Raw genomic sequence first — 72,089 nt, 5'->3', positions numbered from 1 at the left:
TCAGGCACTACTTTTCCTCCTACATATGACTGTAGAACAGAGAGATTTGGGGGAAAGTGGAATAAGCACCAGGATAGGTAGGCAGGGTCAGGCCATGCAGGGGCTGGAAGACCATGTTAACAGAGTTGGTCTTTATCCTAAAAGCAAAGGGAAACAGAGGAGTGTTGTACTTAAATTTGTGAGTTAAGAACTGTGGAGAGTCTGAGATTTTATGCACTTGCAAGCTTACAAGCTAATTTGCCACAAATCGATGGATGTCGGCAGAAGACAGAGGACTCCTGGGTGCGAGACAAATATTACTCACAGCTAAAGCAGTAGCGAGAGCACCATGTTACCACTGGTTGTATGCGTCCCCTAAATCCTCTGGGGGCGAAGAAGGTAGACTTGCCTGGAAGCCCGCACATGCAGAGGGTTATGATGCAGGAAGGGTACCCTGAGCATGGAAGATTTACTGCTTTGATAGTGAGCGGAAGCAATCCTGCTCTTTGGAGTAGGTGTTCCCGCATCCCTCAGGATTGCTCAATACAAACTCAACCCTGAGAAATCTCCCAGGCAAGAGTGGTTAGGGCTTTCAATTCTTGGAATACCCAGCAAAAATATGAAGGAACACACAAGGTCCATAGTGAATTTCCTCTCCCAACACTGTTTTCTTAAAGGTCAACATTTAAAGAACTGGCTTATTACATTAAAAAAAAAAAAGGGCACTGAATCACCACCATACACTTGATATAAATCATTCCCATCAGCCTATAAACACGCTATTTCTCCTGTGTTGAGGCCAGCATTCCCCTCCAGCTACTGCCCCATCCCGTCACCCTCTTAATGGAAAGGGGGAATGTGACACGCCCTCAAATAACTCCGATGACAAAAGTGCATAAAGGGATGGTGGCACTTTGATGAATGAAAGAAGAGCCACCCCATCCCCTGAGGAAGGAAGGACAGGTGGAGGAAAGGTAAATGGTGTACTGGGCTGGTGACATGGAAGATGCCTGAACTTATGGGCACCAGTGTTCCATGGAAGCATGGAACTGTCATCCCAAGAGATTATTTTGTGCTAGACAGTATAGGCCTGGTGTAAAGTGGACAGAACTCAGAAGAGAGGCATGGGAACCCACTCACCAACGTTCAAGCCTGCCTCTTAGAGAAAGGCTCGCCCTGCATTTTCTTTGGGAAGTGAATCTCGCCGATATATTTGGTTGCCGTGGGAACTCAGGTACTCGCCTGAGTTCCTGTGGCTTCTGTGAACCACGTGCGTCTCACCAGGACCAACTTTTCCTAAGATGGATTCATAACGGTCAGAGGCTTTGTTCTGAACTTGTTGATATCATCTGCAGATGGGTGAAGAGCTGGCATATTTGGGCTTTAGGGATGGATGAGGACATATTTCTTCATCAAATCTGTAGGAGGACTACCCCTACTTAACCTGTTATAGTCCATGGTTGTATCCGTTGTGATGTCTATCTGTGTTCATTATATCACCTTTACGCTATTTTAATAGAGTATTTAATAATTAGAATTCCGATAAAATAGTCATTGATTGTCAATTAAAAACATCTTATACATTAGTCTCAGTAATAATTTAATAGTTAATATTCAACATGTAATGGTTGGTTATACTGTGCCAGGTGCTATGCTAAAGCACTTTACATATAAAATCTCATTGAGCTTCGCCAAAAATGCTATGAGGATTTTTAAAAATCTCTGTTTTACAGATGAAGGGACGGAAGCCCTACTGAAGTTAAATAGTGGCACGCAGGTCAGACATGGCAGCAGGGCCAGCTTTAAAGGCATGCAACTAGTGCAATCCCACAGGGCCCATGCCGAGAACAGGTCCCTGGGCTTGTGGGTTAACGTTGCCCTCTTGAAATTCTTAATCTTTTTTTCTTTGAATTTGTGTTTTCTAAGTGCTGTCTCATAGGACAGTGCAGTTGCGCTGGGGACCTGGAGCCTCAGTTCTGCCGCGGTCCAGTCTCACCAGCTCTGAGTCTTGCTGAGACAGGTTCTCTGCTCACCAAGCACCCACCCATCCAAACTCCCCTTCCTCCCCTGAGCAAATGACTGCTACTGCACTCCACCCTCTGGCGGGGTCCTGAGTGTCGGTGCAAGGAGGGTCAGGATTGAGTGTGTTAGGTCATACGTGGTGGGGGGGGGGCACCTGGGCACCTGTGAGGAACTCCGCAACATTAAACAGTAAATACGAAACACCATGACAAAACATCAAAAGAAAGACAGTGGAAGAAAGGGGAAAAAAAGTTTTTCTCTGCTTTATGAATGAGAAATCCCACGTTTCCATTTTGCACTAGGCCCCTCATGACATAGCAGGGCCTGCATGGTAGAGAAAGTCACAATTCAGATTGCTATCTCCAAAGCCTGTGCTGTTGCTCTTTCTTTTCTGCCCTTGCCTTTAACAAAAAGAAAAAAAAAAGGCTAGGTGATACATGCACCCATGGTATAAAGCTCAAAAGCTTCCAAGCATGCAGTCAAAAGCATGCCTCGCACCCCAGATGCGGAAGCATCCAGTCCTCCTCTGCATAGACAACCACACTTTTCCACCAGGTTCTTCTATAGCCTTCCTTCCAGAGGAACATTATGCATATACAAGCACAGATGTATATTTCAACCACTCCCCCTTTATATACAAATGGTCAAATACCAAACAGCTTTCTGGACCTGCATTTTTTCATTTCTCATGCATGTTGGAGAACTTTCCATGTGATCATAATGAGAGCAAAAGCTAGAGTGCTTGTCATGCCATTGTTTTAAGTGTTTTAAACCTATTAATATAATCCTCATCATACCAATGAAGCAAATAGTTATCCTCATTGATTGATGAGGAAACTAAAACATGGAGAATTTAAATAACTTACCGAAGGTGACATGGCTAAAAGTGGGAAGGACCAGGATTGAACCATGCAGTGTAGTTCCACAATGTACACAACCACTGAACCAAAGACATTCTGCTTAAAAAAAAAAGAGGAAGAGGAGAAAGAAGAAAAAAAAGAAAAGAAAAATAGCTGCATAGTATCCTTTTATGTGGATGTATCCTCTTTTATTTATTTAGCCAGTCTGCTACTGATGGACAGTTGTGATTTTTCTAACCTTATTTAATTACGGACAGTGCTGCATTGAATAAGTTGATATGTAACTTAACTCCACACATGTGCACATACATCCAATGGATAAATATGTAGAAGTTGGATTCTGGATCAAAGGGTAAACGCACACTTAATTTTGACATTACTGCCCTCTCTAGATGTTATATCAGCTTACACCCGCACTCACAATGCAGGAACGTTTCTGTTTCTCCACAGCCAAAATAGTGTGTTTCAAAAGCTGGTATATCTGGCAATGTATAGATAATGGATGGTCTCTTATTGTAGTTACAATATGCATTTCTTTTACTACGAATGAGGCTGGGGAGTTTTAAAACACACATTTAGGGGCATTTTGTATTTTCTCTCCTGCAAACATATTTGTTATACCCATAGCAGAGACTGACTGGTTGTTCTTCAACCCATTTCCTTTTCCTCCTGGAGTTTCCCAGACCCCCAGCAGGTAAATGTGGTCAGCGGACTGAGTCCTGGCCAAGGAAAAGTGAGCCTAAGTGATGTACAGCACTGACCAGCGTGACTCCTAAAAGCCTCCTGTGAGATCCTCCTGTTCTCTTTCTTCCTCCATCTGCTGGCACAATGTGCACGCTCATAGTGAACTGTGAAGCCAAATGCTGAAGGTGGCAGGGCTTCCATAAGTCTGGTCCCTGAATTATTTCAGAAAGCAGAGCTGAGACTCCCAACCCTGCTTCTATTTGGGTTTTGCCTGGGCAGGAAACATTTCTATGGTATCAGGCCACTAAGATTTGGGAGTTCATCTGTTACAGCAGCTAGTGTTGTCACAGACAATAGAGTAGTACCCTTTGTTCCTTTCTTCGCAGTTAGGTCGATGAGAGACTTTATTTTTCAAGGGAAGTTATCTCTTCGTCTGTGATATGGGTAGCAAATATTTTTGAAACTTTGCCTCTTGAGTTTTAATAGATAGAGTTAGCTTGCCAAGTCTCTTTTCAGTCTTCATGTATGCAAATTTGTCACCTTTCTCTTTTATGAATTCTGTTTTTGTGACATGTCTAGAACGACTCTGTTGACTCCAAAATTATATCTACGAATCTCTCTGAGAGTCTCTTTTGTTCTTCTTTTTCTAACAGTTGTGTCATCACGAATGAATAATGGCTTTTAACAAAATATGTTTCTGCATCTACTGGGGCAATCGTTTTTAGTTTTCTTTTCCCCATTAATCTGTTAAGGCAGTGAATTACATTGATTTATTTGCTGATGTTAAACCAATCTTGCTTTCCTGGGGTAAACCCAACTTGGTCATGATATGGTATCATTTTTGTATATTGCTAGGCTTTTCTTTTCTTTTGCAAGTATGTTGCTTAGGATATTTTCATCTACGTTTATGAGACAAGTTTGTTTGTCATTTAAGCTTCTCAAATTTTCCTGCCTAGTTTTGGTGCCAGTGTTATACTCCACAAATCGCAACAGGTAGTGTGCCCTGTATCTCTAGTCTCTGAAACGTTTGTGTAATGCTGGAATTATCTCTTATTCAACTATCGACAGAACTCATTTATTAAGCTATCCGGTACTAGAGATTTTTTTTGTGACAATTACTGAATTTTCGATTTCACTTTTTCATGGTTTTAGTTCAAATCATGTTTTTACATCTTCTCTCCATTTGTTAAGTTGTATTTTCCTGTATTTCCACTTCCTCTAAATTTTCAAACTTATTGGGCCAAAGGTCTCTAGCGATGTCATCCCCTTTTGATTCCTAGTATTAGTAACTTGTGCCTTTACTCTTTTTTCTTTATAAGTCTCACCAGAGATGTATTCATTTTACTGAGTTTTCAAAGGATCAGTGAAATGTTTTGTTAAAATGCTGCATTGTATGTTTTCTCTTTCGTTATTTCCGTTTTTACCTTTCATGATTATTTTTATTTCTTTGTGTTTATCTTGTTACTTCTCAAGACGGAGGCTTAGATCATTTTCCAGCCATTCTTCTTCTTTTCTAAGAATACATGCATTTAGGGATACAAATTTTCACCTAAGTTAGGTGTCTTCCCAAGCTTGGTCTGTAACATTTCCATTGCCACCTACTTTAATGTATTTTGTCACTTACACTCAAATGGTGCAAAGTCAGGCTTAAATGAGAGCTGATTTACTTACGGTTTGTTGGTCATGAATTAGAGGGTGAATGCCGCGTTGGGGTGTCAGCTGATAGTGGTGGTTTACCATCATCACCACTGTTGGTTAGCTCTGAATACTGACACTTTCATCTCTAACAGTGTCACCAGAGGGAAGCTCAGTTTTCGAGCTGATTACTTTCAGGTAGGGAATTCTGGGTAAAAGCAGTTTTAAGTTCTAGGCTTGCTCTGCAGGTCCTGTCTTCTCCTATGAGACCCAGTCATTGGACCCAGTAATTCCTCCGTGCCCTCTTAGAACTAAGTTGATTTAATTTTTTTCTTCACATATCCCCTGGGCGTTTTAGTTACTCTCAGCAGGCACACTGGCCCTTACAACCTACTTCACATTTATCAGATTTTGAAGTCTCTAATCTCGATGCAGGTACAGAGTATCGTTTAGGTCTAAATATGCATCATTTAGACCTATCACATTCATTATTTATTTAGTTCTATGTTCTTATTAACTGTGTGCTTTTAATCTACTATACACTGAGAGGCCATTTCAAGTCTCATACTGCTATCCGTGTCTGTCACAGTCCTATGTGTTATACCTTCCTCAGATATTGTATTCTTTTGTAATAGAATATGCCCTTCTTTTCTGGTTCATTGCATTCTAACCTTAATTATTCTCCTATTTTAAGATTGTGACTTGTGCTTAAAATATATATATATATAGTCTGGAAAATCAGCCTGCATAGGCGAGGTCATACCACAGCAACAAACAAATGCAATATGAATTTTCCTTATGGTTTGGCGATGGCGCAACGCCATACCATGTTCATTCCAGGATGTAGCTTCCTTCCACTTAAGATATAGCTAATTCTTAAATTTTTTGATCGGAGGTAAGAGAAAGCATTATATAATGTTATGTAGAAGACTTGGAATGAAATGTATCTTGACATACGGATACACGTTAATAGTATGCTATGACCTATTTTAAAGACTTTCCATTAGGATTACATGTGCCATAGACCAAGATAAATTGCATGGACATGCTTGAGTTCAACAGGGAGGTACAACACTCCCACTGGGGATAGTCGCTTCAGGGTGTGGTGGTGAATATTTTGTAGACTAATATGAAATACAACATTTGCTATAGTTTGTTCTTTTAAATGTTCATCCTTCAACATTTATGAATCATTTGCTACAGATCTGTCTTGAGAATTTAGCATAGAGTTGAGTTTTACTTTGTAATCCAATGTGAAAATAGTGTTATCAGTTCCTGGCAGTGGAGTATTAAAGTTTCCAACTATAAGTGTGGATTTGTCTATTATTCCTTTCAGCTCTACTAGTGTATGTTTCATGTATTTCTAGGCTTGATTCTGGCTGCATACACATTTAGGACTGCTTTGACTTCTTGCTGGATTTACCCTTATACCTTTATGCAGCATGCCATCTGTGCCTGGTAATTTTATTGCTTTGAAGTACACAGTCTCTAATCCTGATATAACCACTTCTGTTTTTTTTTTTAATAAATTCCGTAAGCATGATATATTCTTTTCCATCAACCTACTTTCAATCTATTCTTGTAGTTGTGTTTGAAATGCATTTCTTTCAGACTAAATCTACCTGGGTCACTTTTCTTTCATCATTTCTGCTCATCTCTATCTGTAATTGGTATATCTGGAGGATTTATATATATTTTTTATTTTTTCCTGTCTATATTGAAATAAAATAGACAATTGGTTGCTTGTATTTACATTGTAGAATTCAATGAGTTTTTTTTCAGTTATACTTGGCATACAATAATATACCAGTTTCAGTTGTATAGCATAGTGATCAGAGATCCACATCACTTGCAAAGTGATCACCCCACTAAATCTAGTACCCCTTCCCCCCTTACATATTTATTACAACATTACTAATGATCTTCCCCACGCTACACTCTACATCTCCACGTCTACTCTGCAAATATCCATTTGTACCTCTTAATCCCTTTGCCTTTTCTGTCCCATCCCGCCAATCCCCCTCCCATCTAGCATCCCTCTAAATGTTCTCTCAAGTTATGAGTTTATTTCCGCTTTTGTTGTTGTCATTGCTGTTTATTTCGTTCTTTAGATTCCACATGTACACGAAATCATGTGATATTTCTCTTCCTCTATCCAACCCATTTCACTCAGCACAATACCCACGAGGTCCATCAAGGCAATGTTTTTTTTCCATCCTCTTCCTTTTAGTCTCTGTGTATCTTTTAATGTGAAGTGAGTCTCTTATAGGCAGCATACGTAGGGGTCTTGTTCTCTTGTCCATTCAGCCACTCTATATTTTGGTTGGAGCACTTAATTCTTTTCCATTTGAGGTGCTTGTTGATAGGAATGTAGTTATTATCATTCTTTGTTCCTATTTTTGAGACTTTTTTTTTCTTCTTAAAGAAGTCCCTCTGACATTTCTTGTTATACTTGCTTAGTGATGCTAAATTCCTTTACTTATTTTGGTCTGAGAAGCTCTTTATCTGTCCTTCGACTCTAAATGATAGCTTTTCTGTATAAAGTATCCTTGGTTGTAGATCCTTGGTTTTCATCACATCGAATATTTTGTGCCAAGCCCTTCCATAGTTACCAGTCTTATGGGTACTCCCTTGTAGGTAACTAACTGCTTTTTACTTCCTGCTTTTAAGATTCTCTCTTTGTATTTAACCTTTGGCATTTGAATTATGATGTGTCTTGGTGTGGGCCTCTTTCCATTCCTGGTTTTGTGGACTCTCTGAGCTTCCTTGGGTTTTATGTCTATTTCCTTCACCAGGTTAGGGAAGTTTTCCATTATTATTTCTTCAAATGGCTCTTCAAGGTCTTGTTGTCCTTCCAATACCCCTGCGACATGGATATTTTTACATTTAATGTGTCCCATAGGCTCCTTAAGTTATTATTATAGTCTTGGCTTCTTTTTTCCTGCCATTCTGATTGAGTGTCCTTGGCTTCCCCATCCTTTATATAGGTCATTTGATCCTCTTCTTTATTCACTCTGCTTATTCCATTTAATACACTTCCCATCTCAGACAATGTGCTCTTCATTTCCGACTGGTTCCCTTTAACAATTTCCATTTCCATTTTCATGTTTTTATCTCTTTGTTAAAGTTCTCGCTGAATTCGTCTACACTTCCCGTAAGTTCATTGAGCATCTGTATAACCAGTGTTTTGAACTCCGCATCTGTTAGATTGCTTGACTCCATTATTCCTGAGTCTCTGCTGTTTTCTCTCATATGGTTTCTGCTTCTTTGTATTCCCATTTTGGCCGCCTTTCTGTGTCTGTTTCTATGTACTAAGCAAAGCTCTTAAGTCTCCCGGTCTTATTAGTGGGGCTTTGTGTGGTAGGTTTCAGTGTCACAGACCTGAGTGGGGTTCAGCTGCAGGCCAAGTTTAGCCCCAGCCTGTGCCCCTCCAGGGCCACCTGTTAAGATTCAGCAAGCAATCCACAGATGCCGTGCTTATAGTTGCCTCAAGAAACCACACCAGAAACCGAGGCCAGCTGCCACCAGTGTGAGTCTAGGCGCTGTTCAGCAAGGGGCACCTGAGAAAGGGAGGAAACACGTGGATGTGGCTTGTGTAGGGCTGCGAGTTGGGGGAGGCAGAGTTTCAGGGACTCCTCTGGGCGGAGAGAGGTGTTATCAGCTTGATGATATCTCAACTATGGCAGCACTGCTTCCAGCACACTGGGACGGGGGGTGGGGGAGGGCTCAACGGAGAAACAATGGATACCACCGGCACTTCTGTACAGAGTGAGTCTCACCTCAGCCCTCACTCCGACAACTCTGTGTCCCCCGTAAGTCCCTGATGCCCCTTGTGCAGCCAAACCAGAGCTGGTGCTCAGAGCGAGCAAGATTGTCACCACAGGAGTCCGCTTGCAGACACGGCCCCTTTAAGAGGTGTCTGCGGCTCCCGCTGCTATGGCCTCTGTCCCACTCAGCCACTCGAGACCGGGCAGCCTTGGGTCCTCACCCCGTCCTACTGTCTCCTGTTACAGGGTGCCTTCTAAGTTCTCTCCCTAGTTTTATGGCTTGTTCTTCTGGATCCCAGGTGATTTTCCTTGCTGTTTGCTCCTTGTTTCTGTCACAACTTCGATTTGGTCTCCAGAGGGATGAACAGAGCCTCTAACATCTACGCCGTTTCGGAGGCATTTATATTTAAAGTAGAGAGTCATATGTTAGGACTTCAGTCTTTCTCATTTTAAAGTTTTTGTTCCCCGTTTCTCATTTCTGTATCTCTTTGAAGCGGGAGAGGGAGAGAGGGAGAGAGGGAGATAGGGAGAGAGGAGAGAGGGAGAGAGGGAGAGAGGGAGGGAGGGGGGGGAGGAGGATGAGGGAGGGGGGAGGGGGGAGTGAGGGAGGTGAGAGCGAGATAGAGTAGAGAGAGATATAGGTGCTGGATTGTTGGGGATCTGTGAGGTATGTTTTAGTCAAGATTCTACACTCACCCCTTCCCTCCCTCCCACCCTCCTTCCTTCCTTCCTTCCTTTTTTGCATCGCTGTGCATTACTTGAATATATTTTAGAGTTCCATTTCAATTCTTTGATATTGTTTTGAAATAGACCACCTTGTACCTTTATTTAGTGGTTGTTCTAAGTATTATAATGCACATGTGTAACCGCCATCTACAGATATTGATATTTTATGATTTTGCATGAAGTTAGAATTCTTAATTCCATTTAGGTCTATTTACTCTCCTAACTTTTAAAATAGAATTGTTTCAAGTATTTTCTTTACATGCAATGAGCATCAGATAGACAGATTTTTGTTTCAACCATTGAGCGTGATTCAAGAAGCTCATGAGAACATGGATCATTTATTTTATTTACACCTATCTTTAATCCATTTTGTCAGTCTGATGTTCCAAGCTCTCTTCAGTTATCCTTTCCTTTTTGTTTGGAGAGTTTCTTTAAGCCATTGTCTAAGGGTACATCAGCAAATCACAAATTATCGTAGTTTTCCTAGTTTTGAGTATGCCTTTATTCCACCTCATTCCTAAAGGGTAGTATCTGCAGATATAAAATTTAGAGTTGTCAGTTCTTTTTTCGAGGACTCAAAAAATATTTGTCAAAGGGTACAAACTTTCAGTCATATGAGGAATAATTTCTGGGAAGCTAATGTACATACAGTATGGTGACTATAGTTAATAATAGCACATTGTAAACTTAACATTTGCTAGGAGAGTAGATGTCATGTGTTCTCAACACACACAAAAAGGTAATTATGTGAGACAATCAATGTGTTAGTTAACTTGATTCTGGTAATCATTTCACCATGTTTACGAATATGAATTTATCACATTTTATATCCAAAATAACTTTAAAAAATCGCCCCCACTTCTTACTGTCTTTCATGCTTTGAGACAAAAGCGTCTAGTGTCACTGGAATTGCTTTGCCCCTGTAAATAATGTGTCATTTCTCGGTGCTTCATTTCTTGATTATTTTCTTCATCTTGAGCTTTTCGTAATTCAAATATCTTGTGTCTCCAAAAGGCTTACTTTTGGTTTGTCTTATTTGGAGTTCACTCATTTCCTTGAATCTCTAGATCAATGGTTATTGGGTTTTTTCCTTTCATTAAATTTGAGAATTATTCAGCCACTATTTTTGAAAAAAAGAAAATGGCATTACAAGTTGGTAGTTACTCCTCCTTCTGGCATTCCAGTTATGTATATGTCATATAATTTGAAATTGTCCCACAGTTCTTGCATGTTCTACTTTACATGTTTTTCACCTTTTTCCTCTTCACGTTTCACTTTGGGAAGTTTCTACTGGTCATTCTTCAAGGTCACTGCTTACTTGGGCAGGTCACAACTATCAATGAGCCCATTGAAGACTTTTCACAACTCTTGTAAAGTAGTATGAATCCTGGAATTCCCTTTTTAGTCTTTCCTACCATTTTCATCTACCTACCTATTCTTGTGTGTTATCTTTTTTAAATTAAATTTATTGGGGTGACATTGGTTAATAAAATTACATAGGTTTCAAGTGTATAATTCAATAACACATCATCTGTATATTGTGTTGTGTGTCCACCACCCAAAGTCAAGTCTCCTTCCATCACTGTATTTTTGACCCCCTTTTCCAACTTCTGTGTCATACCTGAATTGGAGCTGATGTTTGCTTTGACTGTTTTTTCTTTCTGGAACTCCGATGATTCAAGTGTTAGACTTTTTGTTTTTATTTCACAGTTCCTAGAGTCTCTGTCCATTTTTGTTTGCTTGTTTTCCACATGACTATATTCTGTTGATCCGTGCTCAAATTCGTTGATTCCATCTTCTCTTTTCATCGTTCTACAATGGATCCCAGCCAGCAAGTTTTTAAATTTGTTTATTGTAGTTTATTTTTAGTTTCGTAATCTCCATTTGGCACTTTTCATATAATTTCTGTAAACTGGCAGAGATTTTCTATTTTCCATTTATTTCATAGTAATCCATAATTACTCCACCGAGCAATTTTACAGTGGCTACTTTAAAACTTTTGTGTGATAGTCCCGACATCCGATTTGTCTCTGCTGGTGTCCGTTAACTGTCACTTCTCATTCAAGTTGTGATCTCTCTGGTTTTAGGTACGAAGAATGTTTTCTCCTTGTATGTTGCATATTTTGAATATTATCTAAAGAGACTCTTGATCCTTTTAAGAAAATTGCCTTGTTTAAACATTTGGCCTGATGGTTCTGGCCTACTTAGGTGGGCTGTAGTTCCATAAGCATTTAGCTTAGTGAGCCTTTGCAACATATTCCTGAATTGCACTGGTCTTCCGGCTCCACCTGAGTTTGTGATAGATTGTGGCTAAAGGTGCCTATAGGGGCAGAAATGCTTCCGTTGGTCGTCGGGTATCCTTAGGTAAGGGTGTGGGATTCAGGACTCACAGAACATAGAGCTTTTTCCCTAGGCTGTTGTTCAGCTCCCAGTGCCACTGGCTTTCCTACTCTATATCTACCAGTATCCCCAGGGGAGGGAGGCATCCACCAGGGCACCTGCTGCTGGTGATGGGAGGGCTAGGATCTGCAGGACTGGGTGCCTCCCTGTCATTTGGTAGAGTGCTGAAAGCCCCCGGAACTGGTTCACCTTCTGGTGCACGGTGGACATCAGTGAAATGCAAGACATAGTTGCCTTCTGTTGTTGGGCGGGGGGGTAGGGGTGGCGGCTGGGAAAGCTTAGCCTTGATATTCTACCACTGGAAGAAAGGCCATGAGTCACCATGTCTGGTTGGCACTCTTCTGTTGGATGAATAGAAGAAAGGCACTGGCCTTGGATCACCTTCTGCCATTGAGTGGACACCTAGAAAACACGGGTCCTGCTGGAGTCACCTGTGCAGGTGGCGAGGCACGCCTGTGGTTGTCCTGAGAAGGATACGGGGTGGGTCAGTCCTCTTAGGATCAGCTACGGGTACTGCTTTAGGGAAAGAGAGCCCTCTGTTTCTTTCATTATGGTGTGCAGAGCGGGTGATCCTGCCCAACAAGGCCAGGATTAGTTGTTATAACTACTGCATGCAGACGGGCCTGTTAGATAGGTCAAGGGTCTCAAGGCCTGGGCAGTTCTTCTAAATGTTGAAATGCAGCACAGCATTTTGCAGACACAGCTGTAAGAACTGGGTAAGTGTAGCCAACTGGGGAGGAGAAATCAACATGTAATTAACCAAATAGTGTACACGAGCAATGGCTAAGCCTCCTTTCTGGGAGACAGAGGTTTAGATGTGAGTCCCCTGTCTCCTTTACTTGCTGCAAGTACATAAAAGAAGCTAACAACCACGTCTCATTCTTGAATTCAATACCCCAAGCAGTGAACCCCTTGAGTTTGGAAATAAATCTGGTGACTCGGATGGGACTCCCATAAAGGGCTTCCTTCTCAGCTTCCTGTGGATGGTTGGGAAAGCAGTCGGCAGTGGCAGCTCATTCAGGTCTTACTTGCCTGCATCTCCACTGGACTGAGGATCTGTTCTATAGGAGACTCCTGCTTTGGTGCTGACCAGTGGAACCGCTGCCTGTTCTGCCACGACAGTGAGGTGGTGTAGCCACCTGAACCTGTTTCGTTCAGCGCTGTGGAAGGGAAGTGGGTAGTTCAGCCCCTGTGCCCGCTTTAATCAGTGTTCTATTCTCATTTGGGGTATAGGGTTGTCAGAAGGATAGTTTTATTTCTGGTGCATGCTTGGTTTCAGGTTGGTCGGGAAGGAACTGCCTCTGAGATGTTGGATTCTGAGCCATACCTAGGTCTAACTCTGGAGAGTTGAGGCATGCCTGCGGGGCAGTCCAAAACATGCTCGGGTGATGCCCTCTGGTCTGGTTGTCTGGTTGTCAGGGGACCCTGGGTCACTGACAGTGTTTCCTGTGGGCTAGAAGTTATGGGATCGTAGTGCCCACCACCCTTTAGTTGCTGTCCTGCACGAGTTGGATTTGTTCTTTATGTGTATGTTTGCATTTGCCTTGTTAGATGTAAATGTGCCGGCTATGGGAAACTCAAATTCAATCTCTGAATGCAGCCCCTTGGGGTGCTTTCTCCAGAACTGGATATAATACAACAAGTGGGTCAATGGTAGGAAACTGCCTGCCCTGTCCAAGGCAGCCTTGCTCCAGGCTGGGAGTCTATCGTGGGTTTGGGAGGCATTGTTTTCAGTTTCTTTGCTTCCTCGGGTTTCAGTATTTCCCAAGAGTTCTCCCGCAAACCCTGCCCGCTTCCGTCCAAGGAGCGCACTTTCTGGAGCACCTGCAGACAGAGTGGAACTTATGAGGTGAAATGGGAATGGTTCCCAAGCAAGCACGATGCCTTGCGATTTCCTGTACATCAGGGTTCCGGTCAGACAGGCTGTACCACCCTCAAGTGAGCTCATGCTTTCTGGTGGAGGTGTTCTGGGATAGAAGAGAGGCTCTTTACCTAGAAGTCGAGCAAGAGCGAACGGCCACGGTTTGGCTGTGGGACTCAGAGGCCAGTCTATGGCTAATGGTGTCAAAATAGACGCTTGGATTTTACCAGTTTTATCTATGAGCCAAAAATGAAGCATGTTTTGTAGACTGTTTGAATACATGACCTTCCCCGAACAATCATAGTTCTTAGAAAAATAGTTACTATTAATTTATTCATGCGGAAAACTCCCACTGCCTCCTTTCCTCTGAAGGATAAGGAGAAACAATTACCAATTTATAGCAGATGTGATTTCAGAAATTTTACCAAAGGTGTGGCAACAGAAGCCAAATAAAACTGTACATAGAAAGCAGAGAACCCATGGTCAATGGATATGAGGTGATATATTCCTTCAGAGATAAGTTTTGCCTCAAACTCGAGGCAACAAGTACTCTGGTTAGAGAAGCATGGGCAAAGTCGAAAGTAGTGGTTTCCACTCCTGGTCACACATCAGAATAAGCTGGAGAACTTTTGAGAAACATAGATTCCGGGAACCCATGCTAGGCCTGCTGAATCTGAACATCTTGGAGTGAGAACTGGGAATCTATCTATCTATATATATATATTTTTTCAATGCCCTCCAGAAAACTCTGACAGGCAACAAGGCTGAGGAAGCCCTGTTTTAAGACGGTGGTGAAAAAAGACAAACCCAGGTGATCAAAGGTGTTTTCCAAGCCGCAGTGGAACATCTACACATGTGCAGAAAGGTGACAACAGGTAGGACCAAAGCTGTCCATGCTTTGTCTTTAGCCCCAAATCTGCAATCCAGAAGAATGACTTAGAAATTTCTGTTGTTCGGGCTCTGTTGTGCTCCCCCCCCCACTTTATGAAACTGATTTATTTTGCCATTATGGGTTTTTTCTTTCTCATTAGAATGAAAAACCTTGACAGAGCCGACCAGTAGTTGTCCTCTTTCATTAATTTTATCTACTACTCAACAAATTCATTTGAATTATAGAGTCAGACCTTCTTTTAGTTCAAGGACAACTTCTGTATACACTTTGATAATTGTTTCTCTTCACAGCATTCAAGTTTACTCCTTTGGAACAACAAAAAACTTAGGTTGGGTTTCCAAAACCCACCTTTTATATTTGTCAGTCACTTTATTTCTTTGCCTTTTCCCCTTAATACTGGAACAGACTTTTTTTTTTTTAGCTAGTTCATCACATTGCTGAATTTATTTTTTACTGTATCATTTCAGCACTGTAAAGATCCCAATGTCTGTTTATTTCCATTGTTGCATTTTAGGTTGTCTTGAATGAGTTTTATATTTAACCAAGTTTCTTTTACATCTATTAGCCTTCTATGTCAGTATTTCGTTTTTAAAAAAAAAATTTTATTTTGTTAGTTTAAAGTATACAGCATGTTAATTAGACAGCTACATAGTTTATAAAACGATCCCCCTAATTGCTCCTTCTCTCCACCTAGCCAATACATTAAAGCTAACTGCATTCTCTATGCCGTGCTCCCCAGCCCCCGTGACCATCTATCAACTACTAATTTGTACCTCTTTAACCATTCACCCCATTCTCCCAGCCCCCAACTCCCCTCCCCTCTGTCCATCACCAAATTGTCCTCTATATTTGTGAGTCTCTTTTTGATTAGTGTGTTCTTTTTGTTCCTTAGATTCTGCATATAAGTGAAATCGTATAGGATTTATCGTTCTCTGTCTGACTTATTTCACTCAGCATTATAACTTCTAGGTCCATCCATGTCATTGCAAATGGTAGGATTTCATTTTTTAATGGCTGAGTAATATTCCATTGTATATATGAAACATAACTTCTTTATCCAATTGTCTGTTGATAGGCATTTAGCTTGCTTCCATATCTTGGCTACTGTAAATTGTGCTGCCTTGAATATTGGGGTGCATAAATCTTTACAAATTATTGTTTTGGCTTTCTTTGGATAAATATCCAGAAGGGCAATTGCTGGGTCAAAAGGTATATCCATTTTTTATTTTTTCATAAACCTCTAGACCATTTTCCATAGTGGCTGTACCAATTTGCAATCCCGCCAACAATGTATGAGGGTTCCCTTTTCTCTTCATTCTCTCCTGTTTGGCCTTTTTTTTCCTCTTGAAGATTATCTGATTGGATTGGTGCCAGATAAAAGAAAGGAAAGTCGCTATGGTTTTAAAATGTAGTTTGACTCGACTTACTGGAGTTGCAAAATGAAGGAGGTAGAATCAACCACATGTATGTACTTTGAGTAACAGAAACCAAAAAGTTGGGCTCTCTAGCTGCACGGTGTGGGAAGAAGGTGGAAATGACACAGGGAACTGAAGTGCTTTCAGTCTGATGGGGAAAAAAATTGTTTTGAAATGGTATAAAGTGGGCTTGAAATGTTAGAAAGGTTTTCGAGAGGTCTTAAAAAGTAATTTACTGGTTCCCTGTCCATTCACTTAGCAACCAAGTAATGGTGGTCGTCATATCATCATCGCTGTCATAATCAAACATTTTAAGTGACATCAGCATTTTTCGTAGGCATATGAAAGAGCGAATATCTGCAAGGATGATTTTGAGAAAATCATCATCAGAAGGAAATGGGAACCTGAGAATGGTCCGTAGTGGTAAATGGTAGATAACGAGTCTTTCACAAATAAATAGTGTCAAGGAAATGCTCTTGTAGGAGGAGAAAACCCAGTGATCGCCAACTCTGAGCAGGTGCACAGCCGTGCGGTCCCTTGTGTCAGAGCCCAATCACATCAAGAAGACTCATGAGACCTCAGCTTCTTTGCTGAGCAGCAGTCCCATGCTTCCCCCTCTGGGACTGCCGTGCTCTTTCTCATACATTCTTCATCCACTGTGCTCGCCCTTTCTGCATAGTCGCTTCCTGCCCAGATCCTATCTGTCCTTCAAAGTCCCGGTAGACCTCATCCCCCCACAGGGCCCGGTGGCCTCTCTCCCTGATTTATGTGGCGTACGTCTCCCGTTAGAGTAGTGCTTCTATTTGCCTCTCTCCCCACCAGAGTATGAGCTTATGTGTGGCAGGGGCTCAGTCCCCCACTGGAGCAGGGACTATGTCTGTTTTGTTTATCCATTGTATCCCCAGCATGAGGACAACTCTAAATATGCAGTAGGTATTCTTTAAGCATGGTCAAAGTAATGAGCTTCATTTACCCATGAGCCCTTGTGCTTGAGGAATACTTAACATCTACATCTTGCATTTGTAAACACATATTTGCAAGATTTACATGTTGTCTTTGCAAACACCTCATTCACTCTCAGTTCATTTCAAGGGATTTTTTTTTAACTTTAGTTCCCTGAAAATCCTTGGAGAGTCTGAGCCCATATATTAAAAGATAACTTTGTCCTGAATGGAAATCATGGCTTGGTATCCTAGAATACATGGAAAGAAGATTCAAATATGATGGCACCTTTTCTTTCTGCCCCCTTCTAGCAAATGTGTTTTCTCCCTTGCCTACTGCAATCCATTCTGAGAGGTTCAGAATGCTTCGTCCTCAGGGAGGCTGTCCATTTTACTATTCATTGTGCTTTTCCGTGGTTCTCTAAAGAGAACTAAGCTGTGTTTTATGAACTGGTCTAGAACAGCAGGAAGCGGCCACAGTGACCACAGCCAGGTCAATGGCTCAGAGCACAGGCCCGTGGATTAGGCTGGCCCTTGGTTAGCATCACAAGATGATTGCCAGCTTTAAACAGGGGGATGTAGAAAAGGTGTAGCCAAGCCTATTTGCTACTATTCTATTCCTATTCTATATTCTGTCTCTTTATGCACTCCTGTTCTTAGGAATCCCAGAACCTAAGGAACCCAAAACTTTCATAAGTCAGGCAGCCAGAGAACTTCACCTCTCTCTAACTCATGTGCGTGTTCAGCAGGAAGCAGTTACAGAAGTATGACCCTCATCCCCATTCCCTCAAGAATGTGAGTGAAAAGTCTCAGGGGGGAATGGTTAGCTAAGATAAGTGTCTCGAGGCCTGGGTGGTTCTTCTGAATGTTAAAATGTAACACAGTGTTTTGCAGATGGAGCTATAACAGGATGAGCTTGACGGGAACTCAACCGGATAAGTGTAGCCAACTGCAAAGAAGAAATCAGCATGTAATAACCAAACAGCATATATAAGCAACAACCAAACCTCCCTTTGGGGAGACAGAGCTTTGCATGTGGATGCCCTGTCTCCTTTACTTGCTGCGAGTAAATAAGTCTATCCAACAACAATCACGTCTTGTTCTTGAAAACAACGACCCATGCCATGAGCCGCTTGAGTTTGGTAACCAGCCTGGTGCTTTTGTTGGGCATCCATCTCTCCTTTGTGTCACTATTGGGCTTCAACTCTTCCAGACAGCTGCCCATTGACATTAGGCTTTGCTTTTTCATTGTATTTGTTTCACTTCATGTTATCGTTGTTGTTGTTTTGGCTCTGAGTATTGACGTGTCTTTGTTGCACATATGGAACCCGATTCCGGACATATGAGTGATAGAAAGGTTGGGGAATTCACCACAGTGTAGATCTTCATGTCCTTAGGTTCCTAGTCAGACCTAGTCTTTTTCTTTCCACTGTTTACAGTCCTTTTATGATTGTCTGTTGAAATATTTCAAAGGTTATTATTCGAATTTGGAAGAGAGAAGCAGGCAGAAAGTGAGTTTATATTATCTTCCCCACGAACCCAAATTCCCTGTAGGCATCTTTATAAATAGAAATCTATGAAATGCTCCTAATCTTCTGTCTCTTTAGATATACTTTATTAATGCCTACCTGTGAGAAATGATCAAATTAGGAAATCCCATTCCTCTCTCCTTCCTTCTGTTTGCCTTAATAACGTTAACCATATTTATATCTAGTTCACTTGATTTGTTAATGTAATGAAGAGTTCATTTGCCATAGGTTGTTTTTTATTATTATTATTATTATTATTATCATTATCATTATCATTATTACTGGTTGGCTGAAGTCCATACCCTCCCAAATTCTTTAAAACAGAGTCATTAGACTAAACTTCCCTGAGTTAATACATGTTCAAAATTGTTTGCCTATTGCTTTTGTACTTGTGCCACAGATTGGTTATGTAAAAAAATTTGGGGGTTGCATTTTCTTTCTTGATGATTCTGTAGGTTTTGTTCCACCAAAATTTGTGTTCTAAATCGCAGCATTACACTGATATCTGTCAGGAAAAACTGCCGACGTTAATATTTTGGGAGAAAGTATTTTAGAGCTAGACCTGCATATTTATATCTAGGAAATAAACTTAGAAATCGTGTGTGAGTAATTTCCACTTCCAGCTATAGCCATGATAAAATAGCTTGTTGCAGTCTTATTATCTCATGAGGAAAAAAATAAAACTAAAAATCTGGATAGGAGAAAAATAAACGTCTGCTTGAAGACATCGGGGAATTTCTTTTGTATCCAGGACATCAGGGTAGAAGAATCTCGAGAGTAGGGATGCTCACTGAGGAGAATCCAACAATCTTGTGCTGCATTTCCCTTCAGGGAATTTGCTGAATCTGAAACCACCCCGGGTGAGCGAATGTCATTCAATAGGCAAAACACCTACTAAGAGGCAGAGAAGACCTCAGCTCTTCAGAACGCTCATGGGACTAGGGAAACAAAACCCGAGGTCAGACTTACAAACCATTCAGTATTTGAGAAGTCAAGATCTTAGGAAGAAGAAAGGCAGACACTGGAGATTCCTTCCTCGAGGCACTTGTCCATACCTAAATTGCATAGGACATGTGATTAGAAAGCTGAGCAGGCAGCAGGTAGAAGTCTCAGCAGATTTCTCTGCAGTCCCATAGTGCAGTAGATGATAAAACTGAGTTCAAACTCACCAAAACGAGGGCCCCTGGTAAACACCTCAAGCTGACATCCAGGACCCATGGAGAACTGCATCCTGGTGGGGAGGGAAAACCAGAGGCAATCTAAGCCTTAGAAAGCCTGAAGCATCCTGAGTCAGCTCAGTCCCTGACTGGACTGGAGAGGGTGAAACTTCTGTGGAGGGAGAAGCATCATCCAGAGCCTTTCAACTTTGTCGTAAACCATGCCTGACATTTAATTCAATCAGCAGACACATAAACAAACCCCCAAAAAAACAAAAAAACAAAAAAACAAAAACAAAACAAGTTAAGAGAAGAAGGAGAAGAGAAAAGAAAATACCCAGAAGACCCCAATATTGGAATGATCAGACATGGACAGTGAAATAATTAGGATTAATATGTTTAAGAATATGGATGACAAAATTGAGACTTCATAGGAAAACTGGAATTTAAAAATCAATCACATGGATACACCGAAAATGGAAAACTGAAAAACACTATCCCCGACAGTAAGAATTCAACATTTGAGTGTTAACATCATACTGGAACCAGCAGAATAGATATGGATAAAAGCAAGCACAACACTGACATGTGTGTGTGGTTTGTCCTTAAGACCTCAGAGATACAATTTCTGCATAGAAGGGACAAGGACAGGCAATGGTCTAAGTGACAGCTGATACCTATGGAGCCCTTGCTGTGTCCTGCACACTCTGCCTGGGCTCTGCAGTCATTATCCAGAGACAGACTTAGGGATCCCTTTGAGACAGCTACATCTGGCCTTCAAGAGACACTTCTGCCTCTTGATCAAAAAGCCCTGAAGAGTTTTTAAAATGTTTTTATGGTGGTAATGTATTGCAATTTTCCTCTTTAACCATTTTTGAGCGTACAATTCAGTTAGATTCACAATACTGTGCAACCATCACCACTATTTCCAATCTCTTTCATTACCCTGAACAGAAACTCTGTACCCATTGAACAATAACTTCCCCTTCCTCCCTCTCACCCAGACCCTGGTATCCTCTAATATACTTTCTGTCTCTATGAATTTGCCTATTCTAGACATTTTGTGTATGTGGGATCATCCAATCCAACGTTTGCCCATTTGTGTCTGGGTTATTTCACTTAGCATAATGTTTTCAAGGTTAACCATCTTGTAGCATGCGTTCTAAAGACACTCTAAAGGATAGAAATAACATGGTTTCCATTTTCATTCGGGGCTGTAAGAAAAGTTTAAAACTAACCTTTTAGTAGCCCACCAAAGGCATGTGCATAACTCACTGTATGCCTTTCCAGTCTCATCTCTGATGTTTCAGGGGAATGTTGAGGCAAAGATAAAGCAAGAGGCCCCTCTCCTTGATAAGCCTGCCAAGTAATAGATGTGATGCTTCAATAACTGAGTGAGATGCTCGGACTTCTACGAAACAGAAGAGAGTTGAAAGGTTTTTCATCACAGACCATTTATTTTCTACTCAAGATTAAATTAAGCAGGATAAGAAATTATCTACACTGATTTTCCAGACCTCTAATGGTGAGGTTTCCTTTATTGGCGGATGAATTACTTCAAGAGCAGAGCAGAGAAATTGTCACTCCTCTCCAACCCTCATCGAAGGAACTCAGCCATCTCAGGTCAGAAAGACAAAAGAAGAGATGTTTCTAGAATCAGTCTCTGTGGACAAAACCTGCTCACCGTTTCTCCCCCTTTAGGTGACCCTTCTTCTGATATACACCGAGACGACTGACAGCGATAGCAACTAGCCACTCTGCTATTTCTCCTTGATCGTCTGGGTATCTGAAGGGCTTGCTTCACTTATTGCAAAACATATTTTATAACTAATAGGCAAGCATGAAACTATCAGCAAGATATAATAGAAGTAATAAAAAAGGTCATTCTACTGTGCGTTCTGCTTCCTTGCTCTTAATGCACCTACAGTGTCTACTGTGAACAGAAATGTTTCCACCTTGCGGTGCCTTGATTTTTTTAGGGAGAGCTTTGTAAGTGTACAGTAGGTTATCAGGAGAAAGAGAAATTGTCACATGTCAACTGGCGAGTCTGCAGGATTACGACGTCTCGATCACTGTTCCCATGATATATTTAAAAATGATTAAAATTTAATGGTATGTTTTTCAAACATCCAAAGACTAGATCCTGAATTGGTTGAATAATGGGAATCTCCCCCTCTTCCCGGGTTCTTCAGAACAGACTCACACAACAAGAAGTTGTCAGTCTATATATAGTGTCTAAGCACATGCACCTTCTTAACTAGGATCACTTGGCGGGATCTATGCCTCAGGAGACCCGTGTCTTAAAGGATGGAGATTAAGGACAGAGGAGAATTGAGTCACAAGATTCTCGCATTGCGTAAAACTTGGTGGTAATGCTGACATAATAAAAAACAGCTATTTGCCTCCATGAATGGCAACCTGTTATTGGCATGAAGTGGAGTTATGGGGCTCAAGAAAAGCCTTCTAGGAACTTTCTTTGATATGCTGGGCAAGACCTGGATTGGGCTCCATAGGTGCTCATTGAACCACATGCCCATCAGACTCATTCTTTATGAATAGATGATCAGACTTGCTGACAACATGACAAGCATGGCAGCCACCTATGTATGGTAAGATTGCCACGTTTCACAGCATTCCTTGTTGAGTGTTAGGTCCCGTGCTCCTGTGTCAGTGCATGGCTGAATTCATGTGATCTCACTTATCATGTTTCATCTAGCTTTGCAGTACGGGCAGCGGAAGTAGTGTGGGGACGTGTATTAATTTGTAAGGGCTACCATAACAAGATACCGCAGACTGAGTGGCTTAAACAACAGAAGTTTATTTCTCACAATTGTGGAGGCTGGAAGTCTAAGATCAAGGCGCCTGCAGGGTTGGTTTCCCCTGAGGTCTCTCTCCGTGGTTGGCACATGGACGCTCTCCTGCTGTCTCTTCCCGTGGTCAATCTTCTGTGCTCATTCACCCGAGGTTACCTTCTATGTGTCCTAATCTCCTCTTATAAGGAGTAGGGCCTACCTTAACACCTTCGTTTTAACCTAATTGCCTCTTTAAAGGCAAAATCTCAAATATAGTCATATGCTGAGGTATCGGGGATTCAATATTGCAAATTTTTAGGGAATACAATTCAGCCCATACAGGCAGGATAAGCCCCGAGCCTCCGTCAGCCCCATTTCTGTCACCATCTCCCATCATCAGAGAAGTGGCCAGAATCAAAATATGTCCCCTTCCTGACATGAAATATGCCTAGCACTGTGCTGAGCAAATAATGGACCTCTTTCCCTTCCCCTGTTTGTGTTTCCCATGGTAAATTTGGTAAGCCAGAGACAGTGCTATCTATGATCCATGGCAGAGGGAAAATAATGCGCAGTGCAACCACTAATCTGAGCCCTGAACGAGCCGCCTCATTGCTCCTCTGAGTCTCTGGTCCCTCATGCATAACATGGAGAGAATGCCAGTTACCTCGTTTATAGGATGTTGTGAGGCTTGAACAAGGTAGCAGGCCCAAAAGTGCCTAAAAACAGTATGTGGCTCAATCCTTGTAAGTTAATTTCCTTCAGCGTATAGTCAATCCTTACTTTTTACTCTTTTTCCACCCTGGATCCCTGCTCCTTATTCTCACTAGATTTGTCAATTTCTGACCCAACAGCCTTTCATACCAGTGCCCAAAATCAGGTAAGAAAAACTGACTTTGTTCCAAAAGGTAATATATTCAGTCTCAGGGTGGGACTCAGGATTTCCCCAATCCAGTCATGGCTATCCCATTCCCTTTGTCTGATGACGGTTTGTCCAGCCTCCCCTACACCTAATGATGATCATGAGAACGAGTTCTGCCCAATGATCGGGAATGTTCTATTCCTCGATATAAAGATTCTATTCCTCGATATAAAGAAAGTGCGTATACTGGAGTATTTTTCAGCCAGGAGAAAGAAGGAAGATTCTATTCCTCGATATAAAGAAAGTGCGTATACTGGAGTATTTTTCAGCCAGGAGAAAGAAGGAAATCCTGCAAATTTTAATAGAGAGTTAGCTATCTAGATTCTTTATGTAATTAAATTATCATATTTTGGTAACAATGTTTCAGATATAGTGTTGCTAGTCCATCAGAAAATACGTTATTGTTGGATGTCCTTTTTGTAATAGGAGGAGATATTTGTGCTCAATGCCTAGAGCACTGGAGTCCTTTGTAGCTAAAATGGAGATGTTTTAATTCTCTCTATCCTTATTCATTTATTCATAGGAATTATTCTCTAATGAGAAACTTCCCCAATTCTTTATTTGGTAACAAGTCTTATAGTTTATATGCCAAAGAAAGGACAATTTTTTCATTATTTGACTCTGCTTATCTAATTTTGAAATAATAAATAAATTTTCTAGCATTTAATAATGACAATTAGGAAATCTTTGTTCCTTAATAGCCACTATGGAGCAATCTGATGTCAATATAATTCATCTAACAGTGTTCTTCTCTTTTAAAGATATTTCTTAACATATAGCAATCATAGAATATTATATTAGTTGCAGTCGTACATTATAGTTTTTCAAGGTTTATGTACCTAAAAAAGTCATCACCGTGATAAGTCCAGTAACTATCTGACACCATACAATGTTATCCCAATATTATTGACTATATTCTCTATGCTGTACATCACATTCCCATGACTTCTTATTTGTTATATACCTGGAAATTTGAACCTGTTATTCCCCCTTACCTTTATTTCTTATTTGATTTTTTTGAAAAGACTGTATTTTATTAACTTTGCATCGCCAATGCTTAGAATATATTCAATGCATGTTTGAAAGCCTAAATTCCAAATTCCATGTTTTTTTATGGTGACTTTGGTTAACAAAATCCAATAAGTTTCACCTGTATACTTTAACAATAAAGCACATATATACACTGTGCGTTCACCTCCCATAGTTAGATTTTTTTCTGTCATCACATATTTGGCTTCCTTTACCCTATCTACCTCCCCATCCCCCCATATGCTACCCTTGGTAACCACTAGTCTATAGTCCATGTCCATGAGTCGCTGTTTGTGCTGTGTATTTGTTCCTTTTAGGTTTGTATCCCACAGATAAGTGATACCATGTGATTTTTAACTTTTTCTATCTGGCTTATTTCGCTTAGCATGATTATCTCAAGGTCCATCATGTTGTCGCAAACTGCAGTATTTCATCTCTTCTTTTGGCTCAGTAATATTCCATTGTATATGTGTACCACAGCTGCTGTAGCCAATCATCTATAGTAGGGCACTTTGGTTGCTTCCATGTCCTGGCCACTGTGAATTAGTTTGCTGGATCATACGGTAGATCAATTCCTATTTTTTGAGGAACCTCCATACTATTTTCCATAGTGGCTGTACCAATTTGCAGTCCCAGCAGCAGTGTATGAGGGTTCCTTTTCTTCTCATCCTCTTGAACCTTTGTTATTACTTGTTCTGTTGATTATAGCTATTCTTACAGGTGTGAGATGGTATCTCATTGTTGTTTTGATTTGCATTTCCATAATAGCTAGCGATGTTGAGCATCTTTTCAAATATTTGTTGGCCACTTGTATATTCTCTAGAGAGACGTATCTGTTCAGGTCCTCTGCCCACTTTTTGATTGGATCATTTTGTTATTGTTGTTGTTGTTATAAAGTTGTATAGGTTCTTTGTATATTTTGGATATTAGGCCTTTATGGGAGGCATTGCTTGCAAATATATTTTCCCATTTGAATGGTTGTCTCTTTACCTTGTTTACAATTTCTTTTGCTGAGCAGAAGCTTTTTAGTTTGATGTAGTCCCATTCATTTATTTTAGCTTTTACTTCCCTTGCCTTTGAGGTGAAATTCATAAAATCACTTTTAATTCCAAGGTTTTTGAGTCTAGTTCTTATGTTTTCTTCTATGCATTTTATTGTCTCAGGTCTTATATTCAGGTCCTTAATCCATTTTGAGTTAATTTTGGTGTGTGGTGATTGAAAACAGTCTAGTTTCATTCTTTTGTAGGTAGCTTTCTGGTTTTCCCAGCACCATTTATTGAGGAGGTTTCCTTTCTCCACTGTATGTTTTTAGATTTTTGTTGAAAATTATTTGCCCATACAAATATGGATTTACTTGTGGACTCTCGATTCTGTTCCACTGGTCCGTGTGTTTGTTTTGCTGCCAATACCATGCCGTTTTGATGACTGTCGCTTTGTAGTACAATTTGCAGTTGGGGAGAATGATGCCTCCAGCCTCGTTCTTTTTTCTCAGGATTGCTTTGACAATTGGGGGTCTTTTGTGCTTCCATACAAATCTGATGATTTTTTTGTTCTGTATCTTTAAAGAGTGGCAATGGGATTTTGATGGGGATTGCATTAAATCTGTACAATGCTTTAGGTAATATGGTCATTTTAACTATATTGAACCTTCCAATCCAAGAAAACCCAAGAACATGAAGTATCCTTTCATTTCTTAGTACCTTCTTCGATTTCTTTTAATAGAGTCTTATAGTTTTCATATATAGGTCCTTCACATGTTTTGTTAAATATATTCCTAGGTATTTTATTCATTTTGTTGCAATTGTAAAAGGAATTATTTTTTCTACTTCTTTTTCTGACACTTCATTATTAGAGTATAGGAATGCCATAGATTTTTGATCATTGATTTTGTATCTAGAAACTTTATTGTATTTGCTTATTGTTTCTAGTAGTGTTCTTGTGGATTCTTTCAGGCTTCTTATATAGAGAATCATGTCATCCCAAATAGTAACATTTTGACTTCTTCATTTCCTATTTGCATGCCTTTTATATCTTTCTTTTGCCTGATTGCACTCACTAGGACCTTTAATGTTATATTGAATAACAGTGGTGATAGAGGACAGCCTTGCCTTGTTCCTGATCTTAGAAGAAAGGTCTTTAGTTTTTCGCCATTAAGTATAATGTTGGCTGAGTGTTTGTCATAGATGACCTTTATTATGTTAAGGTACTTTCTTTCCTTCTATACCGATTTTGTTAATTGTTTTGATAATAAAGGGATGCCATATCTTGTTGAAGGCTTTTTTCTGCATCTATTGATATGATCATATGATTCTTATTTTTTAATTTGTTTTTGTGGTGTAACACATTAATCAATTTATGTACGTTGGACCATCCTTGTGCCTCTGGGATGCAACGCATTTAATCGTGGTGTGTAATCTTTTTAATATATTGCTGTATTCAGATTGCTAGTATCTTATTTAGGATATTTGCATCTGTGTCCATGAGAGATATTGATCTGTAGTTTTCTTTTTTTGTGCTATATTTAGCACGTTTTGGTATTAGGATAATATTGGCCTTATAAAATGAGTTGTGAAGTATTACCTCCTCTTCGATTTTTTAGAACAGTTTGAAGATCGTAGATACTAAATCTTCTTTGAACGTTTGGTAGAATTCACTGGTGATGCCATCTGATCTGGACTTTTACTTTTTGTTTGATTTTTGATATTTGTTTCAATTTCCATATTGCTGATGGGTCTATTTAGATTCTCCAGTTCTTATTGATTCAATCTAAGAAGTTGTATTTTTCTAAGTACTGGCCAATGTCTTCTAGGTTATTAAATTTGGTGTTATATACTTCTTCATAGTATTCTTATATGATCCTTTGTATTTCTGTGATATCAGTGGAAATTTCTCCTCTTTTTTTACCAGATTTTGTTTATTTGTGTCATTTCTCTTTTTTCTTTAGTGAGTCTAACAAGGGTTTTTAAAATTTTATTAATCTACTCAAAGAACCAGCTATTTGTCGCTTTTATTTTTCTATCACTTTTTGTTTTCAATTTAATTTATTTCTGCTCTAATTTTGATGATTTTTTCCTTCTGCTGACTTTAGGATTCATTTGTTCTTCCTTTTCTAGTTTTCTAAAATGAAGTGTGATGTTGATTATTTGGATTTATTCTTGTTTTTGGAGAAAGGCTTGTAATGATATGAACTTTCCTCTTATGACCACTTTTGCAGTGTCCCAAACGTTTACATATGTTGTACTATCATTGTCATTAGTTTCTATGTATCTATTGATCTCTTTTTCTTTCTTTCCTGACCCAGTTATTCCTCAGTAGCATGTTGTTTCACCTCCAAGTATTTGTGGTTCTTCCCACTTTCCTTTTACGGTTGATCTCCAGCATCAAAGCATTATGAACACAGAAAATGATTGGCATGATTTCAACCCTCTTATATTTGTTGAGGCTATCTCTGTGTTCCAGTATGTGTTCAATCCTTAGGAATGTTCCACATACACTAAAGAGAAATATATAAGCAGATGTTTTGGGATGGAAGGCTCTGTCAATGTCAGTTATGTTTAGTTTGTCTAATCTGTCATTAAGGATGTGATTTCCTTGTAGATTTTCTGTTTTGATGATCTCTGCATATCCGATAATGGGGTATTTAGTTTCCCTACTACAATGGCGTTTTGGTCTGTTTCTCCCTTTATTTCTGTTTCTCCCCTTATAATTGCTTTACATATTTCAGGGCTCCCTGATTGGGAGCATAGATATTAATAAATGTTGTCTCTTCTTGGTGCATGATTCCCTTTATCATTATAAAGTGTCCCTCCATATCTTTCTTTACCTTTTTATTTTGAAGTCTATTCCATCTGATATTAGTACTGCTAATTCCACTTTTCTCTGAATGTCATTTGCTTTAAATATAATTTTCTACCCTTTCAACTTGGAGTCTATATTTGTCTTTGGAGCTGAGATATGCTTCCTGGAGGCAGCATATGGTTGGATTTTGGTTTTTGATCCATTCTGCAACTGTGCCTTTTTATTGGTGAGTTTAGTCCATTTACATTTCGAGTGATTATTGGTATATGAGGTCTTCTTATAGCCATTTTATCTTTTGATTTCTGGTAGCTCAGTATTTCCATTGCTTCCTTGTCCTTGTGTTTCTGTTTTCTTTATTTTGGTTGTCTTGAGGGTTTTGCCTCTGGTTCTTTTTGTTTTATGTTATATACTTCAGTTCTGAATCTTTGGTGCGTGGTTACCATTACAAATATGTGAATCATAGTTTTATATATTAGCCCATTTTCTTCTGCATATGCCTTATCTCCATTCCCCTTTGAGAATTTGGATCTTTGAATCCTCCCATTTTCAGTCATTGTTCTCTCAATTTGTCCCTATGTATGCTGAACATTCATTACTATCTTGCTATAGCAATTATCTTCTTATTGTTAAATCTTATAAGGTCTTGCTCTTATTAAGGGTTGTGCTCTTCTGCTTCTATTTGTCCGATAGCCACCTTACTCCTAGTTATGATTTTTTTTGTCATTTTGTTTACGTGAGCTGACACCTTTCAGTATTTCCTGTATTGCAGGCCTTGTAGTGGAGAATGCCCTCAATTTTTGTATGTCTGGAAAGGCCTTTATTGCTCCTTCATATCTCAAGAAGGGCTCAGCTGATACATTATTCTAGGCTGGTAGTTTCTATCACTTAATAGTTTGAATATTTCATTCCACTCCTTTCTGGAGTGTAATGTTTGTGCTGATAAGTCTGATGATAATCTAATGTGTTTTTCTTTATAAGTTACTGTTTTCTTCTCCCTGGCTGCATTGAGAATTCTTTGTCATTAATTTTTGATATTTTCAATACAATGTATCTTGTTGAAGGCTTGTTTGGGTTGAGATGATTGGGTAATCTGTTGACTTCTCGAGTTCCAAGCTCCAGCTCATTCCTTAGATTTAGGAAATTCTAATCAACTATTTGTCTGAAAATGTTTTCCAGCCCTTGTTCCTTTTCTTCACCTTTAAGAATGCCCATTCTTATTATTTTTCCTCTCCTGATGGTATCAGCTATTACTTGTATTTCTGTTTCATTATATTTTATTCTTCGTTTTCTCTCTTCTTCCTTCTGATTTATTTCTAGATTTCTGTCTTTGATATAATTGATCCTTCCCTCCATTTGGTCAACTCTATTTCCCAAGCTTGCTATTTTATTTTTCAACTCATGCAGTGTGTTCTTCATCTCCAGAGGATCTATTCTGTTCTTTTTGAGGGTTTCAATCTCCTTGCTAAAGAACTTGTTCTGCTCATCTAGTTGTTTTTTCAATTCCTGAAATTGTTGATATGACTCATTTTGGAACTCACTGTGTTTCTTCAAAAGTACCATCTGAATTTTCTGTCATTTATGTTGCATATTTTTATGTCTGAAAGCTTATTTTCTGGAGATTTTTCTCTTTCTTTCTGTGATGACTTGTCGTCTTGATTGTTTATGGTGTTTAGTGAAATATTTCTCTGCACGGGCATTAATGGAAGTGTATTCTGCTCCCCCCCCCCTCAAAAGATTTATTATATAAAGGTCTCTCTTTAGCCTGTTGTAAAGAAGGCATTTTTCTTTTGATTTCCAATAGGTGGTGTCTAAGCCTCTTGCATTCCTGCTTTATATAAAGCCTTAACAATGCCTTTTTTCTTGTATACATTTAATCATGCTCACTACCCTCAGTCTCAGTCCCTGTCAATGTTAGCATAAGTTTTGTTAGCATTTGCTCAGATTCCCCTGGCACTTCGCTTTGTTTGGCCTTGGAAGGTAAGCGGGGAGGTGCTTTCCATGTTGGGGATTCAGAGCTGTGGAACAGCCTCAGTTTTGCAACTGCGGCCAGTAAATATCAACTTTTGCTTCTCAGCCATCCTGCTTCTCTGCTTTCTGCCCTGATGACTGGGTCTTTCCATTGGCTGGGTGGAGCTCACAGCACTCCCAGGCAGGGCTATTCAGGGAACTTGCTGCACCTTCTCCCCTCCACCTCCTCCTACAGAGAGCTCTGACAGCTTCAAGAGGTAGCTTCTTTATTTCTTCTAGTCCACTGCCTGACACTCAGGGTTTTGACCTGTGGCAGCTCTTATGTGCATATCTCACGCTCTGATGTGCTGATGTGCAGTTTGGGTGTTTTTTTGTTGTTCTTGAGTTTTAATTGTTTAGCTTATTGGTGTTTCAAGGGGAGAAATCGGGGATGTCTCTTATTCCACCATGTTTCTCAAAACTCTTGATTTTATTATAGTTGACCTAACACAGTGTCCATAACCCTTATTTACTAGCCCTTTGAAATTTTCCTGTTATTCTACTTTCAACATCTGAAAATGCTATTCTTATACCAGGGTGAAACTTAAAACTCTGCTTGTGCTCTCAGCCACCGAATGTTGCTAGGTATTTGTTGGGAGAAGAGAGTAATCTCAAAACCAGTGAGTATGATGTTTTCCAGTCTAAAGTGCTTTTGTTTAATTGGCATTCTTAAGAAAATAATTTTACTACTCCTAAGACAGCAACTTATCCTACATTCCAAAGGTCTATTCTGAATCTCCCCCATTCCTCATTTTTTTTTTTAAAAAAAAATTACAATCCTCCTTCAGTCTCCACAGAGTCATCTCTTACTTCAGGAAGAACACTTAAGTCCTCATAAAAGAAATTTACAAAACTATCCTTTTTCTCTCAAATTCACCCATATATCCATTCTCTTTAGATATTCTAAGAAGTTACCCTCCTCTAATGGTGATTTCAAGCCACCAAATCTCTCTATTATTTTCTTAGTATATAATAGAGGTTATAAGCCACTATAGCCTTAGAATTATATTGTCTGTGTTTGAACACCAAGTTCACTAATTACTATGTGACTTTAGATAATTCACTCTGAATCACTAACCATCCATTTCTTGTCTGTAAAGTAGTATGATAAGATTACCTTCTTCACAGAATGGTATGGGAAGTGAAATGAGAGAATTCATAGAGAATAATTGAAATATTACCTGTGCCTGGGAAACACTCAAGAAAAGTGAGTTATTATCAGATAGATACAGTTCAACTATGACATACTGATAGTGAATATGGAGAGTTTATCAAAAAAAATTTTCTCTAATCATATTGTCGATGGTCATACTGAGACTAATATGTGTGTGAGATAAATCAAATGAATATTTTTCTAATGTTATCATCCTTTGTTATCATTGAGAACCAGCATTCCTGGTTTGGCAGAAATGTATACAATTGGTCTGGTTCACTTTGTCATGCTAGATAATAAACCATCGAGGGCTACTAGCATAATTAAAAACCATTCAGAACCCAACTTGAAGAGGCTTCCACTGGACAATGATGGGCCATCTTAACATCAATAATATAGTAAGGGAATTGTTTAAAATGCACCAAATATATGTAATTAAATCCAATAATTCATAATTATTCTTTTGATGTATTCTTATCTGTCATTTGTGAAGGATTGTAGGCAACCACATCATAAATCATGATTTCAAAAACTGTCAAAGAAAAGAAGAAAAATAATCAAGCACTTCCCTGCCTTTCCTTTCTTTACAACTTATACCTCAAAGTAACAAAATAGTTGAAGAAAAAATCATTTTAAAGTAATATTCCAGTTAATAAAGAAAGGAAGAATGACAGAAGTACAACATCACAATTTTGCAACCCCCTAATGATATGTTTCTACACAATTGCTGTTAAATGTAAAAGGAGTCACAATCTTACTTAATGTGTCTCTTTATGGAAATACCCAAAATCCTCCTTGAAGTGTTTTTTGCTAAAAAATTTCACCTATATCTGATAAAACTCTTAGATTCAAGTATTGATACACAAGAAATACAAAGGAAAAAAAGAAATATTCTAATCTTTACCATTGGGATACAATCAGCAAAGTCAAGAATGTGAAAAATACTACAAGTTACACCATCCACTTTCTTCAATGAATAAATGACATGAAAAAAGTGAACCTGTAGCTAATGAGAGACTTAAAGAAGTATTGAAAAAGCTAGGCAAAATTTAGCTGTAGTGTTTGAGCATACATTTGTGTGCTAAAACTATATAGAAATCATGGAGGTGATTACCATAAATGCCAGGATAGTGGTTACATTTTGGAGTGGAGGGACCAGGTTGTGATTGGACAGGGTGCAGATAGGCCTTCTGGGCTGGCCAACAAATTTCTAATTGGTTTGGGTGGTGAGTATAACGTTTCCCTTATAAGTCAATAAGCTATCATTTTGTTTTATGTGATTTTCTGTGTCTGTGCTATATTTTACAATAAACTTTTTGCAATAAAATTATCAAAGGGGGAAATTATTAAATCAAACAATGACCAGATATTACCTACATTATTTTTAAGGCTTTGGTAAAGAGAATTCCTTTATTTACTGAATGAACTCTTTCAAAGTTCAAGGCATCAATTTTTATCAAAATGGTGGAGTGGGTAAACGCTGTGCTTACTTCTTGTCACAACCACATGAAAATTACAACTAAACTACAGAATAGTCATAATTGGTAGTCATCTGAAATATAGCTGAACAGAAGTCCTACAACTGGGAAAACACAGAAGAGGCCACCTTGAGACTGGTAGGAGAGGTGGAGATGCAGACCAGGCTGGTCCCACACCCACATGGGGAGGTTGAGAATCTAGAGGGATATCTTGGCTGTAGAGGTTACTCTGAGGAGTGAGGGATCCAAGCCCCACAGTGGGCTCCCAAGTCCAGGGTTCTAGTGACAGAAAGAGAAATTCCTACAACTTCTAGCTGTGAAAAACAGAGGAGATTGTGGCTGAGTGAAACAAGGGGCCACTGGAATCACAGACATTCCTCTTAATGGGCCTGCATGTGAACTTACTCACTGATGGGCTCACTCACTCTGAGTTCCAGCCCTGGGGCAGCAATTCGAAAGGCACCAGGGACCTATGAGGAGAAACTGAGTTGTCTGGCTTCTGGATGAGGCCTAGATGGGTGGCTTTCTCCAAGACAGAAGTTCTGGCAAAGGCCACTGTTGTTTTGTTGAGTACTCCCCTGACTGGCTTGAGGCCCAATTGACTGCCATTTCCAAGTATCCATTAACCAGGTTATACTTGTTGCCCCACCTATATAATTTCCTGAGACCTTGCCCACTGAAATTGCATGCCCACCTAAGCCTCTATCCACTAGTTTTTCCATACAAACAACCTCTCTTGGCTTATGCTACAAACTTTCCAAAAATCTCTCATGGGTTCAAAAAACCTAAACAAACAACACTTGGGCCTCGAACCCAACACTAGTGGCAACCAGTCTCAGTTTCTGGCTTGGCCTCTGGGGGAACATCCAAGCCCAACGTGAGTGGTGGCTATCTGCGGATTGATTGGTGGCCCATGCAAGGTGACCCCAGGCAGAGCACAGGCTGAAGCTAAACATGGCATGCAGCAGGGCCCCTCCCAGAAGGACACAGTCTGTATGCCTGGTGGCCAGCTTCCAAGTGAGATGAAGCACACCCAGGGTAACATCCAAGGATGACACACCCAAAGGGCAGATGGGGCAGGAGCCAGAGCCCTGTTATAGCAAATCCTACTCCATAGGGTTAGCCCTTGCAAAACATCTCCTCCACTGTAGTCACAGGCTAGTCCTCACAACAAATCATCCAAAGGGTTAATCCCTCCCACCGACCAAGCAACCAAGGCTCAACTATAAGATGTTACACACAACCCATACAAGGGACACACCTGGAGTACCAAGCTCCGATGACCTGAGAGACTGTGTCACTGGATCCTACAGGACACTTACTACAAAAGGTCACTCTACTATGACCAGGAGACATAGCAGCCCTAACTAATACAAAGAAACAGCCAAAATGGGGAGATAAAGAAACATGTCTCACATGAAAAACAGAACAAAGTTCAAGAAAAAGAACTAAACAAAATGGAGATACAATCTACCAGATGCAGAGTTCAATACAGTTTTTACAAGGATGCTCAATTAACTTAAGCTAAGAGTAAATGAACTCAGTGAGAACTTCAACAAAGAGATAGAAAACATAAAAGTGGAGGTAAAAAAAAACATAAAAAAGAACTACTCAGAAATGAACAATGCACTAGGAGGAATCAACAGGAGATTAAATGAAGCAAAGGATTGAATCAATGACTTAGAAGATAAGGTAGCAGAAAACACCCAATCTGAACGGTAACAAGGAAAAATAATTTTAAAAATGAGCATATTTTAAGGAGCCTCTGGAACAACATCAAGAATATCACCATTCTCATCATAGGAATACCAGAAGAAGAAGAGAGAGCTCAAGGAATTGAAACCTATTTCAAGAAATAATGACTGAAAACTTCCCTAACCTGGTGGAGGGAATAGACATTCAAGTTCAGGAAGTGCAGAGAGTCCCAAACAAGACGAACCCAAAGAGGCCCACACCAAGACACATCATCATTAAAATGCCAAAGATTAAAGAAAAAGAGAGAACCTTAAAAAGCAGCAAGAGAAAAGCAATTAGTTACCTGTAAGGGAGCTCCCATAAGAATGTCAGCTTATTTTTCAATAGAAATTTTGCAGGCCAGAAAAGATTGGCAGGAAATATTCAAAGTGATGAACAGCAAACATCTACAACCAAGACTACTCTACCCAGAAAAGGTATTATTTAGAATCAAAGGACAGATAAAGAGCTTCCCAGATGAAAAAAAGCTAAAGGAGTTCATCACCACCAAGCCAATACTACAGGAAATGTTAAAGAGACTTCTTTAAGAAGAAGAAAGAAAGAAAAAAGATAAAAATATGAATAATAAAATGGCAATAACTACCTAACAAGTAACAATTACTTTAAATGTAAATGAATTAAATGCTCCAATCAAAAGATAGGATAGCTGAGGAGAGAGAAATAAAATGGCATAGATGACAGAAGCTCTATTTATACCTCTTGCGACTAAATCAAAGTCGTGACAGAAATAATGAGAAAACAGCAAGGAAAATCACCTGGGATCTAGATGAACAAGCCAAGCAACTAGAGAGAGAGAGCTAAGAAAGCGCCCTGCAATGGGGGGAGGTAGGATGAGGCGAGGCCACAAGGCTGTAGCTTCCCAAATGGCCGAGTGGGATGGAGGCCATACTAGTAGCAGCCATAACTACAGATATCTCTTAAAGGGGCCATATCTTTAAGTGGACTTTTGCAGTGATTGACCTGCTTGCTCTGAACAGCAGCACTGAGTCAGCTGCTTGGGGGACACCAGGGACTTACAGGGGACACTGAGTTGTCAGAATGAGGGTCAGAGGCGAGACTTGCTCTGGACAGAAGTGCCGGTGATATCCATTGTTGCTCTATTGAGCTCTCCCCACTCCCAGTGTGCTGGAAGCAATGCCGCCATAGCTGAGACATCATCAAACTGGATAACGGAGGTTGCTCCACCCAGAAGAGTCCCTGAAACTCTACCTCTCCCAACTCGTGTCACCACCCAAGCCACATCCAGGTGCGTCTTCCCTTTATTAGGTGCCCCTTGCTGAGCATCAACTAAATTCACACTGGGGGCAGGTGACCACAATTTCTGGCATGGCCTCTTGTGGGAACTATAAGCACAGCATCTGTGGATTGCTTGCTGAATCTTAACAGGTGGCCCTGAAGGGGCACAGGCTGGAGCTAAATTTTGCCTGCAGCCGAACCCCTCTCAGGACTATGCCACTGGACGGCTACCTCACAAAGCCATATCAATGACAGGGAGACCTAAGAGCTTTGTACTAAGGTACGTAGAAACAGACACAGAAAGGCAGCCAAAATGGGAACACAAGGAAGCAGAAACCACATGAGAGAACAAAAGGGAGATCCAGGAGTAATGGAGTCAAGCAATCTAACAGATGCATAGTTCAAAACACTGATTATAAAAATGCTCAATGAACTTAGGGGAAGTGTAGATGAATTTAGTGAGAAATTTAACAAAGAGATAAAAACATGAAAATAGAAATGGAAATTATAAAAGGGAACCAGTCAGAAATGAAAAGCACATTACCTGAGATGAGAAGTGTATTAAATGGAATAAGCAGAATGAATAAAGAAGAGGATCAAATGACCTATATAAAGGATGGGGAAGCCAAGGATGCTCAATAAGAATGGCAAGAAAAAAGAAGCCAAGGCTATAATAATAATTTAATGAGCCTATGAGACACAATTAAGTGTAAAAGTACTCATGTCATAGGGGTATCAGAAGGAAAACAAGACCGTGAAGAGCTATTTGAAGAAATAATGACTGAAAACTTCCCTAACCTGGTGAAGGAAATAGACATAAAACCCCAGGAAGCTCAGAGAGTCCCAGAAACCAGGAATGGAAAGAGGCCCACCCAAGACACATCATAATTCAAATGCCAAAGATTAAATACAAAGAGAGAATCTTTAAAAGCAGCATGAGAAAAGCAGTTAATTACCCACAAGGGAGCACCCATAGGGCTTGATGCAAAATATTCAACGTGATGAAAACCCAGGATCTACAACCAAGGATACTTTATACAGCAAACCTGTAATTTAGAGTTAAAGGACAGATAAAGAACATCCAAGACAAAAATAAGTGAAAGGAATTCATCAATACCAAGCCAGTATTGCAGGAAATGTTGGAGAGACTTCTTTAAGAAGAAAACAGGAATGTATCAAAAACAAGAATAAAGAATGGTAATAATTACATATCTATCAACAAGTACCTTAAATGGAAAAGAAGTAAGTGCTCCAACCAAAAGAAGGAGTGGCTGAATGGACAAGAAAACAAGACCTCTACATATGCTGCCTACAAGAGACTCTCTTCAGATTAAAAGACACACACAGATTGAAAGAAAGGGGTTGGAAAAAGATATTGCCTTGATGGACCTAGAGGGTATTGAGCTGAATGAAATGAGTCAGATAGAGAAGGACAAATATCTCATGTTTTATGTACACGTGGAATCTAAAGAACAAAATAACAACAACCAAAGCAGAAATAAACTCATAGATACAGAGAATATTTTGAAGGCTACTAGATGGAAGGGGTGTTGGGGTGATGGTAAATAAGGCAAAGGGGTTAAGAGGTACAAACGGATAGGTGCAGAATAGACATGTAGATGTAGAGTAGCATGGGGAATATGGTTAATAATGTTGTAATAAATATGTAAAGGGGAAGCGGGATACTAGATTTAGTGGGGTGATCACTTTGTGAGTTATGTGGATCTCTGATCATTATGCTATACAACTGAAACTGGTATACTATTATATGCCAAGTATAATTGAACAAACTCATTGAATTCTACAATGTAAATACAAGCAACTAATAGTCTATTATATTTCAATAAAGCCAAAAAATTGAAAACAAAGATAGGTTAGCTGAATGATTAAGAAAACAAGACCATTATATATGTTGCCTACCAGAGACTCATTTCAGATCAAAAGACACACACGGACTAAAAGTAAAGGAATGAAAAAAATATGTTTCATGAAAATGGAAACAAAAAAAACAGCTGGGGTTGCAATACTTATGCCAGACAAAATAGACTTTAAACAAAAGCTATAACGAGAGTCAAAGAAGGACCCAGTTATCCAACTTCTGGCTATATCTGAAGAAACCCAAAATACTACTTCGAAGGGACATGAGAATCTATATGTTCATTGCACCATTATTTACAATAGTCAAGATATGGAAGCTACCTGGGTGAATGGATGAATGAATCAAGAAGAGGTGGTACATATATAGAATGAATTATTACTCCACCATAAAAAAGCATGAAATCTTGCCATTTGCAACATGAATGGACCTAGAGGGTATTGTGCTGAGTGGAGTAAGTGAGACAGAGAAAGGCAAATGCCATATGATTCCACTTACATGTAGAATCTAAAGAATGAAATAAACAAACAAAACGGGAAAAAAAACTCATGGATACAGAGAACATTTTGAGGGTTGCCAGATGAGATGGAGTTGATGAGTGCATGAAAAATGTGAAGTGATCGAGAAGTATAAACTGGTAGTTACACAATAGTTATGGGTATGTAAAGTATAGCATAAGGAATATAGTCAATAATATTGTAAAAAACTATGTACAATGTCAGATAGGTACTAGATTTATCAGGATGATCACTTTGTAATTTATGTAAATGTCTAATCACTGTATTTATTGTCTGCCAACTATAATTAAAAAAATAAAAATTATTTTAAAAAAGAAGTACCAACTGACATTTAAAAAATTGTCACAGGGGTGTAAAATTCAGTATGGGAATATTATAATGAATGACATTATAATAACTATGTATGATGTCAGAATGGGTGTGCGCATTTTCTTTACATGACAGTAAATAATTAAGCTATTACCTGAGGCTGAAAAAATGAAGAGGTTTGATATCTAATGGCTTGGGAACAGCGCAGAGCTAGTAAAATGGAGCCAGCCCCAGAATGAAATCATCAAGGGTCCAGGTTTGTTAGACAAGGGATATTTTTTCTACCTCTGAAATCTGGAGAGCACAATTCTCAAGTTATAAATTTACGACTAATTTTTATTATATTTTAACTTGTTGAATTTATTTAATATCCAACTCTATGACTTCATTTTGTACTAGCAAATTGTATTTCCCCAGGGATTTTTTTTCTTCTATTTCAGTTTGACCTAAATTAAGGTAATTTACAAAGTAGCTCTTCTAGGCTTTGGCTTAAATGTTGCAAACTCTTTGAGAATGAGATTCTACTGTTTAAGGTCTTATGGATTTTGTCCATTTCAAAGGTTTTAATTGGTTTAGTTAGACTGACACCCACAGCCCCATATCATTGCCACTAACTGAGGGAGGTTCCAACATGACACTGATTTTTTTCTTAGAGAAATCCCATTACTAGAAGTGAGTAGGGTTCCTGGTGCCCAGAATGAAGCAGGAAAGCCTGTGGACCTAGTGTACTCTGGGGAGGTGCTGGTGAGTTGGACAGGTACAGAATAAAGTGACCTGAGTGCAGTGCTTGTCTATGTGATCTACCACAACATCGCAGGCCAACCATTTTTCAGGCACCTGCACAAATAGTGTAGGTTGGACAGCCTCTCTGGGACAAGGGTCTCCTTGGGTCTTCCTTCCATGCAGAGGGCCAGAGTACTTAATATGAAAAGACATTATAACTCCATCCTTACAGCATAGAAGCCATCGGCAAAAGTTACAAGTTTATGGGGGCCTACCGAAAAAGGAAAAATCAAAAGGCCTCTGGTATTCAACTTAATGAGTGATCTTAAGTTGTATTTTCTAGGTTTAGCTACATCTTCATGTGTTTCATGAGTGCCTCCCTGTCACTCATTTCTTCCTTTGGTTGCTCTGTTTCTAGGTAGTTAACCCACATCCTGGCTCCATTCGTTCAATAGGAATTTTCATTTTTTACTTGAATCTCTGAGTAGAATTGTAAATCAGGTGTGCTGGTCTAGGTTTAATCATTAAATCATGGTCAAATTGCTCTCCCAGATCGTGTGAACAAAGTAACCATAAATTTTCATTTTAAAAATTATACTTTTAGACTTAGCCCATGACTGAGAACTAAGGAAGCCCAGCGTACGGATGGCAGCAAGGGGTCAATCCACCCCCGACGCTGGGTTGGCGGTGGAGGAGTCGGAAGTGGTTGGGGTTTAGGGGAGGAGATCCGCTCAAACAGAAGAGGAGAGGCTTGAGCCGCCATATCTGCTGCCGCCGCCGCAGCTGCGAATGCGGTATTGGGACTTAGCTGCCTCCGAACTGCCGCTAAGGTTCGTGTCATTAACCCTTGGTCCTGCGCGCTTGCTGCCTTCCCCTGTCGGCATAGCCCACCATTTCTGTCCTGCTGACCCCGCTCCCTCCCCGCCGCCCATCAGGTCCTCAGACCATGGATACCGGCAGCAGCAGCGACTCGGCGCCTGACTGCTGGGACCAGGTGGACATGGAAGCCCTGGGTTCGGCCCTAAGTGGGGACCGAGACTCCTCAGCGGTGACCGAGACCCACCGTGAGCCCATTAGCTCGGCCTTCAGCCGTCAGCTCAACGTCAATGCCAAACCCTTCGTGCCAAACGTACACGCCGCTGAGTTCTTCCCATCCTTCCTACGGAACCCATCCCAGTCGCAGACCCCCGGGACGGATACCACCAGCATCGAGGAAACCTACGCTGGTGCGGGCGACCCTCAAGGTAAAAGGCTGGGACGGGGGGCACCTGTGGAACATTCCAAAGAGGAACAGATAGTGTTGCGTGAAGGTTCCAATTCATCCGTTACCATGGAACTTTCAGAACCTGTTGTAGAAAATGGAGAGGTGGAGATGGTCCTAGAGGAGTCATGGGAGCACAATAAAGAAGTAAGTGAAGCTGAGCCAGGGGGTAGTTCCTTGGGAGATGCAGGGCCCCCAGAAGAAAGTGGCCAGGAAATGATGGAGAAAGAGGGAATGAGGAAATCTAAATCTGTGGTCGTACCCTCAGGTGCTCCTAAAAAAGAACACGTAAATGTGGTATTCATTGGGCATGTAGATGCTGGCAAGTCAACCATTGGAGGACAGATAATGTTTTTGACAGGAATGGTTGACAAAAGAACACTTGAGAAATATGAAAGAGAAGCTAAAGAAAAAAACAGAGAAACTTGGTATTTGTCCTGGGCATTAGATACAAATCAGGAAGAACGAGACAAGGGTAAAACAGTAGAAGTGGGTCGTGCCTATTTTGAAACAGAAAAGAAACATTTCACAATTTTAGATGCCCCTGGCCACAAAAGTTTTGTCCCAAATATGATTGGTGGTGCTTCTCAAGCTGATTTGGCTGTACTGGTCATTTCTGCCAGGAAAGGAGAGTTTGAAACTGGCTTTGAAAAAGGTGGACAGACAAGAGAACATGCGATGTTGGCAAAAACAGCAGGGGTAAAATATTTAATAGTGCTTATTAATAAGATGGATGACCCCACCGTAAATTGGAGCAGCGAGAGATATGAAGAATGTAAAGAAAAACTGATGCCCTTTTTGAAAAGAGTTGGCTTCAGTCCCAAAAAGGACATTCACTTTATGCCCTGCTCAGGGCTAACTGGGGCAAATATTAAAGAGCAATCAGATTTCTGCCCTTGGTACACTGGGTTACCATTTATTCCATATTTGGATAATATGCCAAACTTCAACAGATCAATCGATGGACCAATTAGACTGCCAATTGTGGATAAGTACAAGGATATGGGCATTGTGGTTCTGGGAAAGCTGGAATCAGGATCCATTTTTAAAGGCCAGCAGCTCGTGATGATGCCAAACAAGCACAATGTCGAAGTTCTTGGAATACTTTCTGATGATGCTGAAACTGATTATGTAGCCCCTGGTGAAAACCTTAAAATCCGACTGAAGGGAATTGAAGAAGAAGAGATTCTTCCAGGATTCATACTTTGTGACCCTACTAATCTTTGTCATTCTGGACGCACATTTGATGTTCAGATAGTGATTATTGAACACAAGTCCATCATCTGCCCAGGTTATAATGCGGTGCTACACATACATACTTGTATTGAGGAAGTTGAGATAACAGCCTTAATCTCCTTGATAGACAAAAAATCTGGAGAAAAAAGTAAGACACGGCCCCGTTTCGTGAAACAAGATCAAGTGTGCATTGCCCGTTTAAGGACAGCAGGAACCATCTGCCTTGAGACATTCAAAGATTTCCCTCAGATGGGTCGTTTTATTTTAAGAGATGAGGGTAAGACCATTGCCATTGGAAAAGTTCTGAAACTGGTCCCAGAGAAGGACTAAAAGTTTTCTTGATACCCCTGCACAATACTGTGAGAACTGACTACAGAATTTCACCACCTTCTCCTATTTACTGTTCATTGACAGACTTTTCTCCATATTTTGCAAAGAGAAATTTCACAGCAAAAATCCGTGTTTTGTCAGCTTTCTCATGTTGAGATCTCAACTATGTCACTGATGAACTTACCCACAAGTTTCCTCTTCCTATACCATTCCACTTCCTTGGACAGAATCAGTAATAGCTTTGTAAGTGATGTGGATGTAATTGTCTATAACAATGAAAAATTAATATATTTTTTAATTTTTCATTTTCCCTTACATTTAGACAACCTTTGTTCAAGCAGACCAGAGTGTATCAGTGTGTGTGTACATGTTACAAAGACAACTAACATGAATAAAATATTCCATTTGAAACTCTAATCAGTATTTGAAATTTTTTGAATACTTTTAAAATTTGTATAAAATACTTTTCATTTATTTTTTACTTTATGAAGTACTCGAATACATTTTATTAGGCTTCTAAAAACTGTCCTCCACTAAGTTTTAAATCAGACATTTACAAACAATGCACAGGTTTGCATTTAAAGAAAATTTTAATTTTGAAAACAAATTACTTTAGGGCTCTTCCTACTTGGCTTTGTTTTCTGTATCCAAGTCCAGTCAATAAAGGAGCTCTTCTGCTTCCCAACTTGTGATTTTAAAAAAGAAAGCTTCAGGCCATCTATCAGTTCCCCTAATGTTGAGTATGGCAATATTCCAAATATACCTGTAGATTCAGATCATGTGTTGACTGGACTCTTATTTTTACTCCATCATGTTAACATACCCGTTTGTTTTGTTCACCATGAGACTTGAGATGTGGGAAACAACACAATAAGGGACATGACTACTGAGAAGATAAATTCTTGCATTAAGGCTGCAAATCATTTATTGAAAAGCAAGGGTTAATGAGAGTCCTGAGCTGGGAAATGAGACCGTTTCACCCGTATTCAGTGTTTGAGATTAGTAGGAAAGGTGGAAGGTCATTTTGACAATCAGATCACAACCCACATTTGGGGGCAGAGATACTGGATTTGTCACTGAACAGCACATTGAGGAAAACACTAACTGTGTATCTTGAGGGTACTACTTTTATTGCCTGCATAACTATCAACAGCTGTAAGAACTTTCAATCTTGGTGAGTGGGTAGTGGCCCAATAGAAACATCTGCCCAATGGTGGGCAAAGCCAATTCCTCCCACTCATGGGCTGGTTGAACAGGGGGAGACTACTGCCAGAACACCCTCAGGCAAAAGCAGTGTCTTCTCCATTTCCCTTTTGTGTACCCGTGTAACTTCAGGGTGTCTAACCTATGAGATAGCCACTGATCTTGTCAGAGTACCAATAGCATGATTCTGTGAATCATTCATCATAGATATGCAGGGCACCCACATGGGAAATGAGGATTTTTATTTGGTCATATGTCAGTTAACCTAATCCACAGAGATGTGCCTCATATTGTCTTGGATACAGTCCTTTAATAATTAGAATGTCAGTGGCAAGAGTTTCATCTTTATTTTAGAGTTCCTTCTCTTGCCTCTGTGCTTTGAACTTGGTACAAAATACAGGTAAATCCAGTGTTTGCTAGAAGTTTTGCCTTGGCAGCCGCTTTTTAAAAATGTATTTCTGATGCTTCATCAATCTCATTGTTTGGCAATTTTAGTAATTTACCAATGGGATTATTGTGGATATCTTTCATTAATGGGCCAAAGCCACAAGGCAGGACAGAACTCTTTCCTCATCCAATTTGGATAATTTCCCATCAAAAATTGGCTCCTAAATCTTTTTCTCATTAGCCAGTTGTATAGAGATTTCTCCACTGGGAGCTCTAAACTGTACTAAAACTTTCAGAGAGCAGGACAGACATCTTTACAAATAGATTTTAGAAACCAATTCTTCTCAGTGAGAAGTAGATCATCCAGGTGGTTGGAAACACTAGATTGGCTCTTTAGGAAAGTAGATATAAACTCATGATAACATTTCTTTCTAACATCCTGAATACATTCCTTTATAGTTCTTAATGTCTGGTGGTATTCTCCAAATACTGCAAATTGGCATCATTTACAGTTACTAGTTTCCCCAGGGCATACAAAGTAGTGTCCCTTCAGAGGTCCCCTCTTGCCTCCAATTCAGACCAATTTAACTGAACTATCAAAGCATCATCTCAAATTCCAAGGTTGGGTTTGGTAGAAGCTAGCAGACCTCCACATTGTTCACTCTGAGCATCTTTCTGTGGCACCCAAGACAAATTGTCAGTGCTTTTAATATCCGCTACATGTTCATATTTTCAAAAGGCAAATCTTTTGTCAAAATAGACCCTCCCTTCACAATATCATAATTTTGGTTTACTACAATGTGAGAACCTGCTCTTTTAAAAGTTTACTTATAAATATTTTGTAGGACAAATATTCCACTCACTCATTTTAGTCAAAATGAACTTTTAAGCAGCAAGGAGATGATCAGTTACCATTTCATGGGCATTAAGGAAGAAACTAACAACTATAGAAGTTCTCCCAAAACCTGAGCATTGGAACATGTTCACATTGATCCAGTGCCTATTTTTATGTTTGGTATGGTTCTTTCCATATTTTCTATTTAAGACTTGGGATATTTCCATTTGTCCCAGTTTTCAATTACAATATCTACTCATGGTTGGCCACTGAGGAGAAAAATTTGATCCAAGGTTTCTCGCCAGGGATACCACTAACTCTTTCCATGGAGTGGAGAAAGTGGACTTGCCTTAGAATTTGGGAGATGCTTTTTCAAAACACCCCATGTGTGTTTGTTAATGTTAACCAGATCACCAAAATCAATAAGGGGAAGGTAAAAGAAAAAATAAGAACCTACTGTATAAGCATGCCATATATGAAGAAAAAAAAAGAAGAGGAAAAAAATGCTTGCTTACATACAGGAGGGCACAGCTTACAATTTTATGCTGTAGCCTGTAGAATATTGATTGTTGGCTTCCCTCACAGGTCTGTTCTGAACACAACAACGCCAGATTGTTTTAGAGGAAATTTGTCTAAATTCTAGGGGGATTTTCCTTCATTTACCCTTAAAAAATTATATATGTTTTTTAAGTCAGTGGATGAAAGTTTTGTGCTCTAAAAATAAGACATCAATCAAAAGGGGTTTGCAAAGCCCCTTATTTTCTATTCAAATTAATATTAAATGGTCAGAACTTACATATGCATGTAATTTGCAAACATCTCTCAGCCCTCTAGTAAAGATTATTTTCTCTTTGATTGTTGAACTTCTTTAAAAATCAAAGCAGAGAATATTGAGACCTACCCCCAGTTTTAGCATGAAAGGACTCCCCCACCCCCCCCAAAAAAGATTTGTCCAAGGTTAGGCTGGTTAGGCTGTCATACACAATCATGTTCATGTATCCAGTTATAGCTCTTCTTTCATATTTGGGGCATTGAGTAAAAGGCTTCCTCTAGTCTCTAATAGACAGTTAGATGAGTTATCTCCTCCTGAGATTGCTTTTACTAGCTCCACCATGGTTTATCAGTAACCTTTGGCCGCACCAGAAGAACACATTGTGGTAAGGCAAATGACCAACGAAAGAGCCCAAGGACTTCTGCATATTATCTGACAGTCCCTGGATTAAAGTTTAGTGTTTGATTTCTACCTTTGTATTTGTTTTTGCACGCTGCTTTAATTGATGCTTATGTGACATTATTTAGCTTTCTAAACTGCATTAGCCTCTTTTGCCAATTTGATAGAGAATAAATGAATAGGTGAAATAAAATGTAATAATACACTTTTAAACATTTAAAGGCTCAGATCCTGGGTGATGCTAATGACATTGCTCCATTCCCATCCATGTTCAACACATGCTAAGCCAACAAGAACTGGTCTGAAAGGGTAGATAAACCATAAGTATACATTTCACACATTTAAGAAGGAAACACAGAGGGTTTGAAGGACAGGAGATATAGCTAAGGAGGCTTTAACCTAAATGGATGATGATTCAGGATGAATAAGACATGGCTTCACTAGATCCTGGTGGTGAGTAAAATGTTGCAGTGACCAGAAATTAACAGTTTAAGAACTGTTTGCTTCTATAGATGGCACAGTATTCAAAGCCTGGAGGGAAGTCGGGGACATGAGGAAGGTTATATTGCATTCCTAGCAGAATCAGCTGGGTCCGCTGTTGGCTAGGGGACGAATGCACATCACACTCATTCTAGAAGACAAAAAGATCAAAACTGTTGGCCATAGTGGCAGCATGGAAACCAACTCTGAGGATGGTGACATTGCCAAGCCTCACAGACTCCAGGTATGGGTGTGAAGCTCTACATTATCAATGTCTGACTGAGTTAATGGGATTCCAGATAACACATATGACCTAAGTGTGCAGACTAGTAACAGCTACAAGGAAAGGCAAGTTCTGCTCTTGGCTACCCTAGTGCCCCTACCTCTGCCAGAAGATCTCATAATCAGAGATGTGGCCAGAATCAAAATATGTCCCCCTATGACATGGAATATACTTAGCACTGTGCTGAGCAAATAGTTTTTCCTGTGTTTATGTTTCATACAGTGATCTTGGTAAGCCAGAGAAGGGACCATAACCCATGACAGGGGTAAAGTAATGCACCATGAAGCCACTAATCAGAACCCTAAACAAGCCACGTCTCCCTTCTTCTATGAGCCTCTGGTCCCTCATGCATAACATGGAGGTAATGTCAGTCACCTTGTTTATAGGATGTTGTGAGGACCAAACAAGGTAGCAGGTCTGAAAGTACCTGGAAATAGTATGTGGCTCAGTCCTTTTAAGTTTTTTTCCCTTCGGTGTATAGTTAGTTTGTACATTTGACTGTGTTTTTGACCCTAGAAGCTCTGCTTTTCTCACTGGATTTTTTGATTGCTAACCCAACAGCCTTTCCTACCAATGTCTTAAGAAAACCTGATTTTTTTTAAAGCATTATGTCTGGTCTGGAGTGAGATAGACTCAGGATTCCTCCAGTGCAATCATAGCTATCCCATTCCCCTCTGTCAGATGATGGCTTTTCCAGCCTCCCCTACACCTACAGGGGCCAATGTGGTCCAGTTTTGTCCAATGAGATGTACAGGAAATGTGTTAGGAACTTCTGCTACAGAAAAGGTTGTTTATTAATAAAAAGGGTAGATGTGAAAGAAAAGGATAATGGTACTTAGAATGTGATAGAGATGCCCAGCCATGTTAAAAGAAGCAAGTGGTCATAGAGTCAGCCTGCTGAAAATAGTTGAACAGGAGAATGGAAGATGCGGTATTCTTGTGGCATCTTTGAGCAAATACTTCCAGACTTCTTATTGAGATTTTTAAAAAGTAAGGCCCTGTTTATACTTCTGTCTCTAAACATTAACTGCATAGTAAATTCGTTTGAAAGTAGCTTTTGTAAATACTAATACCCCAGCCTATATTATGGCTTTGGACATTAAAAAAAAATTTTGCTATAAGTAGTGCCAGATATATGACAAGATGTAATATAAAGAACCCATGTAGACCTCACACAGCTTTTACAATTAAGAACTTTTGGTTAATCTTATTTTATCCATACTCCGACCCACATCTCTCTACCCAGATTATTTGTAAACTAATACTAAATACCATATCACTTTAAGAAAAGATTATTTTTCAGTATATATCTATAAAAACATATCACAAATATAAGTGAAATAACATCACATGTAAAAATTAATTACAATTCATAAATATCTTCAGATATTCACTCCTAGTTTAAATTTTCTGATTTTGTCATAAATGCTTTTTTAAAAAATTTTATTTTCAACTTGGAGTCAGTTTACTCTCATGCATTATAATTTGTTAATATTCCTATTATGTCTCTTTCAACCTATTCGTTGACACTTCTCTTTTGTTTTTCTTATAATTTATTTGTTGAAGAATTTGGATCCTTTATTCTCTGGAGTTTCATACAGTCTGGATTTTGCTGACGTCCTCCCCCTGTTTTTGTTTAACTTGTCCCTTTTGTTTCCTGACTTTCATGTAAATTGGTTGTTAGAGGTTTCACTAGATTTAAATTTGCTTTTTCTTATTCTGTTTGTATGTTAGCAGACACTGATGATTATTGCCTAGATCCAATATTTCATTACAGATTATAGAATGAAGATATTCTATTCATCCTTCTTCATTGATTAGCTAGAATACTTATCTAAAGAGAATCCCTCATTAATTATTTGGTAACACAGTAGATATACAAATGGAAGTATAATTATTTAATTCTTTCCTTCTATTTACATTTCAAATTATGAATTCATTTTCTAGTACTTTTAAAGGTGACCACCCAAGTGTATTTTAGAATCACCATGAATACAATATTTAAACACACTGTGTTTAAATCTATTTATTACTTTTTAATAGATGCCCAAATTGTCCCATTTTTAGACATTTAAGCTCTTCAGATTAGCTCTTGAATTCTTTTTGCATGATCCCAGTAGTACTTCCTGTTTCCTGGCTCATCAAGTTGTTAAAGACTCACCTATATAGTTCCTCAAATCAGCTAGTTCATCATGTAAACTTGATTTCTTTTTCAGTGGAAAATGCTTTTTAAAGAGTAACATCATGGTGCTTGGTTGCATGATACTGAGCTCATCATGGTTTCTAGTGAGTGTAGGGGGCAGAGCTAAGAAATACATATGTATTTTTAAAGCAAAATATAGCATAAGGTTATACTTCCCATTTAAATTCAGGGCTCTGGTATATATACTTTATATCATTGGTATTTCATCAATATATCCTTTTTCTGGAGCCACAAGTCTCCTGACACCAACAAAATTACTCACTAGTGTTATTCTACAATTCACAATGAACAATGTCAAAAAAAATCCATGTCAACACTGACAGTGAAATTACTGATTCTGAAAACAGTTTAAATGTTCATGTTTCTTTTGATCCTCAGGCCATATCCCTCTAGCAATGAACAGAACAAATGATTATATTTTAAAATCACCAACTGGATGGACAATAAAGTCTATTAGATTCATATTGCTTTTCATTGCTATTATTTAATTAGTTTTTTATAAATATGTAGAATATTTACACAATACCAAAGTCAAACCTACGAAACAACATATTTTAGTAGAGTCTAGCTTGTTTTCTTGTCCCTCCTACTATCTATACATTCTTTCTCCCACATGTACATTTATTTTAGTTTGTTGATTGTAATTCCATAAGTGTTCATACTCACCACGTGTGATAAGTGATAATGTACTAAATGGTTTTCCCCATCTTGATTTTTTTTCACTTGTTAGTATTTCCTGGAGAGTGTTCCAAATTAATATGTAGAAATAGTCATCATTTCATTTTATAGCTGCATAATGTTCAATTAGTTTATTTTTCAAACCCTCTACTCATGGACATTTAATCATTCTAGTTTTTGTTAAAACACATATTACTAGTAAATCAAATTTTCATATTTTCCCAGTGTTTCTTTGATTTTAAGAATTGGAATTTATGAGCCAACGGGTACATGCTAGATATTGCCAAATTCTTCTTCATAAACATTTTACAATTTTTCAAGTTTATCTTTAAAAAAAAATTCCAGGTGATATTGTGGCTCTCAAAGGGTCAAGAACCACTGGTTTAAGTCATTCATTGTTGGTTGTTTATGTAGTCATTTATCTGTTTGATCTGTTTGAAGTTTTTTGTTGTTGTTGGAACTAAATGCATAACAAGCTAATGCACAATTCATAATTGGGATGTTTGCACTCAGTCCAATACTAGCAAAGATCAGAAACTGTGCCGCATTCATCTCTATATCCACAGCAGCTAGCACAAGGGCTAGAACAAAGCAAGTAGTTATTAAATGTGTTGAATGAAGAAGTAAAGTATAGTAACATCATATTTTGTTGATTTCTTATAAAAATATATTCTTGTGCCTGTCTCTACATCAAATGTTTCATTCTCTGAAGGCATGGAGTGGCTATTATTCATACATTATGTAGCAACCTTTTATTTAGAGTGTACCATGTGATTGGCAGTATTCTGGATGGTATAGATAGGATGGAAAAATCTGTGGCTTTGTAGAGCATATATTTTAATGTAGAGAGAGATATTAAAGAATATAAGAATTAAATATGAGCAAAGGAGTACTAAGTACTGAGAAAAAAATTAAAGCAGTGTAACAATGAGTCTGACAGTGGTTTTGGCTGTGATTAGACCTGTCTGTATCTTTTAAGAAGAAGCCTGAACTCAATGAAAGATTGCTTGTCATAGATGACATTTTTGAACATTTATTGAATAAGTGAGTGCTTATTATTGCCAAGAGATTCTTATATCTCTGGCTATATACCAGTCCTCAGATAAAAAGCACCCTCCCCTATTTCTGTGTGCCAAGCTCCTCCTTTTTTATACCCCTAAGGTGGCCCACAAAAAGTCTTCCTGGGAAAAACTGGACCTCATTCCATATAATCAATAAGGCATATCTTCTGGATATATCAAATTTTATAGCTAGAAAATATAAAAATACCTTCTCAAGAACATAAAGAGTATTCATAAAACTTTACAATATGCCAGGTCACAAAGAATGTGTCATCAGATTCAATAAATTAGAAATAAAACAACCGGCATTCTTTTCTTACCATTATCGAAGGTAACTTTTTAAAGAAGCATTTTCATCAGAAAAAATTTTAAAACTCTGTTAAGAGCAGCTGAGTCATGCAGCAGAAGTGTGCTGGTCCCATAAAACTCTCTTAAAAGCTCTTTCATGAAAGAGGAAATACAAACCAAAATTGCAACATTGAAAAGAAAAAAACAATGTTAATGGAAACCCTACATATCATAACATGTGGGATAATGTTAATTATTAAAGGAAATTTAATAGTCTTAAGTACTTATATCAATAAAAATTTTAAATAAAATGAATATATTAAATTTTCAACTCTTACAGTTAGGCAAAACTGCAAAGGAAACCAGAAGAAAACACAAGAAAGCAATGCCAAAGATAAAATAAAACATTAAAGATACAATAAATGGAAAAATAGTAGAATGGAATAAATCAAAATACTGACTTCTTAAATTAACAATAAAGAATCAAACAGTAATTAACATAATCTTGAAATAAGTACAAAACACAGATACACAAAATATGAAATGAAAAGAGGAAAATAACCATTAAAACAGAGCACAAAATTAATCATAATAACAGACTTCTTTGCACAATAAATGGAAAACCTAAATGATAAGCATGGTTTCCTAGGAAAAAATAAGTTGTCAAAAATGATTACACTTGAGATAGAGATCTTAAAGAAACCAATTTCCATAGAAGAAATAGGGAGATTTACTAAAGAACTTCCTCACAGAAAAACAGTAGGCCTTAAGATTTTCACAGAACTTACCAAAACTTAACCACCAACTAATCACAATGCTACATAAGTTATTACTTCCAATGTTACATGAAATCCAAAATCCAAAACATAAAAAATAAAGAGAAATTGAAATTATTTTTATGATTGAGTATAACATTTAATAGTATACCAAAACCTAATAAAGACAGTATAATAAAGTTATGGAACAATTTGCATTATAAGTATTCATAAAAGTCTCCTAAATTTAACATCAGTGGACAAAATTTAACACCACATTAAGAAAATAATACACCATGAAAAAGTGGGATTTATTCTAGCCAATCATGGATGATTCAATAATTAAGAAATCTGTTAATATAAGATACCTATGATCTAAGGATAAAAATCTTATGAAAGTCCGTAGAAATCCTTAAAAAGAACTTAATGAAATTCAACACTCATTTTTAAAAATTCAAAATAAAATTAAAAACTCAGCAAAATAGGAAATTTTCCTATATGCATATATACACTATATATGTAATGTCTGTGTGTGTCTCTGGAGGTCTAGCTACACAAACACATACACAAAGGAAATATCATATATATTAGTATTTACTTATATATTCATAAAAGTACTTATATATAAGTAAATACTAAATTTCTAATGGAAAACACAAGAGGCAATCCTGCTAAGGTCAAGAACAAAAAAAAATTTGTCTATGTTCTGACTATTCAAACTTGTAGTGGAGCTATTAGCCAACAAATTAAAAAACAAACACTAAAAATAATTATAGGCATAAAAATTGCAAAAAATATTGAAACTGTATATTATATATTTTACTTGGACAAGTTGAGAAATATAGTGATAAAACTAACACGAGCAATAAAAGATTTGGTAAATGTTGGAGAATATAAATTGGTATATAAAAATCAATGATTTTATATATACAAACAATAACCAAAAACAAGATATTATGGAAGGGAAAAATCTCATTTATAATAGCAGCAAATAACATAACGTTCTTAAGAATAAACTTGACAAGAAATGTGGAAAAGTTATATGAGGAAAAGTTTAAAGACTCCTCAAAGGTATAAAAAGTAAGAAAATATCTTTTGGTCTTAGATGGGAGGGTTCAACATCATTAAGATACAATAAGTTCACAAATTTAATGCATTCCTAATAAAAAAAAAACTATACCAGCAAGTTGTTTTCTCATTTTTTTTAAATTTTTAATTGTTTATTGGGTAACATTGATTAATACAATTATATAATTTTCAGGTAAGTTGTTGTTTTTTTTTTCAACTTGAAAGACAGGTTAATTCTAAAGTTCCTTTGGAGAAAAAACAAACAAACATGCAACATAGCCATAATATACTATGAAAAAATAATAGCATTCAATGAAGAAAGACTAACCCAACTAGGAATAAAAAATACTATAAGTCTTGATAATTAAAACCCTATAGTACCAGCACTTAACTGAAACAGAATAGAGAGATTTGAAATACACATGTATATTTGAAATATACATGTCAAAACTTAATATATAATTAAGATGACATCACATAGGACTAGGGAAAAGATTGACATTTTAATAAAGGCTGTTGGGACAATTGGATAGCCATTTGATAAAAGGTAAAATTAGATCCATAATTCATATCTAAAAAAATACGATCTCCGAATGGTTTAGAAATCTATATTTTAAAAATGAAGCTCTTCCATACTATAAGGGAATACAAATAGATTCTATAATAATCTAGAATTGTGGAAAGGACTTCTAACAAGGAATTAAAATCCAAACACAAAGGAAAAACTGATAAATTATCTACCTACAAATTAAGAAGAAGAAATGTTTTGGCATGGCAAAACACAAAAGCAATACAAAAAAATACAAGCAAGTAAAAATTGGAGAATATATTTTCCAATATACCAAAATATATAACCAACTTGGAGAATATATTTTCAAAATATACAAAAGATATTTTATAAAGTGCTAATAACCCAAATATATGCAAAGTAATCTTTAAAGTCAAGTAAAAAAGACCATAAATCCATTATGTAAAATTGCAAAAACCTGTAAAAGTAGTTTTCGAAAGACATATGAATGGCTCTTAAATATATGAAAAGATGATCAAATCTATTCATAGTCAAAGAAAGGTAAATAAAAACTATTTTGAAAAATCATTTCTCACCTATCAGGTTCTTTTATGTTACTATTATGCACTGTTATCTTATGCATTTTTTATTTTAAGTTAAAGTAGAGCCTTGTAGATAGAAAGTTCTCAATAACCCCTAGCTATCTTTATTCCAGTTCACTCCAATCATAAATAATATATGACCTGTATGTTTCTCCAACAGTGGGGAGTAATTGGTATGTTCTATGTGGTACATTTCCATTATACAAATGATCTATATGTGCACACACCTGCTAACAATAAAAATTCCAAAAGCGAATTTTTTCCAATTATGAAAGCAAATAACTTATAGGGTAGTGAATATCTTCAGGGAAATAATTCTGTTGGCTCTATATTCTCACTCTGAACTGAAAGGAAATAGTGCTGGCAGCTGAGAAAAAAACTGCCTTTGGTGTTTCAAGTCTGAACAAGATTGGGTCAAGTGTATGAGTTACCATGGCAACAACACAATCATGATGCATCATCTCTCATAGCCACTGCATTGAGGAGGCCTAGTGTCTGAGCTTTCTCTCACTGTCAGGCCTTGTTTGAATCCACATCTACAGCTACACCCCAGAGTGCTAGTTGCAAGGATACAAAAGGCCACAAATGACTACAAAGGCTGGAATTATAAGTCACTTCAGCAGCTTCATTTTTCAGACACCATTGCCCACCACTGTTACAGTAAGGAGCATGAGAGCAACCTCAGGGCTGAAATTCCCCATAGCCAAGTGTGGGAGTAACTCACTCAGAAAATAGCCTAATTTTTTGATTAAACAGGAAAAAATGTATCTCTATTCTAAGGCAACATCCACACTACACTCTGGGATGTTATTCATCCATTGTTTCCAATGCTAAATGAAAATAGAACTATAAAACCAAAGCTGACACAACAATCCTGTTGCATTCAGATGAATTCATACAAAATTCACATGGGAAATATGAAGAATTCTGAAAACTGGGATCATTAGTCACTCAGCTTTGTTCATTTTCCACCAGTACCCACAATTGTCACTAAAAAAAAATTGGCGCAGCACCCTTCACCAGAATTGAATTGCCTGATAGCCAAGTGCTGGAGTAGCCTACCCAGAAAATAGTCTAATTTCAGGGTTAAAAGGTGGAAAAAGTATATCTATACATTAACATGTTGGCCAACCAATTCCTGTATATATCCTAGTCATCCTTGTGTAAATATTACTGTGTTCTTTTAAAGTAATGGCATAAATTCAAAGCATTGTCTAATTACCCTACATTAAATCCAATACTTCCTATATAAGTAGCCTGTTTTACACATCCCAGTCATTGTATGTTTCATAATGTTCTAATGATCTTTCATGAAGCTCATCTCACAATGACAGAGGAGAGGTAGCTCTTAGCCTAATATTAGAAATCAGAAAATTGATGTTTGAGGAAAAGGAGGTATTTGATATTACCAAGGCACAAAACACTCAGCCTTCAAAATGCACATCCATAATTGGAAAAACCATTGAGATAAAGAAGCAGAGTAAAGACACTTGGTGATTTATTGACTGCTTCCATAGGAGTACTGGTAAAATGATAAGGAGATGTGTTAGGGAAAGAGGAAATTTGAGCTATGCAAGGTTCTGGGAAGTGGACCGGTAGCAGGAGATGGCACAGATGAACACAGAATTAATAGTGTTGAGTGAAAATTAATGGTAATGTAGGGAAATGAATTTTGTAGACCAAAAGATAATCAAATACATGAGCCTAGTTGAGGCCAGTTGTCCACCTAAATAAGTAAAAAGAACCAATGAGGTGCATGTTAATTTTTCTGTCTCCAAATGTAGTAATACTTGAATGACACTGAAGATGGCAAAGGGATGATGTCAGTTTCCAACATCTGGTGGAGGGACGGCACAGTAATATAGCATTATAATAAAACAATCAAGTATTATGTCAATACGGCTCACTCAGTTATTTGACAAACTTTATGCACACATTTACTAAGCACTTGATTTGTGATCTCCCTTGCATAGGCAGATTCAGATTATGAGCCTACATCACGTAGGGACAATTTGAGTGTCGATAAGAATAATAACTAAAATGGATTCAAACGCATCATTATTGCATCCATAGTGGCTTCAAAGGAATGAAGAATTCATGGTTACCATTATTAAATGCTAGGAAATTAATTCATTATTTTGAAATTGAGTAAGCAGAGGCAAATATGAAATAATTACCCTGTATTTAGCATATAAGCTGTAACACTGGTTACCAAAGAGGGTGGGGGAAGTATCTCATTGAAGAATTCCATCTAGTAAATAAAGATGGATAAATAGAATTAAAACATCTCCATTTTTAGCCTCAAATGATACAAGCATTCTAGGACATAAGGACTTTAGGCAATGAACACCAATATTTACTCACATTACAAAAACAGGGATAACCATACAGTTTCTTACTCCTAATGGACTAATGCAACACTGTCTCTGAAAAATTCTTGCCAAAATATAAAGACTGAATCAGAAGAAGACTCTAGATCTAAATCCCAATTTATAAGAAAGACAAGGGACAGAGGAGTGTGTAAAATGATGCCAATAAAAAGAAATTAGCAAATTGTGCATATAGATGACTCTATAAAACAAAGAAATCATTTATCACAAGAAAAAAAGAATAAGAGAGGATGAATTTTACAGAGAATTGACAGGCATATTGAGAAATTGCAATGCATGAGACTAAATGGGTCCAGAGTTGAAGAAAACAGTGAAAACATTATCATATGTGTCATTTATGTTTGACAGTATTTATAACAAGGTTTTAGAAAATATTCAAGGCCACAATATAGACTAATAAAATCAGAATTTCTGGACATAGGGCCAGTATAAGTATTTGTAAAAGTAAACTTCAAATGAAGTTGATCTTGAGTTTGGAGCCAAAAGTATATAAAAAAATGACCTTATTTTTTTTCTTGTTATAAGAATTCTGTAAACAACTGTTCCCTGATTTATCTGCTAAAAGATCCCAAAGGAAAACCATGGTTTCCATGATACCATTCCACTATTTTCAGCAAGTTGAGAATATAACCTCACGTTGCCATACAGGCTGCCAAAGAGCAAGGAATCTCTATCAAATTTCAAGTACTACCACCCTCTTCTGCCAAATCTCTCCTTCTTATTAAAAACAAAAACAAAAACAAAAAACGAAAACAAAATATACTGCAGAAGAACTCTACTCATTCCCGATCATTGGGCAGAACTCGTTCTCATGATCATCATTAGGTGTAGGGGAGGCTGGACAAACCGTCATCAGACAAAGGGAATGGGATAGCCATGACTGGATTGGGGAAATCCTGAGTCCCACCCTGAGACTGAATATATTACCTTTTGGAACAAAGTCAGTTTTTCTTACCTGATTTTGGGCACTGGTATGAAAGGCTGTTGGGTCAGAAATTGACAAATCTAGTGAGAATAAGGAGCAGGGATCCAGGGTGGAAAAAGAGTAAAAAGTAAGGATTGACTATACGCTGAAGGAAATTAACTTACAAGGATTGAGCCACATACTGTTTTTAGGCACTTTTGGGCCTGCTACCTTGTTCAAGCCTCACAACATCCTATAAACGAGGTAACTGGCATTCTCTCCATGTTATGCATGAGGGACCAGAGACTCAGAGGAGCAATGAGGCGGCTCGTTCAGGGCTCAGATTAGTGGTTGCACTGCGCATTATTTTCCCTCTGCCATGGATCATAGATAGCACTGTCTCTGGCTTACCAAATTTACCATGGGAAACACAAACAGGGGAAGGGAAAGAGGTCCATTATTTGCTCAGCACAGTGCTAGGCATATTCATGTCAGGAAGGGGACATATTTTGATTCTGGCCACTTCTCTGATGATGGGAGATGGTGACAGAAATGGGGCTGATGGAGGCTCGGGGCTTATCCTGCCTGTATGGGCTGAATTGTATTCCCTAAAAATTTGCAATATTGAATCCCCGATACCTCAGCATATGACTATATTTGAGATTTTGCCTTTAAAGAGGCAATTAGGTTAAAACGAAGGTGTTAAGGTAGGCCCTACTCCTTATAAGAGGAGATTAGGACACATAGAAGGTAACCTCGGGTGAATGAGCACAGAAGATTGACCACGGGAAGAGACAGCAGGAGAGCGTCCATGTGCCAACCACGGAGAGAGACCTCAGGGGAAACCAACCCTGCAGGCGCCTTGATCTTAGACTTCCAGCCTCCACAATTGTGAGAAATAAACTTCTGTTGTTTAAGCCACTCAGTCTGCGGTATCTTGTTATGGTAGCCCTTACAAATTAATACACGTCCCCACACTACTTCCGCTGCCCGTACTGCAAAGCTAGATGAAACATGATAAGTGAGATCACATGAATTCAGCCATGCACTGACACAGGAGCACGGGACCTAACACTCAACAAGGAATGCTGTGAAACGTGGCAATCTTACCATACATAGGTGGCTGCCATGCTTGTCATGTTGTCAGCAAGTCTGATCATCTATTCATAAAGAATGAGTCTGATGGGCATGTGGTTCAATGAGCACCTATGGAGCCCAATCCAGGTCTTGCCCAGCATATCAAAGAAAGTTCCTAGAAGGCTTTTCTTGAGCCCCATAACTCCACTTCATGCCAATAACAGGTTGCCATTCATGGAGGCAAATAGCTGTTTTTTATTATGTCAGCATTACCACCAAGTTTTACGCAATGCGAGAATCTTGTGACTCAATTCTCCTCTGTCCTTAATCTCCATCCTTTAAGACACGGGTCTCCTGAGGCATAGATCCCGCCAAGTGATCCTAGTTAAGAAGGTGCATGTGCTTAGACACTATATATAGACTGACAACTTCTTGTTGTGTGAGTCTGTTCTGAAGAACCCGGGAAGAGGGGGAGATTCCCATTATTCAACCAATTCAGGATCTAGTCTTTGGATGTTTGAAAAACATACCATTAAATTTTAATCATTTTTAAATATATCATGGGAACAGTGATCGAGACGTCGTAATCCTGCAGACTCGCCAGTTGACATGTGACAATTTCTCTTTCTCCTGATAACCTACTGTACACTTACAAAGCTCTCCCTAAAAAAATCAAGGCACCGCAAGGTGGAAACATTTCTGTTCACAGTAGACACTGTAGGTGCATTAAGAGCAAGGAAGCAGAACGCACAGTAGAATGACCTTTTTATTACTTCTATTATATCTTGCTGATAGTTTCATGCTTGCCTATTAGTTATAAAATATGTTTTGCAATAAGTGAAGCAAGCCCTTCAGATACCCAGACGATCAAGGAGAAATAGCAGAGTGGCTAGTTGCTATCGCTGTCAGTCGTCTCGGTGTATATCAGAAGAAGGGTCACCTAAAGGGGGAGAAACGGTGAGCAGGTTTTGTCCACAGAGACTGATTCTAGAAACATCTCTTCTTTTGTCTTTCTGACCTGAGATGGCTGAGTTCCTTCGATGAGGGTTGGAGAGGAGTGACAATTTCTCTGCTCTGCTCTTGAAGTAATTCATCCGCCAATAAGGAACCTCACCATTAGAGGTCTGGAAAATCAGTGTAGATAATTTCTTATCCTGCTTAATTTAATCTTGAGTAGAAAATAAATGGTCTGTGATGAAAAACCTTTCAACTCTCTTCTGTTTCGTAGAAGTCCGAGCATCTCACTCAGTTATTGAAGCATCACATCTATTACTTGGCAGGCTTATCAAGGAGAGGGGCCTCTTGCTTTATCTTTGCCTCAACATTCCCCTGAAACATCAGAGATGAGACTGGAAAGGCATACAGTGAGTTATGCACATGCCTTTGGTGGGCTACTAAAAGGTTAGTTTTAAACTTTTCTTACAGCCCCGAATGAAATGGAAACCATGTTATTTCTATCCTTTAGAGTGTCTTTAGAACGCATGCTACAAGATGGTTAACCTTGAAAACATTATGCTAAGTGAAATAACCCAGACACAAATGGGCAAACGTTGGATTGGATGATCCCACATACACAAAATGTCTAGAATAGGCAAATTCATAGAGACAGAAAGTATATTAGAGGATACCAGGGTCTGGGTGAGAGGGAGGAAGGGGAAGTTATTGTTCAATGGGTACAGAGTTTCTGTTCAGGGTAATGAAAGAGATTGGAAATAGTGGTGATGGTTGCACAGTATTGTGAATCTAACTGAATTGTACGCTCAAAAATGGTTAAAGAGGAAAATTGCAATACATTACCACCATAAAAACATTTTAAAAACTCTTCAGGGCTTTTTGATCAAGAGGCAGAAGTGTCTCTTGAAGGCCAGATGTAGCTGTCTCAAAGGGATCCCTAAGTCTGTCTCTGGATAATGACTGCAGAGCCCAGGCAGAGTGTGCAGGACACAGCAAGGGCTCCATAGGTATCAGCTGTCACTTAGACCATTGCCTGTCCTTGTCCCTTCTATGCAGAAATTGTATCTCTGAGGTCTTAAGGACAAACCACACACACATGTCAGTGTTGTGCTTGCTTTTATCCATATCTATTCTGCTGGTTCCAGTATGATGTTAACACTCAAATGTTGAATTCTTACTGTCGGGGATAGTGTTTTTCAGTTTTCCATTTTCGGTGTATCCATGTGATTGATTTTTAAATTCCAGTTTTCCTATGAAGTCTCAATTTTGTCATCCATATTCTTAAACATATTAATCCTAATTATTTCACTGTCCATGTCTGATCATTCCAATATTGGGGTCTTCTGGGTATTTTCTTTTCTCTTCTCCTTCTTCTCTTAACTTGTTTTGTTTTTGTTTTTTTGTTTTTTTTGTTTTTTTTGGGGGTTTGTTTATGTGTCTGCTGATTGAATTAAATGTCAGGCATGGTTTACGACAAAGTTGAAAGGCTCTGGATGATGCTTCTCCCTCCACAGAAGTTTCACCCTCTCCAGTCCAGTCAGGGACTGAGCTGACTCAGGATGCTTCAGGCTTTCTAAGGCTTAGATTGCCTCTGGTTTTCCCTCCCCACCAGGATGCAGTTCTCCATGGGTCCTGGATGTCAGCTTGAGGTGTTTACCAGGGGCCCTCGTTTTGGTGAGTTTGAACTCAGTTTTATCATCTACTGCACTATGGGACTGCAGAGAAATCTGCTGAGACTTCTACCTGCTGCCTGCTCAGCTTTCTAATCACATGTCCTATGCAATTTAGGTATGGACAAGTGCCTCGAGGAAGGAATCTCCAGTGTCTGCCTTTCTTCTTCCTAAGATCTTGACTTCTCAAATACTGAATGGTTTGTAAGTCTGACCTCGGGTTTTGTTTCCCTAGTCCCATGAGCGTTCTGAAGAGCTGAGGTCTTCTCTGCCTCTTAGTAGGTGTTTTGCCTATTGAATGACATTCGCTCACCCGGGGTGGTTTCAGATTCAGCAAATTCCCTGAAGGGAAATGCAGCACAAGATTGTTGGATTCTCCTCAGTGAGCATCCCTACTCTCGAGATTCTTCTACCCTGATGTCCTGGATACAAAAGAAATTCCCCGATGTCTTCAAGCAGACGTTTATTTTTCTCCTATCCAGATTTTTAGTTTTATTTTTTTCCTCATGAGATAATAAGACTGCAACAAGCTATTTTATCATGGCTATAGCTGGAAGTGGAAATTACTCACACACGATTTCTAAGTTTATTTCCTAGATATAAATATGCAGGTCTAGCTCTAAAATACTTTCTCCCAAAATATTAACGTCGGCAGTTTTTCCTGACAGATATCAGTGTAATGCTGCGATTTAGAACACAAATTTTGGTGGAACAAAACCTACAGAATCATCAAGAAAGAAAATGCAACCCCCAAATTTTTTTACATAACCAATCTGTGGCACAAGTACAAAAGCAATAGGCAAACAATTTTGAACATGTATTAACTCAGGGAAGTTTAGTCTAATGACTCTGTTTTAAAGAATTTGGGAGGGTATGGACTTCAGCCAACCAGTAATAATGATAATGATAATGATAATAATAATAATAATAATAATAATAAAAAACAACCTATGGCAAATGAACTCTTCATTACATTAACAAATCAAGTGAACTAGATATAAATATGGTTAACGTTATTAAGGCAAACAGAAGGAAGGAGAGAGGAATGGGATTTCCTAATTTGATCATTTCTCACAGGTAGGCATTAATAAGTATATCTAAAGAGACAGAAGATTAGGAGCATTTCATAGATTTCTATTTATAAAGATGCCTACAGGGAATTTGGGTTCGTGGGGAAGATAATATAAACTCACTTTCTGCCTGCTTCTCTCTTCCAAATTCGAATAATTACCTTTGAAATATTTCAACAGACAATCATAAAAGGACTGTAAACAGTGGAAAGAAAAAGACTAGGTCTGACTAGGAACCTAAGGACATGAAGATCTACACTGTGGTGAATTCCCCAACCTTTCTATCACTCATATGTCCGGAATCGGGTTCCATATGTGCAACAAAGACACGTCAATACTCAGAGCCAAAACAACAACAACGATAACATGAAGTGAAACAAATACAATGAAAAAGCAAAGCCTAATGTCAATGGGCAGCTGTCTGGAAGAGTTGAAGCCCAATAGTGACACAAAGGAGAGATGGATGCCCAACAAAAGCACCAGGCTGGTTACCAAACTCAAGCGGCTCATGGCATGGGTCGTTGTTTTCAAGAACAAGACGTGATTGTTGTTGGATAGACTTATTTACTCGCAGCAAGTAAAGGAGACAGGGCATCCACATGCAAAGCTCTGTCTCCCCAAAGGGAGGTTTGGTTGTTGCTTATATATGCTGTTTGGTTATTACATGCTGATTTCTTCTTTGCAGTTGGCTACACTTATCCGGTTGAGTTCCCGTCAAGCTCATCCTGTTATAGCTCCATCTGCAAAACACTGTGTTACATTTTAACATTCAGAAGAACCACCCAGGCCTCGAGACACTTATCTTAGCTAACCATTCCCCCCTGAGACTTTTCACTCACATTCTTGAGGGAATGGGGATGAGGGTCATACTTCTGTAACTGCTTCCTGCTGAACACGCACATGAGTTAGAGAGAGGTGAAGTTCTCTGGCTGCCTGACTTATGAAAGTTTTGGGTTCCTTAGGTTCTGGGATTCCTAAGAACAGGAGTGCATAAAGAGACAGAATATAGAATAGGAATAGAATAATAGCAAATAGGCTTGGCTACACCTTTTCTACATCCCCCTGTTTAAAGCTGGCAATCATCTTGTGATGCTAACCAAGGGCCAGCCTAATCCACGGGCCTGTGCTCTGAGCCATTGACCTGGCTGTGGTCACTGTGGCCGCTTCCTGCTGTTCTAGACCAGTTCATAAAACACAGCTTAGTTCTCTTTAGAGAACCACGGAAAAGCACAATGAATAGTAAAATGGACAGCCTCCCTGAGGACGAAGCATTCTGAACCTCTCAGAATGGATTGCAGTAGGCAAGGGAGAAAACACATTTGCTAGAAGGGGGCAGAAAGAAAAGGTGCCATCATATTTGAATCTTCTTTCCATGTATTCTAGGATACCAAGCCATGATTTCCATTCAGGACAAAGTTATCTTTTAATATATGGGCTCAGACTCTCCAAGGATTTTCAGGGAACTAAAGTTAAAAAAAAATCCCTTGAAATGAACTGAGAGTGAATGAGGTGTTTGCAAAGACAACATGTAAATCTTGCAAATATGTGTTTACAAATGCAAGATGTAGATGTTAAGTATTCCTCAAGCACAAGGGCTCATGGGTAAATGAAGCTCATTACTTTGACCATGCTTAAAGAATACCTACTGCATATTTAGAGTTGTCCTCATGCTGGGGATACAATGGATAAACAAAACAGACATAGTCCCTGCTCCAGTGGGGGACTGAGCCCCTGCCACACATAAGCTCATACTCTGGTGGGGAGAGAGGCAAATAGAAGCACTACTCTAACGGGAGACGTACGCCACATAAATCAGGGAGAGAGGCCACCGGGCCCTGTGGGGGGATGAGGTCTACCGGGACTTTGAAGGACAGATAGGATCTGGGCAGGAAGCGACTATGCAGAAAGGGCGAGCACAGTGGATGAAGAATGTATGAGAAAGAGCACGGCAGTCCCAGAGGGGGAAGCATGGGACTGCTGCTCAGCAAAGAAGCTGAGGTCTCATGAGTCTTCTTGATGTGATTGGGCTCTGACACAAGGGACCGCACGGCTGTGCACCTGCTCAGAGTTGGCGATCACTGGGTTTTCTCCTCCTACAAGAGCATTTCCTTGACACTATTTATTTGTGAAAGACTCGTTATCTACCATTTACCACTACGGACCATTCTCAGGTTCCCATTTCCTTCTGATGATGATTTTCTCAAAATCATCCTTGCAGATATTCGCTCTTTCATATGCCTACGAAAAATGCTGATGTCACTTAAAATGTTTGATTATGACAGCGATGATGATATGACGACCACCATTACTTGGTTGCTAAGTGAATGGACAGGGAACCAGTAAATTACTTTTTAAGACCTCTCGAAAACCTTTCTAACATTTCAAGCCCACTTTATACCATTTCAAAACAATTTTTTCCCCATCAGACTGAAAGCACTTCAGTTCCCTGTGTCATTTCCACCTTCTTCCCACACCGTGCAGCTAGAGAGCCCAACTTTTTGGTTTCTGTTACTCAAAGTACATACATGTGGTTGATTCTACCTCCTTCATTTTGCAACTCCAGTAAGTCGAGTCAAACTACATTTTAAAACCATAGCGACTTTCCTTTCTTTTATCTGGCACCAATCCAATCAGATAATCTTCAAGAGGAAAAAAAAAGGCCAAACAGGAGAGAATGAAGAGAAAAGGGAACCCTCATACATTGTTGGCGGGATTGCAAATTGGTACAGCCACTATGGAAAATGGTCTAGAGGTTTATGAAAAAATAAAAAATGGATATACCTTTTGACCCAGCAATTGCCCTTCTGGATATTTATCCAAAGAAAGCCAAAACAATAATTTGTAAAGATTTATGCACCCCAATATTCAAGGCAGCACAATTTACAGTAGCCAAGATATGGAAGCAAGCTAAATGCCTATCAACAGACAATTGGATAAAGAAGTTATGTTTCATATATACAATGGAATATTACTCAACCACTAAAAAAATGACATCCTACTATTTGCAATGACATAGATGGACTTAGAATTTATTATGCAGAATGAAATAAGTCAGACAGAGAACGATGAATACCATACAATTTTACTTATATGTGAAATCTAAGGAACAAAAGGAACAAACCAGTCAAAAAGAGACTCACAAATATAGAGGACAATTTGGTGATGGACAGAGGGGAGGGGAGTTGGGGGCTGGGAGAATGGGGTGAATGGTTAAAGAGGTACAAATTAGTAGTTGATAGATGGTCACGGGGGCTGGGGAGCACGGCATAGAGAATGCAGTTAGCTTTAATGTATTGGCTAGGTGGAGAGAAGGAGCAATTAGGGGGATCGTTTTATAAACTATGTAGCTGTCTAATTAACATGCTGTATACTTTAAACTAACAAAATAAAATTTTTTTTTAAAAACGAAATACTGACATAGAAGGCTAATAGATGTAAAAGAAACTTGGTTAAATATAAAACTCATTCAAGACAACCTAAAATGCAACAATGGAAATAAACAGACATTGGGATCTTTACAGTGCTGAAATGATACAGTAAAAAATAAATTCAGCAATGTGATGAACTAGCTAAAAAAAAAAAGTCTGTTCCAGTATTAAGGGGAAAAGGCAAAGAAATAAAGTGACTGACAAATATAAAAGGTGGGTTTTGGAAACCCAACCTAAGTTTTTTGTTGTTCCAAAGGAGTAAACTTGAATGCTGTGAAGAGAAACAATTATCAAAGTGTATACAGAAGTTGTCCTTGAACTAAAAGAAGGTCTGACTCTATAATTCAAATGAATTTGTTGAGTAGTAGATAAAATTAATGAAAGAGGACAACTACTGGTCGGCTCTGTCAAGGTTTTTCATTCTAATGAGAAAGAAAAAACCCATAATGGCAAAATAAATCAGTTTCATAAAGTGGGGGGGGGGAGCACAACAGAGCCCGAACAACAGAAATTTCTAAGTCATTCTTCTGGATTGCAGATTTGGGGCTAAAGACAAAGCATGGACAGCTTTGGTCCTACCTGTTGTCACCTTTCTGCACATGTGTAGATGTTCCACTGCGGCTTGGAAAACACCTTTGATCACCTGGGTTTGTCTTTTTTCACCACCGTCTTAAAACAGGGCTTCCTCAGCCTTGTTGCCTGTCAGAGTTTTCTGGAGGGCATTGAAAAAATATATATATATAGATAGATAGATTCCCAGTTCTCACTCCAAGATGTTCAGATTCAGCAGGCCTAGCATGGGTTCCCGGAATCTATGTTTCTCAAAAGTTCTCCAGCTTATTCTGATGTGTGACCAGGAGTGGAAACCACTACTTTCGACTTTGCCCATGCTTCTCTAACCAGAGTACTTGTTGCCTCGAGTTTGAGGCAAAACTTATCTCTGAAGGAATATATCACCTCATATCCATTGACCATGGGTTCTCTGCTTTCTATGTACAGTTTTATTTGGCTTCTGTTGCCACACCTTTGGTAAAATTTCTGAAATCACATCTGCTATAAATTGGTAATTGTTTCTCCTTATCCTTCAGAGGAAAGGAGGCAGTGGGAGTTTTCCGCATGAATAAATTAATAGTAACTATTTTTCTAAGAACTATGATTGTTCGGGGAAGGTCATGTATTCAAACAGTCTACAAAACATGCTTCATTTTTGGCTCATAGATAAAACTGGTAAAATCCAAGCGTCTATTTTGACACCATTAGCCATAGACTGGCCTCTGAGTCCCACAGCCAAACCGTGGCCGTTCGCTCTTGCTCGACTTCTAGGTAAAGAGCCTCTCTTCTATCCCAGAACACCTCCACCAGAAAGCATGAGCTCACTTGAGGGTGGTACAGCCTGTCTGACCGGAACCCTGATGTACAGGAAATCGCAAGGCATCGTGCTTGCTTGGGAACCATTCCCATTTCACCTCATAAGTTCCACTCTGTCTGCAGGTGCTCCAGAAAGTGCGCTCCTTGGACGGAAGCGGGCAGGGTTTGCGGGAGAACTCTTGGGAAATACTGAAACCCGAGGAAGCAAAGAAACTGAAAACAATGCCTCCCAAACCCACGATAGACTCCCAGCCTGGAGCAAGGCTGCCTTGGACAGGGCAGGCAGTTTCCTACCATTGACCCACTTGTTGTATTATATCCAGTTCTGGAGAAAGCACCCCAAGGGGCTGCATTCAGAGATTGAATTTGAGTTTCCCATAGCCGGCACATTTACATCTAACAAGGCAAATGCAAACATACACATAAAGAACAAATCCAACTCGTGCAGGACAGCAACTAAAGGGTGGTGGGCACTACGATCCCATAACTTCTAGCCCACAGGAAACACTGTCAGTGACCCAGGGTCCCCTGACAACCAGACAACCAGACCAGAGGGCATCACCCGAGCATGTTTTGGACTGCCCCGCAGGCATGCCTCAACTCTCCAGAGTTAGACCTAGGTATGGCTCAGAATCCAACATCTCAGAGGCAGTTCCTTCCCGACCAACCTGAAACCAAGCATGCACCAGAAATAAAACTATCCTTCTGACAACCCTATACCCCAAATGAGAATAGAACACTGATTAAAGCGGGCACAGGGGCTGAACTACCCACTTCCCTTCCACAGCGCTGAACGAAACCGGTTCAGGTGGCTACACCACCTCACTGTCGTGGCAGAACAGGCAGCGGTTCCACTGGTCAGCACCAAAGCAGGAGTCTCCTATAGAACAGATCCTCAGTCCAGTGGAGATGCAGGCAAGTAAGACCTGAATGAGCTGCCACTGCCGACTGCTTTCCCAACCATCCACAGGAAGCTGAGAAGGAAGCCCTTTATGGGAGTCCCATCCGAGTCACCAGATTTATTTCCAAACTCAAGGGGTTCACTGCTTGGGGTATTGAATTCAAGAATGAGACGTGGTTGTTAGCTTCTTTTATGTACTTGCAGCAAGTAAAGGAGACAGGGGACTCACATCTAAACCTCTGTCTCCCAGAAAGGAGGCTTAGCCATTGCTCGTGTACACTATTTGGTTAATTACATGTTGATTTCTCCTCCCCAGTTGGCTACACTTACCCAGTTCTTACAGCTGTGTCTGCAAAATGCTGTGCTGCATTTCAACATTTAGAAGAACTGCCCAGGCCTTGAGACCCTTGACCTATCTAACAGGCCCGTCTGCATGCAGTAGTTATAACAACTAATCCTGGCCTTGTTGGGCAGGATCACCCGCTCTGCACACCATAATGAAAGAAACAGAGGGCTCTCTTTCCCTAAAGCAGTACCCGTAGCTGATCTTAAGAGGACTGACCCACCCCGTATCCTTCTCAGGACAACCACAGGCGTGCCTCGCCACCTGCACAGGTGACTCCAGCAGGACCCGTGTTTTCTAGGTGTCCACTCAATGGCAGAAGGTGATCCAAGGCCAGTGCCTTTCTTCTATTCATCCAACAGAAGAGTGCCAACCAGACATGGTGACTCATGGCCTTTCTTCCAGTGGTAGAATATCAAGGCTAAGCTTTCCCAGCCGCCACCCCTACCCCCCGCCCAACAACAGAAGGCAACTATGTCTTGCATTTCACTGATGTCCACCGTGCACCAGAAGGTGAACCAGTTCCGGGGGCTTTCAGCACTCTACCAAATGACAGGGAGGCACCCAGTCCTGCAGATCCTAGCCCTCCCATCACCAGCAGCAGGTGCCCTGGTGGATGCCTCCCTCCCCTGGGGATACTGGTAGATATAGAGTAGGAAAGCCAGTGGCACTGGGAGCTGAACAACAGCCTAGGGAAAAAGCTCTATGTTCTGTGAGTCCTGAATCCCACACCCTTACCTAAGGATACCCGACGACCAACGGAAGCATTTCTGCCCCTATAGGCACCTTTAGCCACAATCTATCACAAACTCAGGTGGAGCCGGAAGACCAGTGCAATTCAGGAATATGTTGCAAAGGCTCACTAAGCTAAATGCTTATGGAACTACAGCCCACCTAAGTAGGCCAGAACCATCAGGCCAAATGTTTAAACAAGGCAATTTTCTTAAAAGGATCAAGAGTCTCTTTAGATAATATTCAAAATATGCAACATACAAGGAGAAAACATTCTTCGTACCTAAAACCAGAGAGATCACAACTTGAATGAGAAGTGACAGTTAACGGACACCAGCAGAGACAAATCGGATGTCGGGACTATCACACAAAAGTTTTAAAGTAGCCACTGTAAAATTGCTCGGTGGAGTAATTATGGATTACTATGAAATAAATGGAAAATAGAAAATCTCTGCCAGTTTACAGAAATTATATGAAAAGTGCCAAATGGAGATTACGAAACTAAAAATAAACTACAATAAACAAATTTAAAAACTTGCTGGCTGGGATCCATTGTAGAACGATGAAAAGAGAAGATGGAATCAACGAATTTGAGCACGGATCAACAGAATATAGTCATGTGGAAAACAAGCAAACAAAAATGGACAGAGACTCTAGGAACTGTGAAATAAAAACAAAAAGTCTAACACTTGAATCATCGGAGTTCCAGAAAGAAAAAACAGTCAAAGCAAACATCAGCTCCAATTCAGGTATGACACAGAAGTTGGAAAAGGGGGTCAAAAATACAGTGATGGAAGGAGACTTGACTTGGGGTGGTGGACACACAATACAATATACAGATGATGTGTTGTAGAATTGTACACTTGAAACCTATGTAATTTTATTAACCAATGTCACCCCCAATAAATTTAATTTAAAAAAGATAACACACAAGAATAGGTAGGTAGATGAAAATGGTAGGAAAGACTAAAAAGGGAATTCCAGGATTCATACTACTTTACAAGAGTTGTGAAAAGTCTTCAATGGGCTCATTGATAGTTGTGACCTGCCCAAGTAAGCAGTGACCTTGAAGAATGACCAGTAGAAACTTCCCAAAGTGAAACGTGAAGAGGAAAAAGGTGAAAAACATGTAAAGTAGAACATGCAAGAACTGTGGGACAATTTCAAATTATATGACATATACATAACTGGAATGCCAGAAGGAGGAGTAACTACCAACTTGTAATGCCATTTTCTTTTTTTCAAAAATAGTGGCTGAATAATTCTCAAATTTAATGAAAGGAAAAAACCCAATAACCATTGATCTAGAGATTCAAGGAAATGAGTGAACTCCAAATAAGACAAACCAAAAGTAAGCCTTTTGGAGACACAAGATATTTGAATTACGAAAAGCTCAAGATGAAGAAAATAATCAAGAAATGAAGCACCGAGAAATGACACATTATTTACAGGGGCAAAGCAATTCCAGTGACACTAGACGCTTTTGTCTCAAAGCATGAAAGACAGTAAGAAGTGGGGCGATTTTTTAAAGTTATTTTGGATATAAAATGTGATAAATTCATATTCGTAAACATGGTGAAATGATTACCAGAATCAAGTTAACTAACACATTGATTGTCTCACATAATTACCTTTTTGTGTGTGTTGAGAACACATGACATCTACTCTCCTAGCAAATGTTAAGTTTACAATGTGCTATTATTAACTATAGTCACCATACTGTATGTACATTAGCTTCCCAGAAATTATTCCTCATATGACTGAAAGTTTGTACCCTTTGACAAATATTTTTTGAGTCCTCGAAAAAAGAACTGACAACTCTAAATTTTATATCTGCAGATACTACCCTTTAGGAATGAGGTGGAATAAAGGCATACTCAAAACTAGGAAAACTACGATAATTTGTGATTTGCTGATGTACCCTTAGACAATGGCTTAAAGAAACTCTCCAAACAAAAAGGAAAGGATAACTGAAGAGAGCTTGGAACATCAGACTGACAAAATGGATTAAAGATAGGTGTAAATAAAATAAATGATCCATGTTCTCATGAGCTTCTTGAATCACGCTCAATGGTTGAAACAAAAATCTGTCTATCTGATGCTCATTGCATGTAAAGAAAATACTTGAAACAATTCTATTTTAAAAGTTAGGAGAGTAAATAGACCTAAATGGAATTAAGAATTCTAACTTCATGCAAAATCATAAAATATCAATATCTGTAGATGGCGGTTACACATGTGCATTATAATACTTAGAACAACCACTAAATAAAGGTACAAGGTGGTCTATTTCAAAACAATATCAAAGAATTGAAATGGAACTCTAAAATATATTCAAGTAATGCACAGCGATGCAAAAAAGGAAGGAAGGAAGGAAGGGAGGGTGGGAGGGAGGGAAGGAGGGAGGGAGGAAGAAAGAAAGAAAGAAAGAAAGAAAGAAAGAGAGAGAGAGAGAGAGAGAGAGAGAGAGATAAAGAAAGAAAGAAAGAAAGAAAGAAAGAAAGAAAGAAAGAAAGAAAGAAAGAAAGAGAGAAAGAGAGAAAGAGAGAAAGAGAGAAAGAGAGAAAGAGAGAAAGAGAGAAAGAGAGAAAGAGAGAAAGAGAGAAAGAGATACAGAAATGAGAAACGGGGAACAACAAAAACTTTAAAATGAGAAAGACTGAAGTCCTAACATATGACTCTCTACTTTAAATATAAATGCTCCGAAACGGCGTAGATGTTAGAGGCTCTGTTCATCCCTCTGGAGACCAAATCGAAGTTGTGACAGAAACAAGGAGCAAACAGCAAGGAAAATCACCTGGGATCCAGAAGAACAAGCCATAAAACTAGGGAGAGAACTTAGAAGGCACCCTGTAACAGGAGACAGTAGGACGGGGTGAGGACCCAAGGCTGCCCGGTCTCGAGTGGCTGAGTGGGACAGAGGCCATAGCAGCGGGAGCCGCAGACACCTCTTAAAGGGGCCGTGTCTGCAAGCGGACTCCTGTGGTGACAATCTTGCTCGCTCTGAGCACCAGCTCTGGTTTGGCTGCACAAGGGGCATCAGGGACTTACGGGGGACACAGAGTTGTCGGAGTGAGGGCTGAGGTGAGACTCACTCTGTACAGAAGTGCCGGTGGTATCCATTGTTTCTCCGTTGAGCCCTCCCCCACCCCCCGTCCCAGTGTGCTGGAAGCAGTGCTGCCATAGTTGAGATATCATCAAGCTGATAACACCTCTCTCCGCCCAGAGGAGTCCCTGAAACTCTGCCTCCCCCAACTCGCAGCCCTACACAAGCCACATCCACGTGTTTCCTCCCTTTCTCAGGTGCCCCTTGCTGAACAGCGCCTAGACTCACACTGGTGGCAGCTGGCCTCGGTTTCTGGTGTGGTTTCTTGAGGCAACTATAAGCACGGCATCTGTGGATTGCTTGCTGAATCTTAACAGGTGGCCCTGGAGGGGCACA

The 72,089-nt window shown here is 39.1% G+C and overlaps 1 protein-coding gene across 1 annotated transcript; it reads left to right on the top strand.

Annotated features, from left to right (window-relative positions):
- Window positions 1–40,197: 40,197 nt before the first annotated feature.
- GSPT2 (G1 to S phase transition 2) lies at window positions 40,198–42,705 on the top strand. Its single transcript, XM_016141403.2, has 2 exons — window positions 40,198–40,291; window positions 40,397–42,705. The coding sequence occupies exon 2, from the start codon at window positions 40,408–40,410 to the stop codon at window positions 42,286–42,288; it is 1,881 nt and encodes a 626-aa protein (XP_015996889.2). The 5' UTR covers window positions 40,198–40,291; window positions 40,397–40,407; the 3' UTR covers window positions 42,289–42,705.
- The last annotated feature ends 29,384 nt before the right edge of the window (window positions 42,706–72,089 follow it).

The sequence above is a fragment of the Rousettus aegyptiacus genome, unplaced genomic scaffold, assembly GCF_014176215.1.
Source record: "Rousettus aegyptiacus isolate mRouAeg1 unplaced genomic scaffold, mRouAeg1.p scaffold_m13_p_9, whole genome shotgun sequence".
Lineage (NCBI taxonomy): Eukaryota > Metazoa > Chordata > Mammalia > Chiroptera > Pteropodidae > Rousettus > Rousettus aegyptiacus.
This window is presented reverse-complemented; position numbering and strand designations above follow the sequence as displayed.

Bases quoted from the DNA above. Each gene is read 5' to 3' on its own strand.
- GSPT2 (XM_016141403.2), top strand. From the start codon at position 40,408: ATGGATACCGGCAGCAGCAGCGACTCGGCGCCTGACTGCTGGGACCAG.